A 64,888-nucleotide genomic window follows, 5' to 3' on the forward strand; every position below is an offset into this window, starting at 1 on the left:
GATTGAAAATTTAAACAAGATTGCACGTAAATATTTAATTCTGTTACCAAAAATTCTAAGAAATACATAAGCACAGTTTATTTTTATAGTAATTTTAAGTTCAAATTTGAACGAAATTACATATTAAAAAACCTAGAATAACTATTTTAATTATTTTGTTGTGATCGTATAATACTATTCGTGGGTACTTGAAACTTCTAAAGTATACTATTATATACCTATGATAGTATCACGGTTTGTTGTTGATGTATAACGCGTTATAAGTTCCTACCTAATGGATATTGTGATATTCCTGTGTATATTACAGGTCAATTTTTTTTTAATACCATAGATATAAGTATATAATATGTCTTATACCTAGACTGACATACCGTCTCCGCTCAGAATCGTTTTTCTTATACAGTGGTATTATATCATTGAATTCAAATTTAATACTATCCATTATACAGTGACCCACTTGTAACCTACTGTACAGCAGAGCGACATCCACTTACCCACTTTTATATTTCTGTTTTTACTCAAAACTTGTCGTTAATGACAAAAAAGCAACATTTTCACATTAGGCGTATCTCTAATATACTATAATATACAGTACAGAATGCACTATAAATAATATAATAGTACGTAAGCTGAGTGAACTTAAACTGAGAGAAGTAAAATAGCTTAACTACTTAATTTTAATAATTCAGCCAAATTAATACCTATCCTTCATTAGGAAATACATTTCCCAACATCTACAACAGTGAACAAATAAAACTCTACTGCAGGCAATATATTTTTTCGTAAACCTTGTTATTTATTTATTTTTTTTTTTTTATAGAGGTCAATAAGTATACATAAAATTACTGTCAATTATTTATGACATACAACTTGAAGTACGAGTAAATTCAATATTGTCACTACTTTTTTTTTTTTGGTTCTTTGAAACTATTTCGAATTTCATTAGGACCCTTCAATGGGTATATATATAAAACTATAAAAGTTTATGAAATCAATATTACCTTCAATGATGTGTACACTTTAAATTCCAAGCCATTTGTTCGGTGTGCATATAATTTAACTACCTAAATGTCTACATTTATATCATCATTATAATTCGTACATTTTAAATAATATTCACGTTAAATATGTAATTATATTATGTATCAAGTCAGTAAATGACATGTCTAAAAGTTTATAATAAAATTGGACATGAAAGGAAAATGCATTTCAAACATATTTTATAGTTATAGGTACTATAAAAGTTTACATCGTATGATTTTTGTAATAAAATTACTAATTATTACTATCTAATAGGACTGAATGATTAATGATTATATACAGTTAATTGTTTTAAAATATCAGAATAGTCAACTAATCTGCAGCCGTTTATTATAGGTAGGCGCTAATTACATAATTTTAAATAATAGATGATTAGACGAATGATTATCTTAAATCAAAAAATCATCAATAATATAATGATTCGTATATTAAGGTTTTTTTTTTTTTTTTTTAATGGTTAAAAGTTGGTTGTATACGGTTGTATAAAATGTAAAATATAGTTATAATTATTTACTATATGTTAATATTTTATACGAACAAAATTACTATAGCTTATATCAGTGGTCTTCAACCTTTTTGGACTCGCGACCCACTTTTTTAGGCCCACATTTTTCGCGACCCACGTAAGATTTGTAGAAAAACAAAGCTAAAATTGCTTAATGCCTATATTGTATACTAATACCTATTATAACTGAATAAACTGAATATAATCTGATTTGATATCCATTATATTATAGATTATATAAACTGCATTTTTATTTATTTCATCTATTAAACTTATTATTTATTTTAAAAATAAGACGTATCGCGACCCAATTTTAAAGCTTACGCGACCCAAAAATGGGTCGCGACCCACCGGTTGAAGACCACTGGTTTATATTATATAAGTTAAAGTTTAATTTTATTTTTATAATTTCAGCGATTTAATTATAATACCAATAAGATGCTACTTATATATTATTATTGGGTCGTTTATATTTCACAAACATATTACAAGTAGTACGAATTGTACATCATTGATACATTTTTAAATGTAAATTAAATAGTTAAAGTACCTAGGTACCTATTAATAAATGTTTTTTTCTAAGACCGTTTTTTTGTTTTTCTAGAATTATAAACTTTTATGGATTGAAAGTCATTCAGAAATAATACCAAAGACACCACCGAGGTTATCGAATGGTTTCGCAAAAATTACACACGCTTTTACTGAAAGGGCTTTAAAAAACTCGTGTCAAGTTACCTAAAATATATTTTGAAAACAACGGTAATTATTTGGAAAATTACTAAATATTTTTTCTACGTGTCAAAACATTTTTTTTTCAATAATTATGGTTATTTTCATTTCTTTTGATTTTTCTTGGTAGGTAAGTACAAGGAAACTTACTTTTAAGATACTTTCGTAATTTTAAAGATCAAGTTACTTAAATAATAATTAATATTTATTACTATTATTACGATTATTTTCAACTGTAAAATAATCAATATATTTAATTATTATCAAATTAGAAATAAATAGTAATTGCCAAGCCCACCAAACTCAATTTATAATACATTTCGTAATCTACAATAAACGTATTAAAGTTATGTTCAAAATATTATAATATAATATAATATAATATCTGTTATTATTATATTATATTCATTTAGCCGTAATGTTTCCAAATCTACGGGAAAATATAATATATGAATTAAAAGTTGTTCGTTTAAATGTGAATGTATATAATTATAAGTTCACTTAATATACCTTTATTGGTGTCATAAACGCGCAATCACCAAAAAAATAATAAATTCTCATAAACACAATTAAATTCAAAGTTGACAGGTTGTAAAAGTACATAGCATAGTAAAGTATTATACCGAATACAGATCGGCCTTGCTCGTAAATTACGCGTTAACTGTATCGTTAATTACAATTATGCGAAGTGACTTTTAGCAGTATGACAATTATTACGGGGCTTCCGTGAAGTTTTAGAACCAGACGTATTCTTTTTTTACAAATTGGACGAGTCGTAATCTTACAGCAAAGCAGTTAGCAAGCGTAGGTACTTATATATATTATGTAGGACGTAGGTACCTACTACCTACTTACATTAAAAAAAACAACACGTCAGGAGAAACACAAAACTGTTTGCACTTAATTAATTTGAAGATTCACATAGGTAGTTTCGATTAAATAGTCAGTAACAGGTCTGTACTATAAATTAAATAGAAAAAAGAAAAATCTAGACGGGTAACCGCTAAATTATGTACAATAGTAGTCCATATACAGTGTACCTCGTCATTGAGTATATAGGCACTAGCTGTAATGTATGTGTTAAATTTTAATTCAATGATAAATAATCGTACAAGACAAAACACCATGCTCAGCGGAGCAAATTCGGTCCATTTTTTTCAATTTTGACTTCTTAAAAGTACCAACGCTAGATCCAATTTTCTACAAAAAACCTCAATCGAAGTTTATGACGCCAAAGCACTTTTTCTACTAAAAATAAGTATCTACGGACACACGAAAATAAATAAATAAAAAGCAGCACACATCATTCTAAAATCAACACTTTATCATCGTTCAGAATTTAAAAAATGTATTTATTAATTAGCCTTTTATAATAAATGACCGAAAACTTTATTATGGTATGTCTATTTTAACGAATATTCTAATGTCATACAACATATTATACACGCCTTGCAAAGTAAATAAAAATCAAATGAACGAACAATTATTTGCCCGTGCCTGCATTACGTATAGACATGATGGGCTACCCACACACCTTTTAGCATACCTATAATAATATTATGATTGTCGAAAACAATAATGTCGTACGAACATGAACGGTGCGACGAATTTCGGACAAAACGACGACGTCGAGGGGAAGATAAACGATTCGCCGTGAAACAATTTCATCGGAAAATGTGACTCGGGTCCCTCTTAAAAAACGCTCCGATTCGGCGTGTGTTTTCCCAGAGGCGCCGTAGCGGTCTTAAACTGCGCACGTAAACACGTAATGTATATATTATTATGGCTGCAATAAACCGGAGACGACATTTGCCTAAACCGCGTGGCGCTTAATCCGACCGCCATCGAACCGCTTTACCGAGCATTATACGCACACGCCGCACGCCGATTATAGGTTCATATTTTATTTACAAGTTTATTACCATCCGACCGTGAAATTACCCTCTACGACACGGGCCGTACGCATATACATTATGCAATATTATAGGTAAAACGGCTACTTTTGGCACCTCTGCGTTTTCCCGTTCGACTGTTTTACACACACCCGCCAGCATGTAATACGCGACCGAGTTCACAGTATTCGCGCAGTGACAATAATAACAATTATTTCCTCTGTCGCGCGGTTATGCAATATAGTAGGTAGGTAACTATACGCCATAATAATATGTACAGCGGACCAATTTTCGTTTGTTTGAAAATCGATCAATTAATGCGTTTTCGTATACGCACACACACACACACACACACATGTTTAGGTAGGTGGTACTCGCGTGTTACAATAATATAGTGTGTTGATGTTATACCGCGACCTGATTTCGCACCTGCAGCAACTAACCGAAATAATAATAACAATTATAATCTATCGCTTTTTCGTAAAACGTAGGTGTACGTTGGTACCGCATAATATACGTTATTTTTCGTGGTATATTATTATTTATTGTACGAGGTAGGTGGTCAAGGGTACCCTTAACCCTTATTATATCTGCGGTCACATAATATACGCGATCCGAAATGAGAACGTTAAATTAACAATAATATTATAATTTATAATATACGACGCGATTGGAACCGCTTCTATTGAGCTTATAAAATAAATAATATGCACTATGTTTAATTTATGTGTAGAATTTTTTTTTTCTTGATAAAAGCCGTTCGTACCTATGCGAGCACTGCGACAGTGATACGTTATCAAAAAAAAAAAAATATGCAAATCGGTTCGTTTCTGCAATTGAACCGCGTCACGACGTATATTATACGCGTCCGGTTCCGCGACGCCGAGTGCTCCGAGCCGATAACGTGAACGCGATTTAAATGTATTATGTATACCATTTAGATATACCACATAAAAGATACGTGTGCGGTTTCGACCAAATTGCGAGAGAAAAAAAAATTACGACTCGCGACGACGGTTCTACCTGGGGGTAGTTATATGTATAATAATTAACAGGTAAGTACCTATTTGAAAAGCGCTTTCGATGTGATTTACTATACCGTAACCTGTTGTAGATTTTCTGGCATCTGGTACTGTGCAGTAGAATATAACATCGCGGTTGTTGCGCCACCACGGTATCATAATGTAGGTAATGTAAATATGGGATAAAACGTTCGGAGCTGCAGCTGAAAACGACTCGTCGCGAAACTAGCCACCGCGCGCAAAGACTACAACAGCTGACTGTACCAACAATGTTTATCCTCGTTTATTAATGTTATGGTTTTTGCTGACACAGAATAATATATTCGTAAAACAATACATTATTCTGAAAGAATAACACTTATGTATTAGAGTTACGATTGAATGGCTATAATATTTCATGTATAGGAAAAAAAAATATGTTTAAAAAGCGAGGTATACCTCGGTATACGTATCCACTTTTCCACGAAAACACATCAACGTTTTTGCATGATAAATAGCAGGTGCCTCGACACTTCGTACTCCAATATAAAAAGTATACATAAAGGCCATCGCAGAAAATTAATAATGACAACTACTACATTGTCGCTTAATATTAAATAAATACATTTCATATATGTTGCGAGTCCCGTGAACTTGTCGTGTAAAATTTCACGAAAAAAATAAATTTACTGAAAAAAAATTGAGTGGGATGTTTTATTTAGTAATATGAGATATCACTATAATACGCAATTAATACAATATTAACCGATGAAACGCTGCATGCAGATAACATGATATAACACTATGTCATAATAATATAAAAAAGTCCGTGCAAAAGCAAGACAAATCCCGCTTAAAGAATTACGAGTATATATCCTTGCAAGAGCGAGACAGATCCAATAACTCATATAGGAAAAATAATGCACTATTGGACCTATCTGGATTTTTATTTTCTGGTGAAAAACCAGCTGATAACTCAAAGATAATACTATATTGAACACCAAGTTCTGATCAAAACACAAGATAACTCCGAAAATTAAAATTGTTTTTTTTTTTTTATTTTCTGAAAAGTTTTTAAAAATGAATTTGTCTGATTTTTTAAACTGACCCTTTCTTATTTATTCAATATTCTTAATGCATTCCAACCACAGCTGATAATGCATAGATATTATATCCGTATATGTATGCGAATATGTGATTGACAATATATAGTTTCACATTCACAACGATGGCTATTATAATATCAATCAACCAACTTTAGATAGGTATAATAGTTAGTTACCATACATTTGGTTGAGTTAACCGGTAAAATGGACGTTATCGGTAGGGACCCGTTTGACTCGTCCAACAACCGCGGCGTATAAATAAGTGTATTGGCGATTTTCGTTTAAATAATAATAATAATATATGCACATAAGTAACAATTATATACAATATAGTTTCATTGTTCCGAAGAGCTTTGACTCCCACCCACGCACGACGACCGTCCATATGGGTACCTGCCTGTCAACGTTAAACTGACCCCGGTGCAGTGCGACGGTTCGCACGCGTCGAACATGCTTATATCTGCCAGTTATTGTTTGTATAGCACCGGGTCGGCGGCGGGCGTGCGTGTGTGTGTGCGTAAAAATAAATTAATAACAATATGATAATATGATAATAATATGTAACAAAAACCATCGCCGTCGGTGCATTTGAACAAACACGTCGGCTCGAGAGCGCGTGCGCGCGCACCCACACACGTCGAAGTGAACGCGCGTTAAACACAGTATACCATCGTCGTTAAACAGTGGTTATCTACGCACACTTCGTAATATTATTATTATTTAAACGTCGCACAACGGCCAAGACTGTTATTATAATATTATTAATATTTAAAATTATTACCTACCGATTGAACAATATTATTATCATGCTGGTACCCGGCGAATTTCCTACGGCTACCCGCGGCGGGTCACCGACTCCGTACCCGCTGCAGTCGTGCCAGTGACGACGATCCCCGCGGGCACCCACCGCAAGGCACAGACGCCGCCGACGACTTGTCGGACTCGGTGCAACGATGACCGCCACCCGATACTTTACCGTGGACTCGGTGGTCCAGCCGGTACAGCCGGCAGCCTCCACCGCAGCCACAACGACTGCAGACTCCTCCACCGCAGCTCCGAGCGCCGGACGCGGTGGTATCGTGCAGGTCGCGGCCGGTTATAACCGCGATCGTGATCAGACCGCTACCACAACCGCGTCTTCGTCTCCGCTCCAGCCCGCCACGGACCATCCACCGACGTCCGTCAATCACCTTCCAGTGAGTACATAAATTCACGCTGCATCATGTGTACAGCGCACTCGCGGTCACCCTAACTCTGGTATCCTACGATTCCTACGAGGGGCCAATAGTTAAACCCCCGGGAAACTTGTCCGGCTGCGCATTTTATACCCGATAGTGATTATTACTTAATCTGTCTTAATCTGTCTGGCGTGCCAACTGAAAGCATTTTTTTGCCCACTCATTATTGCCTGATATACATCTTCATATTATTTCGTATTAAAAACAGGCAAAGGAAAAACGGACTGTATTGTAACGCAATTTTTTTTACATTTCACAATTTGTTGGTTAATAGTCGTAATATTTTAAATAATTTATAATTACAATTTGTTACAATTAATGTAATATTTTTGTACTAAAACTATTACGCTGTTACGATATCTATATCGCAGGGTGGTCCGAGCATGTTAAGTGTGGTCGGTAATATTTTTTATACGATCTTGTAAGAGATTAGTAATATCGAACTTTTTTTTAAACTTCTGTAAGCATCTTAATAAAATCACTTTGACGAATTGATTTTCTGGTTTACGTACGTCCACGGATTTACAAGGCTAAAGGCACTAGTTGAGTCAATAAATGAAAATATATATTGTAGGGCTGACACGATATGATAAACACATATTACAGTAAGTATATCGTATATGATATCATGTTAAGCACGTATATAGCCGCTATAAAGTTTTCATAAACATATCAACTAGGACATAATAATACCGTGAATAATGGATGAATATTACTCGAAGTGTGCCGATGTATCACGTGACACAGGCACAGAATATAAATTAATGAAAATGCCATTTATAATTCTGCGATTCAGCTATTAATCCGATTGCACTGCACGATTTCAATACAAATGATAGTATATATCTTAACATTTTAAACTATTATCAAGCATAGAAATGTTAAGTTATTTTAACTGAAACCGCGAGTGTCAATGATAAATCTACGGTCTGCATAATATTTGAACGTCGTTTTTTCGTTAAGGCTCATTAACTCACTTTGTGGTTGTTTTGCCATGCATTTATAATTCAAACTCAAAGGTTGAAACAACACTAAATTATTTTAAATAAACTTAATTCTATTAAAAGTATTCTATTTTATTCTATTCTATTCTAAATTAAAAGTATGATATTGTGTTCAAAATAACTTTTGTGTGATATCCAATGTATACCTAGTCGATTTATTGGAGTGTTGAATTAACTACTCGTTAAATCTATCTTCATTCTTCACTTAATACTTTTTTTTATGTATTTTTATAGTGTTACCGTTACTTATATAATATAATATCGTTAATATTATTGTTACCCGAGCATAGTTTAATATGTTATCGTAGTACAAAAATAAATTTACAACCATCTAATAGCGTGGGTTGGTTTACGGACGCTTAAAATTTCGATTTGTGTTGGGTTATAGCTAGGTTTACCAAATTGGTGGGACCATGTTAAACAGAATTTGTGTTATTGCTTTTTCGGTCTTGGCGTTTCAATACAAGGTTTACTTACTCGTATAGACGTATATTACATATATATATATATATATTTTTATCGATGCATTTTTATTATCCAAAACCCGTCGGGCGACGCGTTCGCCGGAATTCGTCTCGGCGCGCGTGTTATTCGGATCGAACATAATATTATTATATTTATGCACATTTTTTCCGTCTACCTTTATGAGAAAAAAATCAATAATATTATTAATAATACGCACGGTGCTATACATATATCCATTCCACAATAAATTGTGTCTGCGTGTATACAATACATACCTAATATTAAGATTAGTAGATGGGCGCTCAAATATAGCAAACGTGAAACGGCGCACCGTTGCGAAAACAAAACGAAACGAGTTTTGGTTTTTGTATTACAGCTGCTTTTTTAAAGGCACCAATTTCCTACGCATATTATTATTTGGCGAAAATGTAAATAATATAGCCGGGGAAGCATAATCGCTCAACTTTTAGGAAACGCGCCACGTTTCTCCTTTGAAGGTTGGGATACAAATCTAATAACATTTAAACTTATATATTAATGTTATACACGTTTTCTATTGCACCCCCCCCCCCCCCTGCACCACACCGACACCGTTTAATTATTCAAGTGCAGCCGTTTCCACTGGCAACGTGGATTTACTCGACCGTTTCTTGTTTTTTTTTTTTTATTTTTTAATCAAATTACTTAAGTATAGTCATGATAATACCTACAATATGTACGAGATATGAAATAAAAAATTCTTCGCATTTTTTTTTTCACTTTATGCGAATCCTCGTAACACATGTCACATCAACACGACTGCGACCGAAGTACGTTTTTAAGATCGCGACAAAAACCATTGTTGTGGACATCAAAATGTTAATCTGTTTGACTGACAGTCATATTAAAAAAAATAATCTGAGTTTTCAATCCAAAAATGTTGACAAAATATTATTCTTCATCGCACACTCGCTACTTATTAATAATATAACTCTTACAAACGCTAACCAGAGGTGTTCAAACTGTGCGTTGTGGCCACCAGTGGCGTCGAGAGAGTTGGCGAAAGGAGCCGCGTCAAAGCACCGGAATTAATGTAGGTCGTGTTTAATTAATAAAAATATTATCTATAATCATCAAAGCGATTATGGAAACGATAGTGAAAAACATAACGCGCGACTGTCTTACAATTTATTTCTAAAGTCACTGTTATTATCACCCACGTTGGTGGTACCATATCGTATCCGTAGAGTTTCGATTTTTTCGTAATAATAATATTGTAAACACACATACCTGCATAGGAGCCGCCTCAGCGGGATGAAAAAGTTTGAATACCTCTGCTAATAAACAAAGTTTCGGTAAAACTCGATTAAGTTCCTTCGACGAAAATTACAAATTTAAAATACATAACAGCACACGACTTTAATAGTATGCAATAGTAAAAGGACCACATTATCGCTGTGAGCGGCCAAAAAATATAATATTATATTATTCAGTCTTATTCATGTTTCGGGTTCAACATTATTGTAAAATGTTACGCATTTACATGAACCGTCTAAAAGCATATAGTAATGCTGTAAAGTGCGAATATAAACAATAACGATGTAATAACTAATAAAAGAGAAATGTAAGCAATGTAAGCAATAAATTCTTAACGTTGTCGTAGCTGCACAAAGTCATTCATTTGATCTTCTTAGCAAGCGTTTCGGTATTTTTTTGTATTTATAAATACTTGAACTTGCTGAATAATATTATATATTATACACGCTCGCGTACCCGTTAAACAAACAAGTTGACTGGTATGTAAATTGTACATCATAAAAACAAAGGTTTTACATAATATCAAATATTTTATATATAGTGTACATTTTTTTTTTTGGTGGTTTAATAATTAATACAAGTGCACCAGCGTGAATGGTAAAAGTTTCTTGTTTATGACTTTGCGTAGCAACAAAACTAAAAATGTAGTAAACACCGAAATGTCATAATTTATGATTATATTAACAATTGTACATCTTCCATAAAACATAAACATCTGCTGTACAAACGATGCAATTAATTTTAATCAGAACAATCAAAGTTAAAAACAAAAGAGAACGTATCTGTATATGACTTCCACGATTCGTCGACATACGCGTATGTCGTATGATCCTATAAGTATCCCGAAAATAATAAAAATTGAATGGCAGATAATATAATATGTGTAATAAAAATGATCAGATTTTTTTTATAATGGTATAAAGTTACAATTAGGTATAAAATTCTCGAAATCTCGAGACAATGTTTATAATTAATAATAATATCAATTATACAGCGAACCCATAACAGTCCTATTATTATTGTAACTTGAAAATAATAATAATAATAAGCATTTAAACGGGTAAGTAAATAACCCTAAAAACAACTACTTTTTTCTCGTTAGTATTTTTAACGCTTTTTTTGTTTTAAACAAAGTCGCAAATATTTTCTCTTGATACCTAGTACCTGCCTATATTCATTATTCATAATTGAAACGGAAACTTTTATTTCAAACAGTATTATTATTTCACTATCCTATATAGCACTTTTTCCCTTGCATTTTTTTCTTTTGTCTTCAATATATATTATGTTTTATTTTTACCGTGTCAAAGAGAAGAGTTTTCGTCTTACTAAATTTATTACTTATTTTGACGTTACAAATAATTGTTGACGAAATATGAGCCAAGACCAGCCGACATGGCATTAATCAATTTTGGCCATTGAGCTGTATACGTTCAAAATTAAAACTCGGAGATTTCGGTCTCTGGCAAGGTTTCTCAGCTACTAACAGATTTTATTCTTGTGAAATTTAATAATTCCTTCAACATTTAAAGTATATATGAAAAGGTATGCTAAAATTAATATGAAATATTATGTCAACATAAACTTTGTAAGTTGTAACTATATACTTAATAATATATAGTTAATAATAAACTCATCGTCTTAGTTTAGATAAACGTTAGTTTAATATTAAACTGAATCCCGCTTAGTTATAAATCAATATTCAATGTATTTATGCCAAATACCTACGCTTTACCTATTGTTACGGCACCACTGTTTAAAAATACCACTGAGAATTTAATTGCATATTAAGGCATTTAATTCAACATATCCTTACTGATAGTTCGATTTTTGTTGAATTACCGTAGATATTTCTATGCGTGTAGGTGTTTCTCAAAGTATTTTTTTTTCTCGATACCCCAAAGTTAATTTTCCCGTAAAATATTGATCCTTGATAGGTAATTATACAAAAAAAAAAATATACACATCTAAAGCTTATGATCAGTGAAATAAATATTACCTACCGTTATGTCTGAATTCGATGTGTCAAATTTTCATTATTTTTAACGCATCTAAACTACGCACTAACTGGTTTTAAATTTTATAATATTAAGTGCGAAACGATAAAATATAGTAAACCGATTAATTAATCGAATGTATGCGTTTTAACAGTACTCGGCTATATAATAATATTTTTATAATATACAATAATTATTATTAAAGAAGTGTGTATATGTTGCAACCATCGTCGTGTTGCAACGAAATTCCCGATTGACAGACTCAATAACGAGCGTAATAATTTATAGTAATATTATGTTATAATATTGTAATTTAATGTTATAATATTACAGTTAAATGTTAATTATATTATGTAATGGGTCTATCAGTCTTGTAATATTATTACGATCGTACCTACCTACCGTTTCAATACTAACAACACTTGAACACAATATCATAATATTGCTGATCGAAAATTCGAAATGTCGATGGACATTATTACGAATCGATTTCGTGTTTCGTGGATAATCTTCAATGGCGTATAGCGACGTGCGACGTTTGAATCGCGTCAGTATAATATAAACTATAAACCGGACGTTAAATTTAACGATCACGATGGTAATTTTATCTCGAACATGTCGACTGTAATATTATTATTGCCCATAAATCCACCACTGTCCCGACCGTTTATCGTATAATTGTATAAATTACAGAAAGCACGACCAAAATCGGTGATAATATAATATATAATGTCCTGTTAGTTTTAGTCGGCAAATCTCGGCCAGCGTTTTATTATTTAGTACAAATTAGTAACTAATAACAATCATACAAAGACAAAGAGGAAAGTACCTTTTTTTTAAAAAAAAAAAAAAAACAAAACATGACGTGCCAACATCTATTATTGAATACTTTTATGGTGGTATTGTAATGTCTATTCCTGCAACCCTGCATACAAAAGCTTCACAATACATCTTATTCAGACCTTATAACAACGCGGCCGCACAGGTATTGTTTTTGTTTATCAACATTTGAACCTTTATAAACCTTACTCGTTCACAGTACACGCGTCGATTTCAAACAACAGTAAGTATCCCATATATCATATTTAATACCTCCCATACATGACCATAATATCCTACTCTGACTTACATATTATTATACCGCTTTTACCTTTTGTTTTTATGCATATACAAATCTGAAGGGTTGTACATCATTTCCAAACAAATCATCATAGGTACGATTTTTTTAAATTTAAAATGTTAAAAGAAATATTAATTGTATTGTGCTTTCAACGCACATAATACACTCTTCTGTATTCATCGAAAAAATAAATTCATATAATTTGGACAGAATATACAGATACTGGGTGGCTGGGTTATTGGCAATCGTTTCTATTCGTTCGTCTCAGCCAGGACAGTTCTGTACTTGTATATTATCATAATTATAAATTTGAACATTAAAGTAGGTAATGACTAATGATGAATCATAATATACAACATTACGACTACCTAATTATCAAGAAAATATCAATTAAAATGCTCTCACTGAGATTTCTATACACATTTGGCATAATGGTTTCTTTGAAGTACCAGCCAGGACGATCATGAGATGATTACTTCTATACATTATATTGGAGACATTTTACGACGCACCTGGGTCCATTATAAATATAAATAAACCAAATAATTATCTACCTTCTTTCAGTATCCTAATACAACTTAAATAAATAGAAAACTATTAATTAATTAATGCTTATATTGTGTATGGGTACATAATATATTAGAGTGTATAAAAAATGTATACGTTTAATCTGTATAATTCTCTAGGCAGAATGTTCATTCAAAATATGTTTGGATGAAAAAAAATATCATAAGCTACAACAAACGGTTTTAGCGTTCCTTTTATATTATCTTTTATTAAACTTTACATATAATTGATTTAAACAAGTAGGTACTAGAATTATTGATAAACATTAAAATAATATTTTTATAGAAAAAATAAAGGTGGGCAAGTGGGTACTATACAGGTTGTAAGCGTCGAGCGGGTCTTTGTGTTTGGAGTGTTAAATTTGAATTCAATGATATGAAATTGTATACGAAAAACGATTCTGAGAAAAAAAGTCAGACTATATTGCAAAGTATATTTTATGATATCATAGCTATTAATTTATTTATTGCCGAAAACAAATTGCATTAGAACATTAATTATAATAATTATTTATTTATTTGACGCCCCAAAGCAAATAGTACGGTGCGAATATAGTAGGTTAGTTATAAAATAATAGACAATGCTTAAATACTAGTACGAAACACAGCAATAAATAATAAAATTATAAAAAAATAATAAAATATAATTGATTTTAGACAATATTAATGTCACGGTAAAAGAAATCAAAATCTTAAATAGTATTACAATTGATTAGAAATATGTTAATAGGCCCAAAATGGCTATAATTTTATCATTGTATGTATGAAATGTAATGATATTTTTAAATTACGACAAAACAAACTAAAAGTGTTATTGTTCGTTTAAATATCCGATTCCGTCCAAATTTTAAATTAAAATATCTGTAAAAGAAAACTGTGTCATTAATAAACTTTTTAGATTTTTTGGTTGAAGTATGAAGTACCTACTTAAGAGAAACCTTATTTTAAAAAAGAGTCAAAATATTTCATGTCGTCTCATAAACATTTTGTGAAAATGGCATGTACCTACGGATATTGATTTTTAATTTGTACAAAAACCAAAATAAATGTTGTCTAAAACCTGTTATGTGTAGACATTTTGGTTTTCCTGACTCTTTAGATTATAGATAACTATAAATCCCAGCTGCTTCGTTTAAAAATCAAGCACTGGTTAAATTTAATTATATTTATAAGTTATAACCATTAGTTTAATGGCAATACCATTAAAAAGATGACCCAGTATAAAAGTAGGTACCTCAGTTTTTTTTCTCGACAAAAAACTTACCTGCAAAATCCATATATTATCAACCAAACGCATGCAAAGCCATACCACAATGAGACCTTTTTACCCCATAATAAGCTGAGAACTCACTCCAAATAAGATCATCATTCTTACTATACACCACAATAATCCAGCTGCGAATAGCCTAAACATATTATTATATCCAGTTTAATTATGGAATTCAGCCTCATCCACAAAAATTAAATAGATAAATCTAAACAAGAAGAAAATCCATTGATATGAGTGTCTCATCATAAATTATAGCATTTAATAAAATATAATATATGTATATGAAAAAAAAATTCATACCTAACTGTAATCAAAATATTTTTAATCCAGTTATTTTGCTTTTAAATTAAATTTCTAGAAATGTAATAATATATATTGTTAAGCTTTTGAATTAAATGTATGGCACAGTAACGCACCTATAGGTACATAGTTACTGTACAAGGACGCATTTTTTTTTTTATTTACAATAACCACGTTTGGTGAAATATGACTCATATTAATAAATATTAGACAATATACACTGAATAGGTTTGTACATAATATTATAATAATAATAAGTTAATAATCATGTAAGTACATAAAACATTTATAATTTAAAAGTGTTCGCTACCTTTGAAGTATGACATTAAATAGCACATCAATACGTAATTAGTTCAATACGTGCCGTTGTATTTAGTTATTATTAATTTTGTTAATCATCATTATAAAAGCTAATGTCAAAAACACGTTTGAAAATCACAATTTAACACGTGAATACATTTAGGAAATAATATGTGTCGTAACTAATATATATTATTATCATCTATTCATTATTATCATCATTAACTCCTGGGCCTCCACACGAGAATACTCAGTGAGGCCCAGTATTCTTATCTTGAGAAATAAATTAACAATAATAATAATCTATTTCAAGTATAATATTATACACCTATATATCAATATTCAATTACATCCACCTAAATTTGAGTAGTATAATTAATAACATGTATTTTACCTAAGCGTATTATCAAGTTAATTTATTTTCAATTATAGTGTACTAAATTATAATATCAACGTTTGTAATTTATTTTAAAATTTTTAATTAAGAAAATTTAGTGTATCACGAACCATTTATTATACTCTACAACAACCTGATGATATGCGATTATTACGTTAAAATGTATAAAATCAATAATCAGGTATTTTTTAAATAACTTAAATATTTCAGTAATACAAGACTGAAAATCATATTGCTTAAGCGTTTCGAAACTTTCGTTATATTTATATAACACACTAATTCACACCAAATCAATATTATATCAAATATTGTTTTATAATAGCAACAATATGTATGCTACTAAATATTAGATTCGATTATTTTTGGTTATTATAGATTTATAATTTTATAATTTATTAATCGACAGTAATATTGTTCACGAGTAATAAAATGCTACAAGAGAATAATAATATGTTAAGTTAATACTACGGTAAGGATATTCAACGTTGTAGGTAGTAATGTACAAAAGCTAATAAAAAAATACCAGTTCGAATTGTACAATTCGTGACGAACCGCAAACGATAATATTATTATTTGGGTAAAATTTGAAATTGTGAATATTCGATTAAGTTTCGAACGCCAATTATTGTAATAAGCATAATATAATATGATTTAATAATACTAAATCGATTTTAAAATGCGGTACCTTCGCTCAAACGAAATAATATATTAATGTAACGTAGTTGGTAGATAATATTATAGTATATTGTGTACTTAAGCTTGACGATCGTTTTGCAAAAACGTGTTAACATTATAAAAACGATAAAAATAATAAGTCCAATAATGCGCTGTATCACCTATACATATATGCGTTAAACTAGTTGCAATTTAGAATTTACGACGGATAATTAATATCGTTATACGTTTGCATTTTTTTAAAGGTCGATGTTTTTTCCTAGCTAACGACATTTTATATTATTATCTTCTTTGATCGTATTATTATAAACATTTTTTTTATGAATAATTATAACTTTATTTATCGTAATAATATATTCAATGACCTTTTTAAAAATGTTCACACTACACGTAGAATCTGATTTTAATAAAAATGAAACACCACTTACACGATTGGTTTTATGCAGGTTCCCACTCTAATCTATTGAAACATAATTCTTACGGTTCTTCGAGTCTTTTTTATTGATATCTTTCTAAAATTGTTGTAATAGGAACCTTAAATTTCAAGGGAATTTTCACTTTCCTTCTGACGTTGTTCTCAACGTACTCGATTATAATTAAAGACTTTATTATTGAAGCCTGAAAGGCTTTATTATTTTATAATTTATTAGACGTTTATGATGAAATAATAATTTCTTATCATAATATTTTTTACAGTTTTTATAATTTACTAAATTTGGCACATTTCGTTTATCTTGTTGAGTTTGTAGCCCCTTTGTTATTCTGTTTCAAGTAGTCAAGTCTGAACTCATGAAATTTGAAGTATCTATTACGATAGCGTCGTGTTTGAAAGTTACTTCATCGTTAGTCGTTTCTACTTTGCTCGACGGTCTAGTTTCAGTCGTTTCACAATCATATTGCCCAGTACCAAGCTTCATATATTAAAATAGACCCTCAGGTTTTTTGTCTCGATACTTGATTCTATTTTTTTTTTTTACTGTCATAAATTATTGTGGGTGGTTGATTTTTATTTAAAAAAAGCTTTTTTTCTTTTGTTCTATAAGTCTTTGTTTTTATGGTCATCAGAAGAATAATTTTATAGGATATAGCGTATAATATTTACTATCATTTTCATATAAATATTTATGAATTCTACAAAAAACATTTTTCATTATGTAAAACGTTTGTAAAAGATAATTTATTTGGGTTTTTAGACTATCCGCTCAATAGATGTATTATATAATAATAATAGTCCTTTTCACAGCTGTTGACGACAACGACTGCGCACTCGTCGTCCGGTGACGCTCAACGACAACAGTTACACCGGAAACGATATTCCGTGACTGACCTGATGGACAAACTTCTGGAAGACATATACAGAGTAGGTGGTAGCAGCGTGGCCTCCGAATCGTCGACAGATCAGACGAATTGGAGCGACGGCGGTGGTAGGCCAACGATCGTCACGAACGAAGGATGGTCCAAGAGACTGACAAGAAAAAGTAAAACTTAACTAAATAATTCAGTATATCACTTTTTAAGACTAGTTTTAAGTTCCGTCGTTCGTATTATATTAGGTATTCTTGTTTTATTGTTAACAATTAATTAACATTGTGGTTATCAATTTCCGGCCACTCCTCGTTCGATTTATTTGTTGTTCACAACTTACTAATCGAAAACGAATTTTGATGATTTTTTTTTTGATTTTCATATAAAACATTTTAATAACCATCAACAGAAAATCTTACTATGCTATATCATAAATAAGCTGTACTTACGCAATTTTTAAGTGAAAATTGGGAAAAAATTAAATATAAAATCCTATTACTTCTAAAAATATAAATTATGACGAATATTCAAACATGTTAATTATATGACTAACAAGTGTTATACACCTACCATATTAAAAATATTAATAATTATTATTTAATAATATTTATTATTGATATTTATTCTTTTATCGAATTTATAAAACGGAATGCGATGCACCATCGCACAGGATCGACTACAGATACTAGGTCAAATATACGTTTTAACTAAAACCAATATTATACTTGGAAGCCAAAATTGATGATGTATCTGCAACGTCGGTCGAAATAAAATTGATCGATGATTTAATGTAAAATAATGGATATACAAAAATAAGTGAATATATTATATTATGATGACAAAAACTCGTGATCATTAAGTTAATAACAGCAGCTGTACAAAGTCAAAGTGCATAATATACAGGTGGATAATACTTATTCACAAACATAATATTCATTCATGTAATCATGTGATGTTCAATATGTAAGAAATTGTGTGGGTACAATCAAATCTATTGAACATTTTACTAAAAGTTCAGCTATGTGGGCAAAGTACTGAAAAATAAAATTAAAAAAATAGACCCAAGTAGGTACTAAATTATTCAAATTGATTTTAATATATCGTGATACATGTCGGGTTTTCAAACTATGATAAAATCATAGAATTATTATTTGAAATTCAAATAATAACAAAATTGTTGAATCTTTTGAACTTGGAACTTGGAAGATCTTTTAATGAGCTGGCCGAATTACGCACAAACCCGGATCATATATTTAAAGATATTTAGGAGAAAACTGAAGTTCTTTTGAAATCTATCGATGGTCAAAACAAAATTGGAATTCTCAGAATAGTATTGTTCAATAAATTCGTATAAATATTAAAACTCATTGTCCTGAAATAAATAAAATAAAATCATTTAAGTAGAATTCAAGTTCTTAGTTCAGATGAGTAAATGATCAAACTCATCAATAGAAATAAATAGAATCAAAAGTGGTCTGATTTATTTCACAATGTTTTTATAATTTATTAAATTAAGTTTTTCTTACAAATTCCTAAATTAAGACCAAAATGTTTCAATTTAAAATAAAATTTTAAATCGTAAATTTAAATAGAATTTAAAATAGCTTCCTAATAAATGATGTCGATTTTTTTATAATTTTCAAACCCTTTCAAACTAATTCTAACAAACTAAAAAAAAATAAAAAAATTTTTTCTTATCACGGCGTAGTTTTGAACTGTTTTGCGAATATTAGTCGGTGGGTAGATCAAAAACACATTTAACATAACAATAAATGCGTATGATTAACGATTATCGGTGTCTTCGCGAACCGCGGACACACTTACTTTGTGATAAAGTCGTTTCATCCAGCAGATTTGTATTGACTGATACGTTTGGTGTAAACATTATGTACCGTGGCCACGTATTTCCACGGAGAACGATACATACTCGAGCGTATTATTATAATATTATTCCGTCGACGTGCGGACGAAGAATATCGCAATCATGAATCAAGCAAAAATAATATCGAAACTCATATCACCAGAGACCACCCCATTCGTATATAGTATACATTATACCCACTGTTCACCCGATCTATACTTGTATAGAATATTACAATAATACGCATGAAAGTTTAATGACACAACATATTATATATGAACACGCACGCCTAACTCGAAGTATAGTTTTGAGTGCAGGGCTGTACATATCGCTGTAATATTTTTTTAACATACGACTATACATAGGTACCTACGTGTTTTGCAATACTCGATACGTTTTCAACAGTATAACATAAACGCACGCGAATCTCGTGAGGTTTTTTCCTTTAATTCGACAAACGTTAAACGTTATGAGTAGACGTAGTTTCGTGAAATTAATTTTAAGCTTAATATTAGAGATAAATTCGATAGTCCAAAAAAATAAAACAAACATGTAAATGCAACAACTTATCCGAGCCCTAGTTATAATATAATATATCTATCCTCATGGTTTTTTAAATAGTAAAATATACACTATACCCATATTATATTATATACAACCGGTGGCGTATCAACGATGGATCCAGTGGCGGTGTGGGGCCGTGGGGGAAGGATTGGTTTCTCTGGCTCTCACTCCGGCCACCATCGAACTAAAAAAAAAAAAAAAATCACAACAATTCATAATTTCTTTTCTAATTTTTTTTTAGGCTTTTTATTTAGGAACCTATAATTGGTCGGAAAATAATTTAAATTTAAAATATGACAATATTATTCGAATAGTTTTTATACCTGACTATGGGTAGTAATTGGGAACATAAATTAGTTAACGATAATAAATAAAAGTGGTCTTATGAATTTTTAGTTTTAACTATACTACCTCCTATTACCAACTTGTTCATGAATTACCTATACCCAACATATTAATAAACCACGTGCAAAATTCAGTTTATTATTCAAATATTTGAACAGCTAACCCTTCCAGCACCTAGAAGAAACTTACACCGCCGTTTTAAATGCACCAAGCTCGCGATAAAAGTAATTTTATTAATAATAAGCGCGTATACCGTATAAAGTATATAATAATAACACAATATATTACGTTTCCCGAGCACCCCCCCCCCCCCCCGACGAGTTCACACTTTATACTATAATACACCTTTTATAATAATATAACCTTTTAAAATATAATATACTATATACCTAATTCTCTGCGCCGTGTCATTATTATTTTGCTCATTATTTTCCGCTCGTGCGCGTGTAAACATCCGCTCGAGAATAATGTTACACATTAAAACATCGTGTGACTTTGCATGGCCGTCCGCGTCAGTCATTTTGCTACACGCGTCACGTTTAAAATTTATCAAAAAAATAAGATTAAGATACGTATATATAAGTATATCGCATTAAGTTTGTCATAGGAGCGAAAATACAAACTGTTATGCAAGTACGCTATGACGAGATTAAATTAATTTTTTTCAAAATTCAAAAGCCATAAGTAAAACGCTAAAAATCGATTGGCATGTTTAATTAACGAACTAATCGTCGATTGATTAAAGTTTGAACCATCACGGTCGGTCGGACGACATATAGCGAATATTAATAATTTATCCATGAAAACGGTTAACCGACATTTCTGGTCTCAATATCACCTCTGTACACTGTGATGAAAATATGTTTTATAATTATAGCTAATACCTATCGTTTACGTTTTAAATGAAGCCAATATTGCACACCTAATTCACATAATGAGTACTTAAAAGTGTTAAAACATGACGTCTATGTTATTTATTAAAAGTGTTAAGTTATTAATTTCATTATGCCAGGCTTTTAGAATAGGTTTATTAACTGTCTATATTTTTTTCAAAAATGTATTAAAAAATTACCATGTTATGAAAATGATTCATTCCTACATAGTTTTGGTTCGACGGATTATCAATCGATTGTTTCAGACTCTGTTGAATGATTCGATCCATCGGCTCGTTAAGATAACATGCTCTATGCATAGGCGTAAATAACGGGAGAGCTGAGGTGCTTAGCCCCTACCTCCAAAAAAAAAACCCTGAATATCGATTTGAAATTAGAATGGAGTCGTTTATTATTTCGTTTTATGTGTAGGTATACTAAAACTGTAAAGATGAAAAAAATAATATGAAAATGTGTATACTATTATAATAATATTGTATGCTATGTGCAGTGTAGAGTATTGTAAATTTATTGCAAAACCGTAGGTAACGCACGATCGACTAAAACGAGATTATTGTACATAGGCATGCCGCGAACATCCTTTACGAAATTCTATAAGCTCTCCCACAAAACATAAGTCACAAAAACCGTTTCCTCTCACGTGTTTTAGTCTATAAATAGCATAAATATATATACATAGATAGAGAGAGAGATCGTGACAAATGCGTACAATCATTCGGATGTGTATACCAGCTACCTATATATGCCCATTACCCACTGTAATATATTCGTGTAAACGCGATTGATTTATACGGAAAACAGACCAAACATGTCCGTTCGAGTATAAATAAACCAAATTACGGGCCATTCGTCGGAGACAAAGCTTTTGCGATTGACAGAGATTTACATGTTTCTGTTTCCGTCCGACTGAGTCCGCGGTCCGCACGAATACAGCAATGCAGATTATCACTTTCATTCAGATTTCTGGAATAACTTCCGTACGACGAAATCACAATATAAACAAATGCTCTGGTATAAAATTGATACGATTCATGTAAAAAAAATAAATAAGTATAGAACGCAACGGTTCAACACTCGATGACATTTATATTGGTTTATTGTACGGAGTTGACGAGCTTAGAACGGTTTTTTTTATACAACCAGAGTTTTAATAAGTTTGATTTTATAGGTAGATACAATCATTCGATACAGTAAAAGAAAACCGTGCATGGAAAACAATCTATACTATTATTATTTTTCGATCGTCAACTATATAACGCCAATATAATAAGGTTGCATAACGACAACTTAGCCATCACTCACCCATATAGAAAGCATAAACTAAACATAAAACTTAATGATAAAAAAAAATGTATGATGACTGGTTATTACATGTATGAAACCGTCAACCCACAATGACTAGTGATCAAACATAGTATAATATGTGTAAGTACTAGACACACACACTGATTCGTTAAGCGTATTATTATATTTTATATATAGAAGTTTCCTCAAATTACTTTTCGTAGCATATAATAATGATATTAGATAGTATGACGTATACCCATTTACCATAGCGTCTGAGCAAACTTTATTTTATGAATGAACACGTCCATCTGATTAAGTTGTACCAAGTTGAATAATTGGTTTAGAGTTCGCACTGGTAAGTTTTTCAGCTACTGTAATGTTCATACCATTTACCATATTTATTATACTTAGATCATATTTAAAAGTTAAAGATATTTATAGATTAAAATAAATTACTAAAAGTTTCAAATCGTTATAGCCCCCATATATTCCAAAGACAATATCGTGGATCTATTATATCCTTACCTAGCACACACTACACATAGATTAAAAAACTATAATATTACTTGTCGAAAATTCAATTTTTAAAACAAAAAATATCCGCTAAATAATTTACAGTATGAAAAGAGAGGTTATTATTTTACAAACAGAAGTTTGTATCCCCACAGGCCAAAGAATCCTCATTAAGTATTACAAAAAATCTTAAGAATTTGAAATTTGATTTTTATAAGTATAAGTACCTATTTGAAAATTCCAAAAAATTGAATTTTTAACAACTGCGTTATTGAAGAAAAATCGGGGCTGCGATGAGTCGTCCTGTATGTAGATTACCGTACACGAAGAGTGACGTGCATTTTACATCTGTCCATTAATAATAATTATTATTTTGATTATGGTTAGGTGTGGAAGAGCTGTCCACCACTGTTGACTTGCTCAGAGACCAGTTGAACGTGTGCTGTGAAGCGCTTGTAAAGGCGCTGAAGAGGAGGGACATTCTGATTGCCCGCCGGGACGCCAAGTGCAACATGATCACGGCTCTGTTGCACGCGTACTCCATGAAACGAAGTAAGTACGACCCGACGGCGGATTAATAATACAATAATTTATCTATGTCACTGCACAATAACACTACTAATACCGTCTGGGCCGGATTAATGTTTTTGAGTCGCCCGTCATAATATTATGCAAATATTAGGCGGTGCTAATCTTGTGTCACACCGGTTAGGCGAAACAAACAAAAAATGACCTTTAATATTTTGTCACAACTTTTCAAAAAGGTTCTGTGTCCCCTGCCCCGAATATCGCCTAAATAAAATTACTGTACGTCAGGTAAAGTGATCATAGAGACGTTTCACGCTATATTATTATATACCTACAAAATATAATATTAGGTATATATAGTATAAAACGGCTGTATATATTATATAATTATGTAGTGCCTTTACCAAAGCATATAGACGTGCCTCTCTGATCGTTCACGTCGCCTACGATCCCGCGGGGAAACTGACGCGAGAGTTGCCAAAATATTTCCGACGGCCCTTTCGCAATATTATTATCTGCAGGTCTCGTCGGACAAAAGCCAAACGTTTGTCACTGTCGTACACAGTACACACACACACACAATACAATACAATACGATATAATGCGCGGAGCGTGTACATAAATATATAATATATTTCGTCGAACCTCGGCGTCCCCTTTTAACCGTTTCCCACGTGTTATCGTCGTACCGTGACGGAGACATCCGAATCGCCCTGAAAGAGACACTGTGGCCGCATGCAATACAAACAATACGATTTGTTGGGCATTTTCGGGCGACCGTCGGACTAGGTTTCCGATCGATTCGCTGGCAAACGTGGACGTGGAGACAATAATATTTTCATTTCACTTTGGGGCTTTGGCGCACCGCTGACTTTGGCCGTCGACTGCAAATAAAATTTCAATTTCCGAACCGATTGTACAACGTAAGTCAAACACACGTGAAATCTTTTGTGTGCGTTTATTGTATAGGTCTTATTCGGTATAGGTAATAATTATATTTGCCGAAAACGATAGTTACATGTCGAATCGTGAGAATAAGACGTTCGGTTTCATACTATTATTTCTCCATGTACGGTCACCGGGTCGATAAACTGTTTTTGGTTTTTCAAATTAAACACGACCGCAATCAAATAAATTAAAAGTAACAATACGAAAACGTCAAGACAAAAAAAAACACATAAAAAATAGTTTTTTAAACTATTCTCTCAACTGCATTGACTATAGTATTTTTTTTAATCCTACTGGGCTTCGGGATGCATGTTCATTACTCAACTCTGATGACAATATAATTTGTTAATATTATTAAAGCCTTCACCCATCCGAAATAGGTACTAATTATTGTTCAATAATATCCTCTGCAATAATATGCGAAAAATAATAAAAACGTTATTGCCTATTGGTATTTATTTTTTTCGGGTAAAAATAATGATAAATAATTATTAAAATAGTTTCTTTCAATCGTTTTAAAACGGAGGGTTTTATAAAATATAATATAAAGTTTGTTTCTTTTTTTTTTACAAAAAATTCTTTCCTCTCTCGGTATGCCATTTAATTTTCACTTGAGTCGTAAATATATACCATAAACACGTTATACCTATAGTACCCAGGTACCCTCAGGGTGTGTACATATTCTGCACAACGCGTACCTAACGAATTTTATCTCGATTCCATTTCACACCACCATGTTGTTTCTATTTCACAAAATCACATCATTTCCCTTCAAACAAAAACATTTCCGTCGAAAAGACTTTTATAATGATTTTTTTATTAACTCTTTGATGTTTTGCATTAAGTATTTATTAAGCCAAGTCGAAATAACATAAAAGTTTATTTGGAATAAAAGTGTTTTTCGGGTCTGAATTATATTTCACGCACATCGTAATATCATTATTCAAAACTTATATATTCTTAATATATACATCTTATTCCACGTTTATTTCATAAATATATCGATCAAATATAATATATTCGATTCAATGATTTTATAATTTATTCATTTAAATAATTCGAAAAATCGGAAAAATCTACCTTCAAATCAACACTGTGGTTTTTATGAATATTAAATTAATTTTCTTAACTCAACTTTAATATTCTTTGTTATGCACAAGATTGATATTTTTAACAAAATTAATTATTTGTGAATATTAATATTCATATTAACTGACAATGGTTTAAAACAGATTGGTAATATTTAGACCTTTTTTAAAGTTTATTTAATTTTTAAATTATTACAACAAAAATAATGATCAGACGTAGAAAGGTGACCAATGGGTTATCTAGGGGTTTAAGTATGTGGATTTATTATACTTTATGCAGCATTGCAGCTGCAGCTAAAATTACTCGGCAGTACGTATTGTAATACTGTGTACCTACGTGTTTTAATATATTTATCACCGGGCACCAGTGGTCACTGGTCGGTTACCCTATTGTAATATGGAACATACAATTTACTTATTACCGTTGATATTAATGTAATAATGTATATGACATATGTCTGATAGGTATTGGGACAAAATATCCAACGGATAAAGTAACCAATCTATAAGACAAAAAATAAAAATAAAATGCTCTGTTGTACATTATGTTTCTAAAGGAGTCATTGTAATTCGGATGTGTTAAATTTTAATTCAATGATATAAAATTATTGTATACGAAAAACGATTCTGAGCAAAGATATAGTCTGTCATTCAAACGAACATAAAAAATTAATTTTACTTGAAAATCATCACGTTTTAAAAACATTTAAAGTTTCATAAAATAATAATTATAACACTTTTATGCCATCGCCATAGTATATAGTTCAATAATTTTAATATATTCCGATATCTAACAGCGGATATACAAAATATTATTTAGATTTGTTTAATCTGTGAATCGCCATCCAATCTTCAACGAATCCGTCTTCAATGACTATCGTGGGCACACCCTGAAACGTTAACACTTTTATAGGCGAAGGACCGCTGGACGATTGGTCAAAATTTGACACAACTTACCAAAATGAATGGCACGTCCAAATGTCTTATCGATCGGCATTGAACTAAAACGCGGTAGCGTAGTTTTGCGGTTAACTATATAATAATATAGGTACGAAGATCGTTTTCTCGCCTAACTTTCTTTCGAAATCCACTTCTTTAAAATGATTACATATTTATTATTATTATAATCATCGAGCACAATATGTCAATATTGTAAACGTTTTGCCAGATAATGATTTACATCTACCTGATAAACAATCCTTATTTGTTTAATATATTAAATTGTAATTTAATAGATGTAATTTGTATTAATATTCAGGTAACGCGCTTTTATATAGGATTACCAATTAGTGTCAACAATTGTCAAAAAGTATATATTTTCTTATTACATAATATTGCTTACACGTTTGTGCTATTGTTATTTATGCTTTTGAAGATATTTATATTATTATTTTATTATATCAGTGGATAGAGTGTAGATTACATAATACTAATTGGACATCTGTAGGTGTCCATATAAAAATAACAAACTTGTACAGATAGGAAGCTAATTTTTTATACGCTTCAGATGCTTTGGTATATTTTTTGTATCGTTGTTTTTATTTATAATAACATATGAAAAAATAAAGTGCTTATGTATTATATAAAAACGCATAGGTAGGTAGGTACTGTGTGAAAACATATACTAGAATGAGGGGACTATTTTTAAATGTTTCCAAAACTTCTTGTATTATAACAGCTTTAGTTGACATTTATTCTGTGTAATAAAATATCTTACTTTAAATTTAGTATTTACTGGAAAAAATCAAAAAATGTTCTAACAATATAGAAACCATCTAATGAACTCAAATTATAATTACTGAATCTTTACATTTAAAACAATTTACATAATTATTAATTAGGTACACTATCGCCTATATTTGACAGAAAATCTGATGATAATAATATATTCTTGAAGATTATTATTTTAATAATAAGTATTTTTTTTACCATTTTTATTAGTTTTTCAAAATGTATAAATTCTAAACTATTTGTATCAAATCTGTCTATATGTCTGTGTTATGTTCTCGATCTTTAGCTATAGGGTTCACGCAGGAAACATATCAATCCTTTTGAAACTGAAAAAGTGAGATAAATAAATAAAAAAAGTTTTGATTCAATAAAAGAAAAAAAAACCAACTGTCAATTGCCGTTACATTCTATCAAGTTTTGAAAATAGATACTATATTAATTTACTAATGACATGTTTTGAACCTTCAGTTAACTATCTTGTAGAAAATGTTGCTATCGTTGTTGATATCGTTTGTAATGGAGAATAAATTTAATTAACACGATTTTCAAGTTGTAGACCCTCCGGACAGTTCTGTAGTTACTACAGGACAATATCAGCACTTTGGTTCATTAATAATTTGTTGAAAACTTGTGTCAGATAATAATTGCAATACATTTTCGGTGTTAGGCTTTGAATTTTGCCTTTTGGTAAAAGCTGTCAATTATATATAAATGAACAAAAAAAAAACACGAATTTTATCCAATTACAATTTACACATTTTAGTATCTGCTGCCATAAAATAAAAATTAAATAAAACATAATATATTATATACATTATTCAAAGGTAGTAAATTATGCATTAGAATGTATATATACGTGTTAAATTTTAAAGTAGATATTGCATTATTTAAAATAAGTATTTTTACTCACGAAATTATTTTTGGATGAAATTTGAATAAATATAAACACAATTTATCTATAATTTGTAGTTACTTAATATGTATAGTTGTAGGTAGATACATTAAGTACTTATAGGTACTACCTACATAGTGATAATGTTGTAATATTATTTTGTTTGGTCTACATTCACTAAATGTAATTATATTTTCCCATTTGATGTAGAAATTGCTTCGTCATTTCACTCAAAATTATAAATCAACAAACATTAAAAATATATATATAATACATTAAGGACGAAGCCGTTAATAATATAATGAAACAAATTAATTTTTAATTTTTCCATTTTTTAAACAAAATTAAACGTTTATTTTAAAATCATTTTTAGTTTTTTATTTCGTCTGAATGAATTGATTAAATAGATTTTCCAAACAAAATCGTTGTTTTAAACAATATTTAACAAAAATAAAAAAGAATTGCTTTTATTTGTACATAATGCTTCTGATAATTATAAGTAAGTTATCTTGAACGGTGCGCGTTTATAGGACGACGTAATATACCTATAAGGTCTACAATAGAAGGTTACGGAGTTTCGTTATTTTTTATTGCTTTAATTTGAACCCTACGGTAACGTAAAAAATTAAAGTCATTAATCCCAATCGACCGTGTAACAGATAGTAAGTGTTCGGTTGTAGATACCCGTCGACAAAAATCACCTAAATCGTATACGTGACGTAGATAAAATAAAAACGACATAATATTATTATAAATCGTCCGTTGTGGTAATAATATAACCATACATAAAATTTATTTTTTTATTTATTTGTTTTTATTGCCGAGACTGAAACGCGCATTTTCGCGGAATCAATAGACAAATATTTGTATTTTAGTAAAACGCTGAAATGTAACGTTTCGACTTCTTATCATAATATAATATCCTAACCTAGATAGCAAAAGAGCAAGTGGCACTGCAGGGTATGTGCGCTGGGGTGGGTGTAGCCGAGTTCTATCGACACGAGCTTTAATTAAATAGTAATATTACAAAACAAACTCTACGGTTTTGTGTATCACAATATTGAACAACATCGACGTTATATTATATAAGTGGCTTGAAATATTCAAACGACGAATAAACGTCGTATTATTTACGCTAATTAACCGTGTACCTATATTTTGAAACTATAACGCAGGCGGCTGGCGGACATTTTGATACATAATAATATCATTGATTATATCATTATTATTATGTTAATGTTGTATACGTATTTGTTTGATATAAAACTCATTATACATTTACTTGTTGTGGCATTATTGGCAGGACTGATCATTACACGTGGCCCGGGTTATGTGATAATATGTTAAATTTACATTCGAAAATTGGACTTACTTATCGACGAATAGAATACCTACGTATAATGTAAATCGTAATAATGACACGCTCGTTTATAATATTTAATATACAGAGCTTCTGTCTTCGTACACGTCATTTTCGCCGGGAAAAAAAATGACAATATACCTTTTGGTTTATTACATTAATTTTATAATATTATATGTAATGCACTGTAAAGATATTAATTTGCCGACAAAATAATTAACGCTTCAATCTTACAGATTTAGTTGTCGCATTACACTATACAGTCATACAGTCGGCCCGACTATGTAATAGCTTTCGCAGCATAATATATAGCACTCGTCTACCGAATTGCTTGTAACGAACGGCGCCGGGTTCGCTCTAAGTATAAAAAGAAAAGAGCGCCTTAAGATACACACATAGGCAAAACCCACGTTAAACTGCCGGATTATAATAATTAGGTACTCAAGAAACGACACGATTCACGAAAAAAATGTATTGAGAAAGCATAGCAAATTCGTAGTTAAATAATGAAATTTGAAAATACAATAATCTAATTGGAAAGTGCACGTATAAGTGTATGCTGTAGTTTTCAAATAATGTTGAACAAGTCAACAGAGTTATCGCTAATTTAACTAGAAATTATTGTCGTGTATTTTCAACATTTTATTAGATAATATTGCCTGCAGTTGGCATTATCCGACACCTATGGCAACCAATATAAAAAAAAAATTAAGATAATATAAATTTCTACTAGTACTATTTTAATCTGCAACCAATGGCAACCATTTATAAACAACATATAAACTTATTTTATAAAATAATTTAAAAATAACATCATTGTAAAAACAATAGGCTCCCGAAATAATAAGGTACCAATAAAAAATGAGTGATATCCCAAAAAAAAACACTCCACCAACTCCGTGTAAAAAAAATGCTCTAAAAGTTGCGATATCATGTTATAGGTAGGTAAGTCTTTGAACTATAGAAATCATTTATGTTAAATAATCTGCTAAAAAATTGAACTTAGCTTGGTGACTTTAAACTTTAATGATATCTTTGTATATCATTGATATCTAAGTTCAAAGATTTAGAAAATAATTTAAAATAATATCACAAATTTTAGAAACAGTTTTTTTTTTATACGGTGTATGGCGGACTGTTTTTGTTGGGATAAAATATATAATTTATAACACTGCTTCATTTTTTATTAAAAATCGATTTATTTTTTTGTGTTGCTGTCTTAAAACGTAAAGTAATGGTAATTTAATTAATTATTGGAACTTGTGAAATGTTTATTCGAAATTAAAAAGATCTTAACCGTTCTAACATAGTACGACAAATATTTTATTTTGTAATAGAAACAATTTTGCTCCTTTCAAAAAATAGTTTATATTTTTATATGAATCTACCCACCAAGTTCATCAAAGTTGATTTTAAGAATAAGTGTAACTTAACCATTATTAAACAATATTATATTTATAGGCGTATAGTTAACATTAAGTTTTTTTTTTTTGCTTTCCATGTTCTCTGGCCCGCTAAGTTTTCGCACATTCAAAATTGGCCCTCTAGTATCATTGAGTTGCCCATCCCTGTTGTATACCAACCTGTCGTTTAATATAACTACAACCTAACTTGCCTAACCTAAAAATTTGATATAAACTATTACTTTTTCTCGGTAAGTCCATTGATATGGCTTCATATATTATAGTAGTTAGTAATCTAACTGGTGTTTTCTTTTGAATATATTATTTTAAAATGTCGCTTCTCCAAATATTATACGAAGATTTTTGATCCCGAATAACTTACGATTGGCAAGATCGTATACCAACGACCAAAGTCAGATTTAGGATGTCACGATGTCACGTATCTATTGACTCGAGTGTTTTGGTACTATGGAAGAGGGACCACTTCTCAACCAAATCAAACACTTAACACTAAGTACGAAGAATTCCGATACTAGCTGCCAGACGTCAGTTGAAATACCAACTAGAAACCGCTCACTATAAATATTTGAATAATTTTATTTCGTATTCGAAAATAGTTTAAATCCTAATGGCTAATAATGAATCATAATTTATTATTATTAATAAAAACTTATCTGTAGGCTGTAGCACGAAAATAAAGATTACAATTTATGAATTACACTTACGTTGAGACACCGAATTGAATCTTACTCTATTTTTGAAAAATATCAATTCTTAATACACCTAATCGTATTTTATTTTTCCTTGAATATTATATTATGAAAATTACCACGTGTTACGCCTACGCGTGTATACTGTATATATATAACCACTTCGACATCATTATCGTTACGTCGAATTTTATGTCAGGTGAATATAAAATTATTGTAGGTATCAGATATTATATTAAGTGAATCAGTTTTCTTAGTTTTATAATAATTTAATAATTTAAAATCATTTTAATAATTAAATGGTTTACATTGTACCTACATATTTTATACCTAATATTACATATATATTTGAGGCGATTTTACCTAAAACAGTAAAACTCATCCTACGCCAAACGCAATCACAGTCTTATCGTAATTCGTCATACCGTTCACGTAAATATGTAGTACACTTTTTAGACAAAAAGTAGTTTACCCAAAGGTCTTAATATTAGATCATAATGAAATCGCCCATTCTCCGTCTGAACCCAAAAACGTGCATGAAGGTATATAGCGTTAACATAACATCTTATGACGTATAACAATAACACTTATATAATAATATGTAGTTGTAAGGCTCTGTACTCCACGAGCTGGGTGTCTTGTTTCCTTGTTGTCTTTATATCAACGAGGCGGAATGTCGTCGGCTTAGAGAGATTTTAAAACCTTTCATCCGGAAAGACAATAAATCGTCATCGTCGTGAGGGCGATTTCCCCTCCGGAACACAATAACGCTCCCTCCAAATTCCGCACTGATAACTCGTCCGCCACTGCGGGGCCATCGCGACCTAGGGTCGAGAATAATAATATACAGTAGACGCCGCTTATAAGACTCGCTTTGGGACCAGCACAAAGTGAGTCTTATAACCGAATGAATCTTATAGGCGAAGCGGGGAAAAAAAAATTAATTACGTATTTATAAATTTTATTTTACTACATATTTTGCTTCAATTTTAATACTTTAACACATAGGTATTACATATTACATACTATTTTTTCAATACATTTAATAATCCTGATAAGAAAAAAAAACTAAAATTATAATTACATATAAAAATATTATAAAAATTATACATTGATAAAAAATTATAATTGTTAATTTTATTTTTTATTTTGAAAAAAATTTGTAATTTCAGTTTGTTTTTTATTTTGTTCCAATATTCCGAAAATATACTGTTCGTATTCGTATTGTACATAGCAATTAGTACCACGGTGATGGTACTAATCAACACGATTATTTAATTTTTCAATTAAATTCATTTTTACATAAAAAAAGTTTATTTTTTACTATTTATTTTACGAAATTTGAGTCTTATAACCAATTTTTTTTTAATGTATTTAGATACGTCCGGACCGTTCCAGACGATTTTGAGTCTAATAATAGACTGAACCTTATATCCGTGAGTCTTAAGCGTAAGTTTATAAGCGGTGTCTACTCTACTACCTATCTACCTCGTACACACTTTCGACTATAACGCCGTGCGTCCCGTTGGCCATCCTTATTAATTACGAGTCGTTGTTAAAATCGTGACGCGGTCGCGAAACCGTCAACAATAGCTATACATCGACGTGGCCGATTACGCGCGCCTTCACACGTCATGATTTGTGTGCAGTACAACTCGCGTTGGACTCGACGACGGGTGAAAATGATATATTACAGGTACGTCACAATAATAAAATGTTATAATATAATATGTATAACGTCCGCGTGTGTGTATATTATACACTTAACCTAAACATGTATATAGATAATACGATTTACGGGACGCGGAGGACGAGTCGGAGGGGGGGGAGCATAAAGTCCTACCCCGTCGGCACCCCCGGGGAGGGAGCATACAGTCCTACCGGATCACCACCCCAGGGGGAGGGTTGACGGAGTGGTGCGCCGACCGCACGTGTGCACGCGGGGGTGGACCGCCGCCGCCGCGCCGGTGTGAGGAGCGGAGGGCCGGCCGATCGATAAAAACTTAACGCGCATGTGTTGACGCACAACAGGAGGAAACGCGTACCATATCAGTGCCGTATAATGTAACGTATAGTAAATTGCATTCTTCATTCAGACCGTCCGGCGTTTGAACCGTCGCCGCCGTCATCCCGTCCGGGCAACTCGAGACCTGCGAAATATTCCTTATCAAAACACATTTGGAACACGGGCGATGTGATGAATGGTTTGCTCAACACGTTGAAGAACATTGCCAGTCTCAGTGAGTACACCTCTCCATACCTATATATATATATATATATATGTGCGTGCACGTATCGTACAAACGATCCACAGTCATAGCATAGTTAGATATTATAATATAATAATATTATGATATGTTACTCGCGTTCGTACAATATTACAAAACAGTAATAATATAATGTATTTGTGTTTTGCGTCAAAATATTACGATATTATCAGCAAATACGAAAGAAAAATCCATTGCGAAACCCAACCGAAAAGCCAAACTCGCGGTTGCGTTAAATTATATGATTTATAGTATAATTTCGTACTTCCTCCGTTACCTCCTCTAATGATATTTTATCATTTGAACAATAATTAAATATACCTCCCTATAATCACCGCGTTGTTAATGTACAGACAAACACTAAACAGTAGGTAGTAGTCCGTATGAAGTTCTGCGTTATAGTGATAATATTTATGTATAGACGCACCGTTAAAATAATTTCATAAGGAGGTTCACCTAGGACAGCAAGTTGCCGCGCATTGTTGTGAACGATTAAAAATAAAATTTATAGTTATATTATGCGTAATGATAACGTATATAAATTTAATATAATCTACAACCATATAACAATCGTTTACGAAAATCTCTTTTTTTCCCGCGCACACGAAATTTCATATTATATTTACAAATTATATATAGTAATAGTGTATACCTTATACAATGATGGTGATAAGTATGGTTTTCAATTTTGTTGACACTTCCACCATCCCACCCCCCCCCCCCACCCCACGCGATCTAGCACCACCACCGCGATAAACAAACAATTTCAATGATAACACAATATATGACAACGCGTCGTATAATAATATTTTATATTTATTTATATTATGACAATAGTCATTGCAGATACCTGCAGAACAGTATTTTGCTATCGTAAATAATGTAATATTACGTTTCGACTCATGCACGTTCTTTATATAATCGAATTAGGTTTGGTCGATATTTCTCGTTTGCAATAAATGTTAAGTGTTCGGAGAGCGCGACGAGTACCTATAGGTAATATCTGTAGAGTTCGATTCGATCGGTGGGAAACCCCATTATCATCAGCGCGGTAGTGTTTTTTTTTTCGTTTGCCATAAAAAATTTGCGGAATTTCATTTTGATAATTTTTGTATTTCGTTCAAATAAAGAGGTGAGAACTATAATATTGCAAAGGGAAAAAATTCCACCTAAATCATTCACTAAGGTAAACCGACGTGACTGGAATCCGACGTGACCCATCCTGTTACGTGGAGCGTTTTCAAAGGGATACGACTATGATGAAATGATGAATAATATTATTTTATAATAAAAATAAAATACCCAATTCAAACTGGACGTTTTGAACAACGATCGATAAACAATATATAACAATGTTATTACGGTGTGTGGATACAAGGGATAATATACGTACAACGTACTTATAGAGTTATTATATGGTTGATAATATGCACAATTTTAATAAAATTTTCTGTGTACTTTTTTTTAGAAAAAGAACAATTTATAAAAATAAACAAAAACAATTTTTTGTTGTTAAAGGCAAACACAAAATTTATAATTCCCGCGTATATATTTTATGTACATACAGAGTGTTTCACCTCGTATATGACCGTCCGACCGCTATATAAATATATACTCTTCCGCTACTCCGCCTCTACGCCTTCTGGCCAAACTTTGAAACTGACGTCACTATTTATTCAACCGCTCAATGGAAACGGGGTTGGTAGTTAATATACTTTTAGAATATTTACATTAATTGACCGTACAGAAATCGACCATCGCTTAACTTCCGGAGAATCGGGGGGAAAAAAAAAACACAAAAATTCGGTTTAAATTATGATGGTCGCATACGCGAACACACGCGGCGGCCGCCAAGACGAAGACACTCTGTATAATTTATATTTTCAACTTATTTACCGAAGAAAGTTTTCTCATATAATATGTACGCACTTCTGTTGCAGCGATATTGTATATATATATATATATGTAGTATATACTGCACACGCTCGTAAAAGTGTGATGGATAACGACTACATTTTGTTGTTAAAAATTTGCGGCTTCTCTAACAACGTATACAATATTATAAAATATATACGTATACACACCCATATAATTCACTACTAGTGTATAATAATAATATAATACAACGCGAGCGGTACTCCAGTCGAAAGACAGAGTCGCTCGGGATAATGACGTGCCCGTTATAATATAATAATATAGTATAATACTGGCCCGACAATCATTATTCACGGGACGACGCGGTATATCATCGTAATGAATTAGGTACTCGGTTTAAGTCGAAATACGCGTCTCCCAAAGTCTTCTGCGACTGATTGTCGCACGACGGTTGCGTTAGTGGCGGTGTGGCCGTATTTAGGGGGGGGGGCGGGTTGGCACATGCCCGGGGGTGGCTCGTCTCAGGGGCGGCAAAATATTTTAGCGAAATTAATTTTAAAAATGTAACGAAAAAAAAATAATCGTATTTTATTTGATATTTTTGTAATTTGTATTTTAGAAAAATGTTATGAACCACTGTCAATATCTATTTAGCTGTATTATAAATTGCTTACAATTAAACTATCACAGAACAAACCATAGACTTATAATATTAAGTCTATGGGATAAACCCGACAAACTACAATCGACAAAATAATAGTGATAATGATAACAATGTTCGAAAAAATCTATTTTTAGAATTTGGTTAACTATTTTAAATATTGAGTCTCAATTAAATAATCAGCTTAATTATAGCATTATAATTGAAGATTTCACTAATAATCAAGCAAGGAAAAAATTACATTAAACGAAAGAAAATTTTATATTTTATTATGTTATAATTTGTTAATTAAAAAAAGATTTTAATTTTTTTTGACAATTAAACGGTTTTCATTTATTAATTGATAAGTTAGATTTTAATATTAAATAATCTTGATCATGGATGACGTAATTGGTGTAATATTAATATTATACTAATATAGTTAATTCTTTTGGGTGGTAGGGTGGTAGGAGGAGGGCGGCATAAATTATATGCCCGGGGGCGTCAAATTTTTAAATACGGCCCTGTGTGTACTATATATACACTTAGTATTACGTAGTTTTAAGTGATCGTTATATTGTGCGCACACGATAAAAAGATTCATCGGTAAAGGCGTTTTTTTCTGGGCTTGTTTTCCGTGATTCAAATTCGTCAGTTTATTTTATAATTTTTTACGGGACACCGTATATCGTCGTACCTAATGAATTAGGCACTCGGTTTAAGTCGAAATACGCGTCTCCCAAAGTCTTCTGTGACTGATTGTCGCACGACGGTTGCGTCAGCGTGTGTACTATATACACGTCGTCGTTACAAGTAATATTAAGTGATTATTATATACTATGCGCACACGATAAAATAGTTCGTCGGTAGGCGGAAAAACGTCGTTTTTTTCTGGGGGCTTTTTATCCACGATTCAAATTCGTCAGTTGATTTTATAATAATATGATATTCGAGGGATGGTTTTTCGCCTGCAGCTGTGGATAGTCTTACACTGCTGATATACTTTAATAGACTACAACGCTTTTAACATTTAAATAGGCACTTTAGTACCTATATTATTATAGTCACGGACTTCGATCGGTGGCACCGTCTCATATAGTCGCCAATCACCGAGTAGGCCCAAGTATTAAGGGTGTTGAAGAACAAAAAATACTAAGGAAAAACCAATTCCAATTCAACTTGAAATTACTATTATATAAATTGAATAATAGCAAACTTAAAATAAATAAAAACTAATTATTGTATTTGTTTGACCAACACCAGCTATAATATGATGAGTGTACTAATCGTGGCGATGGCGTTCGTTGTGCTAGCTCTATATGGAATGCATATAAGCAACCTTAGCTTCCCTTGCGATTTGCCTCTATGACGATCCACAGGAATCGATTTGGTAAAAAAAAAAAAAAACCGTATAGTATATGGTAATACTAAATTTCAAACGATATCATATATTATAATATAATAACGCTTGGCGTACTTTTCGCGGTCCACGAACTGACCCAACGCTTTTATTCCGAATTGTGTGCATTTCGCTTCACTCGGCAAGACATCTATCATCCGAAGTAGCTTTTAAACTAAATAATAATATGTTAAACGAATGTGTGTGTGTTTTTTTTTATTTTTAAACCTTTTTTTGCGAAACATTTAACATCCGTGGGACATGGTCGCTTTATTTCGTTCCAGAAAATCGCTCGGTTAAGTAGAAACCGACATCAAATGTACCTAAATATAAAAAGCATGAGGTGATATTTTATTTTACTTTCTTATTGATGCTGTGGATTTTAAAAAATTTAAGACTGACAGAAAAGCTAAATAAATCAAGGCTAAACGTCAAAATGCAACTCGTTTCAATGGGAGAAAAATAAACTGTTTACACAACGTCAAATGTTCTCGAGAATAATTTCCAAACCCGATCATCGAAAGTCAACGAGAAAAACTCGTTTGTTCGATATTAAACCGTAAACAAAAATGACACTTCCATGATCAAACAATTCACCGGAGACCACAAAGGGAGACGTGTCAATAGATTTAAAATAAATATAAATCCAAAATCTATAGTGTTGTGTCACTCTATACTATTGTAGGTATGTAACATATGTATACAACGTACATTATTATAGTCTAACACACATTATATATTTTAATAATTTATGCGTGAAATTCTGCAAATTAGTAAATTTATCCATCGACCATCGTGTAATAACTATCACAATATTCAAAATTAATATGTTCTCTGTGATTCTACGACTTTCTCGGGAACATCATAGTACATATTATACTCGCACCTATTATTTTTGGTTGTAATTAAATTACAGTTGGCAGTGTATGCAATTTTAATGAAGTTTTGCTTACTTCATTATGCATCCGCAAACTGTGCTTAAGTAATACGCGTAAGAGAGAATGCCTATTTTCAACATTTATTTGGGTCTTTTTTTAAACTTTAAACGATATTTTATAACATAGTTTTCACTAAAAACAACATAAATTTTAAAAAAAAATACAAATAATATACAGATACATAAAAATAGTACAATTCATCTGTTGTATATTATAATATTAGGTGTGCCGTGTGGTGTGCCTATTAATTTTGTGACATTTTAATTATCATTTTGAAATAAACACTAATAATTGTTTAAAATGTATATAAAAATTTGAAATATTTAAATATTTATATCAATCATAAACACACAATAATATGTTAAAAGATTAAAGAGACGCCTATTCTTAAAACAAATAAATTATACTGAAGGAATTATAAAAAAACCAATTTATTTTCTGCATCGGAAATGTGTCTTATAGAAGAAATTATGAATAGGTTTTCTTGAAAAAAGAAAACACGCATCGTTATTCATCCAATCATCAGTAGTTTCCTTGTTTATTTCTAATCGAATCGATATAATGAACTAGTAGTTTGTATGAAAAGTTTATAAGTAGTAATATCGTAAGAAATAATCTCTTTAATTTTCTTCTTGCAAAAAACCTGTAGTCGTATATATGATGTTTCTAGTTTCGTCGGAATTAGTTTATTGTTTTTTGTCCCTTAGAATTACTTTTCCTTCGACTTATAAATGGTTATTCTTATAATCAACTTTAAACACACCTACAGAATACCCTTGACAATTCGAAAACTCGAGAAGAAAATCAAATTAATTTAAGTTATCCAAAACTAACGAGATATCATGATTTAATATAGTTTTTTAATGTGAATCAGTTTTTAACTATTAACACTTATATTTAAATAGCTTGTTTTCATTTTGGAATATTTTAGATAGGTATGTAAAACTTAACAAAACTCACAATGATTTTCAACCCTTATATTTTATAAATGCAGAATAAAAGACAGAGTGATATTGAATGATTTATTACGTCAAAATAACTGCCATGTGTATTAAGTTCATTTAATAATAAGCGTTCATCCAGATTTTCTATCAATATCAATTTGAACCGAGAGTTATAGAAGTCTGAAATTGTAGTGGTAAAAATAAATATACTTCTTAGAAATAACAATAGAGAAGCCAATCTTCATTCATAACATTTTTTTTATTACCAAATAAAATATACTTAGCATTTTATACACAAAAAATATATTTAGTTAAAATATAATAGTAGCTTCGCACCCTCCGCGCTCCACTCACCAACTCCAATAGATTTCAACACCCTCGGAGCATTTTATTTAAAAAGTTTTTATACTTCAATAAGTACTTATTACTGAAACTGTTTATTTAATTATTATATATTTATTTTTATTTTATATTTTATGTCCATGTTAATTATAGAACACTGAATGATATTTAAAAACCTTTTTATGTACAAATAATTTTACAAATCCTAAAAATAATTAAAAACACAATATTTTTGATTAAAATTGACAAACCAAAATAATTAAATTCGAATACGACACAAAGCTAAAAAATATTTACTTGAATGACTATTGTTATTTGAACTAACGATGTTTTTTCTCGGCTTTAAATTATAATGTTAACATATAAACTCAAACGTTGTATTTATCAGGTCTTACGGAGCATTGCATATTTCCTGCATAAGCATTTTAATGAATGGGGTTGACATCGATTTTCATACAATATATGTACCTGCTTTTATTACTATTATCTATCAGCTATCACTTATGTCTATCTATGATGATATAATATAAACATCGACATAAGTATATAACTTAACAAAATACTAATCACAATAGCTATAATAGGGCTCGGGACTTCTTGAGTTTTTACATTTTTATTCAATGGTCCAAATTATATGATAAACACAGTGATAACATAATTCTTGATATCGAATATTGTGTCGAAGATTAAACTCTCTATATGATTTATCAATACTTTTGGGTAATTTTGTTGCGTTATAGTTTTCAACCAATAACGAGTAACGACCAAAATAGGCCAACAATAGTAAGTTAACATAGTTAAACAATTTTTATAGGATATTTATTTTTCTTTCAATGCAGTAAATCCCGAGCCCAAACTATAACAATTATCTAACTCAGTGGCATGGAAGTATAACAATATATTTAGGTCAAAAATAAAATACCAAATGTATAAATATAATCAAAGAATATTATGCTCTTCGTTTGTTTTTGAAAAACCAGATAAGTTTCTTTTCAAACGACTTAAGTACGTATCAACCACGCGCTTAAAATGTATGTCAATTGCACCTAGAGAATAAAATATTATTACTTCGACGCCATTGAGTCCTATATACCTACTGTATTACTGTATATGTATATATTTTAACGACGTACTCAATGCGTTGATTAATGTGGTCGGAAAACTGCGTATATAGGCGAAGACACCAAAATGAGATTCAACATGAAACCTGGGCCCGGTGACACAGACTTTGAACAGTGGCAGAGCGCTATGAAAATGGTCGCGAGACTTCCGGACGGCGTGCCACATGAGTTCCGGAACACGGTACGTATCTATATTTATAAATTATTATTATCTACACCTATCGTGATCGCCCGATCGCGTTCACCACCTGCAACCACCACCCGCCACCACGTGACTCCCACACGCCCACACTAGTCCCCATAAAAAGATTTATTATCGCGTGTCGCCTATGATTTAATACGAAATAAATATAAAATAATATTGGTTCGTGCCGATCTATAATATTATCGCACGCGGACCCGCGGTCCGTTTTGCGTTGCACAGTTATGGTTGACTCTGGCGGAAAAATACTTGTCGTCCAGGAACGTGGAGTGGCCCAAGGTGGAACGATTTTGCTTCAACGACACGACCAACCCAGACGACGAGGAGTTGGGCGTGCAGATCGTCAAGGACCTGCACCGGACCGGTTGCAGCCTGTTCTGCGGCTCGTCCGGGCTGGAAAACCAAGCGCTGCTGAAACGGGTGCTGTTGGGGTTCGCTCGGTGGAACAAGGCAGTCGGCTACTGTCAGGGGTTCAATATGTTGGCGGCGCTCATACTGCAAGTGATGGAAAAAAACGAATCCGACGCCCTAAAGGTTAGTTTGCCGCACTGTGTCAACGAAATCTTGGTAACTCGAATCCTTTCGTCCCGACGAAATAATATTTACTTGTCGCGTGTTTCGACTGACTGTTTCGAGTGCCGGATATTTTGCCGATGCGTTAATGCATCATCGCAAGTCGTCTAACCACTGTTGTTTTATTTGTTTTGCGTTTAGGTAATGATATACTTGATCGAAGGCGTGCTTCCCGAAGGTTACTTTGCCAACAATCTCCGTGGACTGTCTGTGGACATGGCCGTGTTCAGAGACTTGCTTAGAGTCAGGCTGCAAAACCTATCGAGACATTTAGACCGGTTACAGACTGAATCGAAGGACTCCGGTAAGCTGAATCGTTTTTGCCATCCTATATTATAATCATCTTCACACGAATATACCATTATATAATATTATATTATATTATATATACATAATAATATACATAATATACCTACTATTGAATAGGAACCAGCTACGAACCACCCCTCACGAACGTATTCACAATGCAGTGGTTTCTCACGCTGTTTTGCAATTGTCTTCCTCAGCGCACAGTGCTTCGGGTCTGGGATTTAATATTTCTTGAAGGAAGCACGGTTCTTTTGAAAACCGCCTTAGCTATATGGGACGCTTTGTCCGAGTAAGTATATACATTACTATATTCAGGCCAACACTCTGGCGGCACTGTAGCTATACATAGTTGTCAAGTTTTTGGTAGATAATTACAATTTAACGCGTTTACAGACTTTTGATATAAAATACATGAACATATTATATTATTATACAACGAACATCCTTGGCTCGAGTACAACAACCTTCTACAATAGGTTACTAAAGTTTATACAGTGCCGACAGTGTGAAGTCAATTATCAATTTATTTATTTATTTTTGCATATCAAACATCTCCAATAATAACAAAGCACAAGTCAATGCATTTAAAAAGAAACTCGTTATTTTATTACAACCGTAGAATTGATGATATATATTCAAAGATTTTCTTATTTATATTATGAAACAAAATATTTGAATCCTCTCACATTGTAATTATTCACAAGGAAATATTTTTAATTATGTTTCATGGTTAAATGCTTATCAAAACAAACAAAAAATATAATTTTAAACGTTGTCACCGCATTAGCATAAGTTATTATAATAACTTTATTTTCGTGGTATTTTTCATGACGGTCAAAATTAAAAATTATTATTCTCATTTACATAATAAATAATAATAAATGCACACCATAATATATACATCGGAAAGATCTTTAGCGTAAAGTACATTTAACCTACATAAATGCAGAAAATTTAAAACAGACTATTTAGTTTTGGGTTAATTTTTTTTGCGAGGATTAAAAGTTGAAAACACTTAAGAGAATTGAACAAAAACTAATTAAACTAATTTTAACTCATGTCATGAGTTTACCAAACGTGCGTTTTCTCAAACTATATGGTTATTTTACGATTTCAACGTTAATACTTACAGTACGTTACGTCTTAATACAGATCCATTTAAACTCGGTTAGACATTTTGTTTTATGTGTGCATAATATTTTATAATTGCGCAGGTCTCTTCTATGTATTGCATAATAATACGATCACAATGTAGACGGAAAAACGAGAGTTTGAAATGTTTGAATATATTTTTATAAAAAGTTTTTTTTTTTACTGACGTTAAATAAAACTGTTCCATTTAGCCGGATAATGACAGTGACAAGTGCAGATGAATTTTATAGTATTATGGCTGTCCTCACCAGAGAAATGCTTGAGTTCGGTTTAATGGACGCCAACAATTTAATCAACGTGAGTATTTTCGTCGACGAATTTGCGTGTCCCAGACCGTCGTGGTTATTGTAATAATAATGTCTACTACTGTAAATACTTTTCACACTCGGGGGACTTATCATCGTATGGTATTATGTATAAACGTGTTCGTATCTTTCGTAGACAATCAGTACAATGAACGAACTAGTCGAAGTCAAAGAACTCCGAGAAAGATACATGTACAATATAAATCCGTGGGTGAGTCACGTGGCGAAACGAGGACTCCGATTGTTCTACACAGAGTCTGACATCGAGGAGACGGACAGCGATGACGACATCGATGGTAAATCTTCTTCGGTGGTCACTGCAAACAATGACCGGAAGGACGGCTTCAGGACGAAACGTAAGATAACGATACACCTACCATGGTGGCACCCTCTCGACAAGAACGCAAATTCGTGCGTACAATATTTCAATTAACACGTGTTTTGGATTCTTATAGACAACAAATCTGGTAGAAGCAATAGACAGCCGACTCCCAGTTTGGAATCCGAAAGAGAAAAGGTGGCGTTAGACATATCTTCGTTGAAGAAACAATACAGCAAACTCAAAGAAAGACAGAAACAGGTCCAAGTCATTTTGACAGGTAAAATACAAAATACGTATAACGTATTTCATAGGTACGCTTAAGATCTTTTTGGACACGAAGTCCTTGACTGAAAATATCAGAATAAATACTACGTGACTGCAACGGCAAAAAAACCTATATAAATTTACATGCACACTCCAATAAAAATTAATGACGAAACTCTATTCTTACAGCTGCATGTAACGGACAAAACTTTATCGGGACCTCTAACTCTTCGGCGATGAATCATTTACTGTTCGGAAAAACGGCTCTGAGATGCACATCGATCGGTCCCATACCCGGATCCATACCGTTAAAATACATACAAGATGTCAAGAAACCGGAACCCAAAACAGGTACCTAAATTATAATATTTCATTATTACATATTATTATACAGTATTATAGGCTGAAGAATATTATACAGTATAATGCGTACATATACAACTTCCGGTTACCGCACATAACACGACAACGACCGGTAATCGTCTAAACGTGCCTTTACTCTCTCTCTCTCACTCTCTCTCTCTCTATCGTAGGGCTATTAACTTAACACGTCGTATTAATATCTCAGTGTCTTAATTGACTGAAAGCTGTGGTTAATTTTTTAAATCTATACAACGTCATCAGGTATTACCGTAAAGTTAAAAAATATTAAACTTATCGTCGTGCGGTTAGTGCAGTGGTCAAATGGTTATCAATCATACTGCGTATACAATTTTAAAATATAAAAGGTTACACTGGCTAACCATTAACTTGCTAGGTTTTAAATATGTCTACCAAGATAAATCAAATAAAACAACACAACAAATGTTGGACGACACGATGATTGAGTGTAAAGGCACCTTAAACAAATATGCAGATTGGACTGACCGTGGTACAGTTTGTTGTTAAAGTCCATGTGAATAATAATATTATTATGCATGTTATAATTATTATAATGTTGTTAAGGGGATTGGTAGTGGACAGTTTTTAAGCAGGCAATTTTCAATTCGCATGCATGCGGGTATTGTAAATGCGTGTGTAGTAAGTGACCATTAGAGTGTGTAAAAGAAATAGCTGAGCGCTTCTGCACGCGCTTGTACAAGTCTCCGCCTCGACGTCGGGCGAGTGAACGGTAAACAATTTATACTCAATTGTATATACTTATTTTCCATCCTAACGAGCGACTTAATAATGCGATAATATTTCAGAAAACTGATCTGAATTCGTTACAATGTCTACTTGAGATCGGTCAGTCCATATTTTAGCCAGACAATACTGAAGGAATTTGGTTTGACGCATTAACATTTTTAAAACAAATTTTAATTGATTAACAAATTTACTATAGCCTATAGGTTATTATAAAGGTGATTATGAATATCTATTTTTCAGCTGTGATATCTATGAATAAAAATATGATATTTTTTAATGATATTATTCGTCATGACGCTAACAATATTTGGAATATCAAAAATCGCCTCTATTCAAACCTAGAAAAACTTGTTAATCAATCATAATCTGTTTTCAAAATTAAAATCCACCTAACCAAATTCCTTCAGTTTTGTCTGCCACTTTTTTCATCGACTGCAGAGCCCCCTTAAGTTACTTAATTTTGTAACCCACATAACTGTGTATTTTTTGGCGTTTCAGAACCACGAGTCCGAGAGAAACGAACCGTGTCGTCGTCATCGTCTTCGTCTACGTCTACCGAACTCTGCGACGATCCCGCGTCCGATTGCTGCAGCGAACGGTCGGTGGACGACGATGTGTGCAACGGCGATGAAGACGGAGACGGAAACGCTGATCTGGTCGTCGATGTCGTTGTAGAATGTCGTCTACCAGACGTCAAATCCGGCAACGACGACGACAGTGACGTGAGCCTAGCCGAAATGTTGAGAGCCAATTCGGAACTGTTAAAGCGGATGTGCAGAGGGAAAGCTCCGGCGGACGATCCAGAAATAGACTTGGAAGAACGGTTGCCGGACTTGATCAACGACATCAGCATGCTTGGCGAATCGTTGACCACCGTAGAGACTTCGACCGCAGACAGTGACTACCGAGGCTTGTTTGCGAACGACTCTATAACCGATGTCGAGGGTTCCGCCGACAACTTCCGAGATTTGTTAACGGGTGAATCGCAATCTGCAACCGAGACTTCCGCCGCCAGTGACTTCCAAGACTTTTTGGCGGACGAGTCATTATCTGCAGCTGAACGCGATGATCGAGTACTTCCGCCCCAGCAATCGAAAGGAAACCAAGACAATGTTGAGGATTCCGCTACGCCGGCACCGAAACCATTTGCTCCGTTCCCTTCGAAAGTCAGGCAGCCCAAACGGCTCGGCATCGAGTTGGGTCTATACCCGGACGGCTCGAATTAATTTCTTCCTTTTTCCGATGGTTAATTACAGAATTTTCAATTTTAAAATAAAAACAATCATCGTTAAGTATTTTTTTACACAAAATAATTTTTTTTCGACGATATTTTACTTATTATTATAATTTATTATTATCGTCGGGTCGTACGAGTAGGTCACATCATTTTTGTAAACGACTGATGCTTGATCTTTTTAAACGTTTTTGGAAATTTTACCACACATGTGATATTTTGTAAAAAAAAAACCCAAATCCGAACGTTTCTTTTCGTATATATATTATTGGTATTGATATTATATACCTAATAAACATTACGATTAATAATAAGAATATCATAATATATAAATGGATGAGTATAATTAGTATGACATATTATTATAATTTATGTATGATTATTAATTACTAATTAGCTTTAAAAAATGTCGCCTATCACAGTCATACTTGACACTTTCCAGTGATTGAGCTTCATTATTTTTGTGTTCTGGAGTATTTTTATCATAAACTTATAATAATACTATCATATAGGTATTATACATATAATAATATAATATACAAGTTATATTTATTTTTTGTGATCGAATAATGAATAGGTAATGAATGACTTAACAATATGATACGTACGTATTGCTCATTCTATATGAAATGCATATTTAATATATATCTATATAAATTATAAATATTATGTTAATAGTAAATACTTCGTTATACAAATAAAAATTTTAATAAATAATTGATAACTATAATAATAATATAATAATGATAAATATTGTTCAACAATGTATTCTGTATGATAAACCTATTGTGAGCATTTTTGTTAGATTTATTTTACATAAAATTATGCCTATTGCTATCGTTAAAAATGCAATAGGTAGATACATGTAAATCATAATAATTCCTATCTCCAAATAAACGATGCAATTATGCAAAATAATATATAAAAACATTATAAAAATTGTACAGCAATGATTTATTTTTAACGCAACTTCTTTTCAGTATTTATTGGTATATTTAATATACTCGTAACATCATGATAATCTAATTGATATTGTTCTAATTTTAAAAAAATCGATATAAAAACTACCTATCGCATTGGTCAAGGACAATAAGATTTAGGCATACTATTTCTATTCTAATCTCATTGATGCATACAATTAACGCATATAATTTTCTGTGAATTGATATAACGAAGAAAAATATTGTGTAAATGATCGGTGTTTACATATAAGAAGAATGGAAAGTAAAAAACATGATTGTTGAGACACGAGTTAGACTTTGAGTACATGACTCCAATGTATAACTGTATATGTCTTAGACTATAGAGTGAACTCCTGAACTTAGAATCCATAACAACATACAATATATGTAATATCGATGATATATTGGTTTATTATAATAATTACTTAGTGTTAAAAAATACATAGTATTATAGTAATAATTCTACAGCAGGTACCTACCTAATACGGTATACCTTATATATATATATATATATATAAAATCCTTAAATATCAAAATATCTTCTCAAAATTATCATGTATACATGCAATTTTCACCGGATACTACCATTTTATAAATATCATTCAATTTTCAAAGTATTTTGACACGTTTTAAGCTATTTATAGACATTTTCAATTTTCTATTTGTTTTAGTTTCTTTTCCTATAAATTTCAATAAAATATTTTTCGTTATGTCAAAAAAATTAAGAAGTGGTAAAAATAATTATTTTACTTTATATTGCTATCTTTATAGTTTAAATTCATTTTGAAATTTGAGATACCCGAACAGCGGTATTTTAAACTTAAAATAAACTTTTAATTTTTTCCTTTTACTTCTTAGGTATTGGGTATTTTAAATGTTTTTACTGCTAACAGCTTCAAGAAAAGTCGAGTATTTATGACTAATACAATCATATATAAATATAGTACATTTCTGAAGAATTCAAGAATATAATGTATTGTTACATGAAATATTCGTTTTGTATTTCTTATATCTAGCCCGATATTGGTGGACACTGCTCCTCGATCTAGTGAGGCGAGCCGGCACGTCTCTTTTAGATAAATGATTAAATACTCAATCAGGTCTTCCGGTTTACTAAAGATTTATATTTTGAAGATGGGATAATTCAAAGAAAAAATAGGAGATTGAAGAGAGACTGTGAGAGGTAACAAAATATTGGACTGCCTACTAGTTAATTCCTGGGTGCCTGTTTACTGGTACCGATACCGTTGAATTGATTCCCGAGTAACAGTACCGGCTATCCTCAAATAAATATGTATTGCTGATGAAAATTATGAGCACCCACCCAACTAAAAAAATTAATGGAAAATACAAATTACCAATATTCAATCAACGGGTCACATATTTTAGTTAGCATATGAGCAATGTCAAAATACATTAACTTATCTATTAATTTTTTTGAAAAAACAAATCTTTATTTTTATAAATTAGTTTCAAAATATATAATTTTTCTTATTGAAACAACCTCTTTTTTAAGATATAAAAAATATATAGGAAAAAATTTGGAAAATGTTACTTTAGGTGTTGGTGACATACCTATTGATGGCTCTTTTAGTACACATTTTACTTTTAGGAAATTATTTGTGGAACCATATCCAAGTGAACTTCAGAACTAAGCTAGATAGTTTACGCTACCGTCGAGTAACAATTTGTCAAAAAAAAAAATTCAAAAATGTTTGTTCTAACTAGGAAACTGGAAAGGAATTGAATACAGTCTCAAGCGATGTTTAGGTTACTTAGATTTGTAAAAAAGGTTTTGCTCAACTTCAACGGAGGACGTGAAGTCAGGCGGCTGTTTGGTACAACTTAAACAGTTGACATGGAATCAAACGGCAGCAATGTATGCGTAGTGCACAAATTAAAATTTATTTTATCATGATTTTACGTAACTAAATTAATAGGTTATTATACAATACGGACATTTGCATATTACTATACTATAGATATCAAAAGATTTGTGAATACGTGTAATTCAAGACGATGAATAAGTTAAAGGAAATCCAAAGTTTTATTTTGATTCGTTGTATTGTTTTTGAATTTCACATCACTTTTTAATGTGGTTAAAACGCGCATCATGGTTCAAGTATTTTATTCGAATATAGTAAATTTAAGTAATAATGGAGTAAAATGTACGGGAAAATCTCTGCGAATCAATTTTGTTCCGTTCGACTTTTATTATTTTACGATCTGCATCCATAAAAATATATCTGTGTGCGGATTGCGTAAGTAGATAACGGTTCGCAAGAGACAATTTCATGACACGGTTGTAAACGATGTCTGATAAGACAACGCACAGTCTTAAACGATTTTGATTCTGATACTTTTGTAACGAGTTTTTGGCTCATTTTGCGATACATAGGTACCACGTTGTAAGACGGCCGCGGCGTGTTGTATAGGCAATGAAGATACATGATTGCGCGCAATGCCAGATGAACACGGGAACAGCGCCAATTACGTTACAATAACTACACTTTACCGTATAATAACATATTATTTTAATGTAATAGCTAGGGCAGCTTGCAAGGGTCGTCCAAAAAACTGATGTCTCTGTTCGTCTCGATGTCGACAGTCAGGTCATCGAAAGTGTTCAGAAATGTAAATTTGTAGGGCAAATCTATGAAATATGTAGACACGAGCGAATACACTAAGATGATGTGTTACTTAGAGATATTTGCATAATATTGTTTGTATTGTCACCTTATTTTTTTCATCAACCGAAAATGGAAGAAAAAGACTCACCATTACATGAATCAATAGGTTCACGAACGAGTAATTCTTATTATATAATATTTTTCAAGACTCTTATTATTAGATTTATTCGTTAGATAATATCCACTGTAAAATATCCGCTCAGAATCTAAAACTAATACAAAAATGTATGTTCTGGTTGAAATCGTTGAAAATAATATAATGGATTAAAGCAATTAACAAAACTTACTCATTGTTCCATTTTTAAAATATTATAATAAATTAAAATAAATTATTTTATTTTCGTTGGTAATTTTTTTTTTTTTTTTTATTATTTCACCATGGTTATGGAAAATATTTGGTCTAAGACACTAGACACGTCCTATATATTTCACAGAACACCAACATATTCTCTAAGAATTGTCGAATTCTACTTTACCGCGTAATTAAACGCATCTGCTGGCTAAAATACCTAGGTATAAACGATAGATCACCAGATGATAGGTATTGAGAAAGACCTTTACTTAATTTCAAGATTTTTAGAGTACGTTGAATGTGGTTTCTTCAAAAACCTCTGTAGGATGAGGAGTATTACTTAAGTATTGTTTATATAACGGACAAACTATTGACCTCTTAAACGTACCGTTCAAGTTACACTTTTGATGTAACAACGGCGGAGGAGACTGCAGGAGAATACAAATCAAGTTATTAAATCATCATCAATTTCTCGGGAAAATTTATTTGGACATGACATAATGCGGCAGCCCAAATAAATGGCAGCAACCTGCGATGATCAAATCACCACGTGAAACAAAAGACGCACCCCTCGGAGCACGTGCACGGCAGCGTGTAACGTTCAGCTGCGTTCTATCGACCGACAAGAAATCATGAGCTAGTGAAAAGTTCACTTTTTTTTTTAGTGTTTTTATTTGTTCGCCCGTTTTTCAATCAAAACAACAACATATTTCCCTGTTTATTTATTTACCTAGGTAATTAAATAAATAACTAAAACTGTATTTAAAAAAAAAACTATTATGTAAAAGGTAAAATTTCCATTCAACATTACCAATGTGTTATCATAATATTAATGCAAACCAAGGGAGAAAGTACTTGACTGTCTAAGATAGGGTCATATTCATACAGTAATTATAGTCCGTATAGGTCCTTTAACCAGAGGTTAAAATAGGAGGACGCAAGAGGATTCTGTCTTCCTAAATATAACCGAGCTTAAAAAACGTCCTATTTAGGGTTTAACATACTATTCTTCAAGTGATACGCTATGCCTCGAAGTAGAATCAAAATAATTATTTAGTTGAATACAATTAATGTTTATATTTTATTAATATAGTATTATTTACATTTTTAAAAACATATTTTATTACTGATGAATCATGATTAATGATAAAATATTTAATCATATAATCTGTACACAATTTAAATTCTTTAAAAGTAGGTACTGTTAATTTGAATTAAAAAATGTGTAACAAAAATGAAAAATTTGAAGGCATGTAAATTAAGTTAATAATAATATGGGGTAAATACCTACTATAATTATTAAGGGATTAGAAGTACTGATCAACACAAGATCCATTCTTCCATAGTAAAATTTTAAAAAAAAGTAAAATATGTATTGAAAAAGCCTTCAACAGGTACGCTGTCAGCACCTAAGTTCGAAAGAAAGTAACATTTTCCAATTTTTTTTTTTTTTGTATCAACCATTTTTAGATCGGTATAATACAATAAGTTGTATAGCCAAGTTTAAGGCGTCAGAATAAGCTAGTCGTTACATTTACTAACACCATTTTACCCACGCACCGTCCATTTAATTTGATATATTATGAAATTATTTAACCATTTAAACTTATCACCATAATATCCAACCATGGTAATTTTTGAAATTAATCGTCAACCGTATAGTATCCCTATATCATCATCTTTATATTATAATATTAATTGATCTACGGATTCCGAATGGTAGACGGGAACGTTAAAAAAAATGAATTCGCAATTTGGGACGTAATTATTTCGGACGGCGATAATACCAGCAGCAGTGATAAATATATAAAAAAAAATCACGTTCTCGTTTTACTAAACGTCTGCACACGTGTAAACTGAGATATTATATTACATACGGATACGGTTATTTATTTTCGTTTCTCTTATGAAGCGTGTGTGTGTCTGTATGTGATGTCCGTCACGTTGTACAGAGCGTGATTATATCATATAATAATAATAATAATAATAATAATAATAATAATAATAAATGTCTGTCGATTCGCGTAAGTGTAAGACATAAGTACGCGTTGTTTGTGCCCACCAGCCACATCCACGAACTCCTGCATGATAGAAGCTCATTTCATCCCATATCCGGCATTTGTACGCAGAGACGTTTGTAATAATACTTGCACACTTACTTAATAATAATAACAATAATTACAACTATTATTATAATTATTATTATTATTATATCATACTACTTAATTACTGTGCCAAGGCCCCGTTGAGGAATACGATTGTATAAATTTACTCTGTCATCATATGAACTCTTTCAGTCGGGAGAAATCGAAATTCCCGGAACAAAAATAAACATAATATGAGTAGGTACTCCGAATAATAAAGCAACCATATATCAAAGAATTTTTTTCTCACACACCTATTTTATATACTTCATAGTCTTGCTATGAAACAGCAGTAATTTATCAAAATAAAAATCCTAAAATGTTATACGTTGGGTATAAAGTTCTACATAATTGAGTAGTGTCATTATTCATCGTTTAAGACTGTTGCTATGTTAAGTGTGAAAGTAAAACTGTCGATTTTAATGTAAACACATGGAAGATTATTATAAAACAATATACAAATTAATGACCCGATGATCCCGTTGTATATCTATAGCGCACGTAACGTATGTGTTAGACAATTCTAAACTGTGTACACGAATGAACAATATAATATGAAAGAAAAAAATTTCAGATTTAGATTATTCTTTCTAATAATCATAATAGAGGCTATTAGTTACCGAACTTCAGGCCATTAAATCGTCCATCTTTTTTACTTATTGTTCTAAATTGTATTACCTATACAAAATAAAAACATAAAAAGTTACCGACTAATATTTTATTATATGGTTATAATTTTATAAACGTATTATAATTCACTGTTCTTTCAGATACAAACAATTTAAATACTGTTTCGACACCCAGGTCGTAATTCATACTTATAATACTTATAGGTACATAATATTACCTAAAATGTCCATCTAAACGTGGTTCTTAAATTCCGTATAAACGAAATAAAGATATACAATCTACTTTTTGGTTTTTAATTTTTAATCAACTTCAGTTGTCGAGTGCATAAGTTGAAATCTTTATTATTATTATGTACTTGAGCTTTTAAAATATTAGTAGAGATTTATTGGTCTAAAAATCCATATTAAGATAGGTAACGATATCATCATAGCCAGACAGCTATACATAAAAACATTGCTTAGGTGTTCGTAATGCGTATTAATAATATGTACACTATTATAATAATCTCCCCTTAAAGCTTGAGTAAACTCAAACAATAAACTAGTTTTAAACTACATTCAACCACTGTCAATTAAAAAAGATTAGACCGCTATAAAAATCCTGACACTTAGTGTATAATTTATTTCCTGGTATTGCATGAATGGTACGTTTTCATAAAATAAATCGAAAAACATGTGATCAGACTCAAGATGAGGTTCAATTTGTACCACAAATACGCAACGGGGGACGAGATTGTTGTATTATAGCACTATATCATTATTATTATTCTATTATCCTAAACATTAAAACTTAAAAACATTAAAACTTCATTATACATGAAATTCCAGCTTTTGAGAACGATCAACGTGCCGACAACTTGACAGACAACGCACGTTGAGGTACGCGGCGACAGACCGGCCGCAGATGATGAAATTTTTTTTTATAATAAAATTTGACTCATTATTATCGTGATTACGCACGAAATTCAATTTATTAAAAAAATCAAAAATGCAATGCCAGCTCATCCTCGAAGAAAAATTTCACAATTTTTGATATTTTTATCCGACCAATAATATTAATATCATCAACGTACTTTGAACTAGGTAATCGAATTCGATGTATTCATCATTGTGGTTCAGCTGTCGAACAAAGGTCGTGGTTCTATTACACAGATAAACCTATAACTGTTTATTATACACATATGTATTATAATTTAATATAATACGTACATTTAAAAATCCCACTTGTTGCGTGATACAATATTAATACTTTCTATATTATGTATATAATAATATTAAATAGTTTTAATTTTCATGATATATTGTACATTTATACACACGATTACCGATGAGGAACCGAACATTACTATGTATAATAATACACATATACATATTACCCATGTAGTTGTTTGTTCATCGCCCACAATTAATATTTAATACCTATAATAAATCCAAAAAAAAAATATTAAGTAATAAAAACGACAAATTTGTTGGCTGTACTTAGTACTTACTGAATATAGATTACAGAAAATAAATATGTGACTTATCTTCTGTTATTATATATTTTTCTAAATATAGTCAAACTTTTTCTTAATTTTGATTGGTTGTTTTGGCACTTTATTTTAGTCTAGATTTGAAGATTGTATGTTTAGCGAATAAAAATCTCACAATTTTTCAGTTTTATTTGTTTTTTTAAACGCTTATCAGTTATTGAGATTACGTAATCATGTTTACGTGTTTTAAATTTTAACTGTAATAATAGATAGAATTGTTGGAAATATATTAATATTGTACTAATAAAATGGACTCTAATATAGGATGATACAAATTTTTACTATAAACGTAAACCTATAGTATTATTTTAACATACCTAATTATATAATAAGTACCGTAGTTTCATAATATGTATTTTTAGATAATATTAGATTTTGGGATTAATAATAACTCAGAGCTTTGTCTTAAACTTGTATAAGGAAGAGTAAAACACTACCTTACACCAGTCAGTCTATCTTATGCAATGCAGTAAATTTACATTCCGCTTAAACAAAACCACAGCATTTTTTTAAAAAGAATTAATTGACCTATTAACGAATGATTAAAGTTATTTATGACCCGTAGTAATTTTTACTCGAATGTAATTAAAAGTATATAGTTAAATCGTTATAATGAAACATTTTATAAGAAAATTGAATTAAAAATGTTAGTTCCATTAGTAAAATAATTATAAATTGTATGCATTATTATAATTTATATACCTAATACTAGCTGAACCCGTGCACTTCGTTGCCCATTAAGTGCACCAACTATATGTGACTCAAATTTTGTTCAATTCGTCATTTAATATTCGGTGTATGGTTTCAAAATTAATCTTAACTTTTCCGTTGCCCGGAATAAAAATTCTGATTCGCAGCAGTAAATTATCAGGTAGGCAATCTACTTGCGGTAGATCGCGGACCCCTTGCTGTATGTACGTTAGTGCATGATTTAACTCTAAAGTATCAATGTTATACCAAGTTTGTCGTAGTCTACCTATGGTGGATCGATATAATCAATTACTACAAAATCCTAACCTAACCTAACCGTACTAAAATAAGATGAATAAACGCAAACGCATACAAAAAAATTCATTCAAATCGGTCTGACCATTTAGGTGGAGTTCAGTCACAACACACGTACAGTAGAATTATTGCGCTTAGCAACACATTCTGCGATTCATTTTTATATTATATGAAATCAACAAACATGCCCGATTAACCAATAGCAACCAATATAATATAATGCACTGTTGCGCCACTGTTGTATTTTTGACATACAGATTTGAGATTTCCTACCTTTCCGGTAGATTTTCCGGAATGTCTCGATTGATGAATTGTTATACATTTTTGTCTCCATTTTTATATACATATAGATATATTTAAAAACAATTATAATAGAAATCACCAAAAACAATAGCAACCAGTATATAAAACACTGTTGCGCCACTGTTGTATTCTTTACATCCAGATTTCCTACTTTTCCGGTGGATTTTCCTAAATTTTTATTTCGTAAAAACCTTCTCCTGGCAATTACGAACATCAAAAAAATTTGAGCCAAATCGGACCAGCTGTTTGGATCCTCAATTGATGAATTGTTATACATTTTGTCTCCATTTTTATATATATAGATTATAACATAACGCTTTGAAGCTTAAACAATGACTAATAGTAACAATTATTAGATACTTGAAACAGTTCCTAGAAATTAGAATACAATTAATTTGAAATTATCTACAACACTGTACATACGAATGTACGAACTACGAAGCACCAAAACCAAATTGGACACACTATATTGTCAAAACTTCCATTTCAAATAAGTATTTGATTATAAATAATAATACTTATTAATGTATAAACTATTTTAGGTCTTAAATCTTATATATATAAAACATTGTAGCTGTCACTGGTTTTAGTTATTTACCATAGAAACAGTTAACAACTGTCAGTACCAAACAATTACCGACAATCATTTTGAAACTACGATGTAATTAAATTCGTAAGACATAACAATACAATTAGACAATATTTGTATAAAAATTAATTATTGTAAACAGTATAACAATGATTTTTTTATTTCTTTTTCTTTGTGTCTGTCATTACTTTTCGAGACAGTAAAAATGCTTTGATTTTGTACTTCGGCATATTTTTTTTAGATGATATCGATTTTAGTTATTTTATTGTAATTAAAAAATATTATCCGTGGGTACTTTACACTTTTTAACGCATATTATTATATTATACATACACACAATTACATTTTCAAATAGGTATACAATGCTTTCGGCAAAAACTAATTCTGCCTTCCGTATTACAAAATTAAAATAAATCACTTTTATAGAAATGATAGGTATCATAAAACATATTTAGTAATATATTAGACCCGTCTTCGCTCAATATTGTTTTTGCGTACAACGATTTAATATAATCATTTGATAACACATCCATTACGGTGAACCACACGACACATAATAATGTATAGTAGAATCGTAGGTTTCCTCTAGTCCACCATTTTTATTATTACCGTTACAAAATTATAAAAATAATACCTACCTAGACCATTTTACAACCTACGAAGCTATAAATTAAATGTAATCTTAATTTGCAATCATGAATGTCAAATTTGTTGCCTAGACATTTTTCCCTTAAAAAAAAATTCATCGTTCTAGATAATGAATTTCATATTCTATTGCTTTTAGATTCGGAACGGAGCGATTGTATTCTACCAACTAATTCGAGTACCTATCTAATAATTACTATTATTCTTTGTCAGTACTTCAATTCTTAATATTATATTATATATATTATAATACCTATTGCATATAATTTACAATGATAAGTTTTTTATTCTGAACTCTGAAGATACTTTTTATAACAGATATAATGGTTGAATCTTAAATATCGAGGTAGGCACCTATATGGCTATATGGTAACAAATTGTATGTAACTTATACTTAGGGAGTCAAGAGTAATAAATGCGTCCATTACTCTTCAAAATATCGTAAAAAAATAAAAACGAATAATTTACACAACACTTGCAGTTTTCGATTAAATCGATTTCTTTAATTTTTATTAAAAAATAATTAAAGTCAACAATTTTCTTCTAACATTGAGTCTAACATTTTTACCATCATTGTGAACAATTCCCAATCGTCAAATCGTTAAAAATTCATAAAATTGTGACCTACTCATTGACGAAGTTTTGTCATTGTTTTTACTGGGCGTCGAGTGTGCAAAAAAAACGGGTTTACTACGCAGCAGCGTGTTTGTTAACAGATCTTCCAGTCATATCTAAATTCGATATTTTTTTTTTTTTTGTCTTATATTTTACGTGTTTTGATAATATTATGACAGGTATACAGCCATATGTAATATGTATGTTGTATTGTTCTATGTATAATGTTTTGAATATATATTATACGAAAGCAATACGTCACGTAGTCGTCGCGACAGATTTTCAATGATAGATACATATACATAATATGTAATATTGTTTATTAAAACAGTCAGTTGTTTTCCGCATGAGACTACAAATCGCACGGGAATTTTATTATAAATTATAATAACTATTATGGTGGGGCGTATATACAGGGTGATTCGCCGAGCATGTCCTACCCAGTTTTTTCCTTTAATATTATAATGAATTTAATCCGGTTTTTATTTTTTTTAAATATTTAAAGACACTATACATTTTGAAATATATTAATTTTTTAAAAATGTTGATATAAATAATTCAAAAACTACAGGTTCGAATTTCGATTTGAATACCTTCATTGAATTTTCAAACATTTCATCTGATTATAGTAATTTACACAAAAAAAAGTGAAAAAAAATAAGCTGAAATCAACACAGAACACTCCTTAAGTAGTATAAAAAATTCGTTATTCCTCCTCGCCCCATACGAAATGAGACTCTCACTTATACTTTTAAATACCTACAAAAAAAAAAAAAAAAGCACAATACATTTATTGTAATACATTTATAGTAATTATTCATAAGATTCACCATTTAAAATATAATAATAAGAAAACAATAAATTCCCTATGCTGTACAATATGTAAAAACGACATCAATACGGTCCGACGCGCATTCTGGCGGATGCGATAATTCCGGTCCACTTTTATATGCACAGTTCGGCGCCCTTTCTCCAATGTTCATGAAATATAGATAAACGATAAAAATTTAAAGACTAAAAAAATTCCTAAAACACGATAACGCCTCGTATCTTTTCGAAGATAAACTATATAACAGTCGTCGGTGACACGTGATTTCAGCAAAAACTGCGATAAGCAAGGAAACGATGACATTATTGTCTTTGCGACAGTGCCTTTACTATTTTACTCGTTAAATCATTGCACTGTTCCGTCGTACCTTTACATAGTTTAGTGGGAGATCGGACGTAACACCTGTAACGGATATACCTACTACAACTGCAGTTTTCAACCTATTTGTATTCACGAAAAATTCCCAAGTGACAAGGTCGTATACTCGTATATGAAAAATATATAGTTACCAAACTCGTATTCGCTCAAAGGAATCAATTCATAACGATTTCGGGTTTATTTAACTATCGATTCCCTATGCAGGTATTAGGTATATAATAGTCGATCATCAGTAAGTTGTACGTCAAATATAGGGTCAAAACTAATCACAATGATGACGCATGTATTTACAATATATACTATTGAAAAATGCACTTTAGTGAATAATGCTTCGGTCACACATCGTTATCAAATAAAAATATTATAATATAGTATAGGAACACGGTTATACATAGCTTATGGATCAAAATAAAAATTGCTCAATTATTAACCGTTATCAATTTTTATTTAAATTAAAACCTATTTTAAATTATAATACAAATCTATACATAGCTTGTTACTGACAATACATATATTATTATAAATATATAAATATAATACGAAAAAAAAATATGAAATAAAATATGTATTGTTCAATGAATTAAATGTTATTTGCTTGCATTAACTAGAATAGGTACCAAACTGCAGTCTTATTAAGTATTCGAATACTTGTATTTAAATACTTTTTTTGTATTTCAAATATTTTTTAAATACTTTTTATTTGTATTTATATTCTAGAATACTAAATACTTTTTTACATTCTTATGTTCTACTCCAATTCCAATTTCATAATTTATCGTCATAATACTCCATTGCCTAGCAGTGCTCCTATTGAACGGGTATTTAGTATTAGTAATGCCATACGAATAAAACGTCGAGGAAAGATGGACGATAACACATTAGATAAAACAATTTTTTTATAATACAATTCAAATATAATGCGATTTATATCTATTAAAATTTAAAATATACAATCTGTCTACTATTATATTATAATATTTGTGTGCTTTATTAATAAAATTATTTATTATATATATTAATAGGTATATAAATTGCTGAATTTTAACATTCCATAATTAGGTAAGTAACAACTAAACAAAACTAAATATTTCAATATAAAATTTATAAATAACTAAAAAAAAGTATTTGTTGAAGTATTTTGAATACTTTTAAAAAGTATTTGTATTTATATTTAAATACTTTTAAAAGGAAGTATTTGAATACGTATTTCAAATACAATTGACACCAAGTATTTAAATACGTATTTTGAATACATTTGAAAAGTATTCTTAACAAGACTGCCAAACTGTTGAATGGAAAACTAATACATTTTGAATTTGTATATGAGTGTAACTTTTTCGACCGAATATTTTCATACTAAACAAGCTGAACCTGTGCACTTCGTTGCTCGTTAAATGTACCAACTCTATATGAATCAAACCTTGTTCAATTCGTTATTTAATATTCGGTGTATGGTGTTTAAAATTAATCTTAACTTTTCTGTTGCTCGGAATAAAAATTCTGATTCGCAGCAGTACCTATATTATCAGGTAGGTAATCTACCTGTGGTAGATCGTGGCCCCCTAGTTTGTACGTAAGTGTATGATTCAACTCTAAAGTATCAAAGTTATATCAAGTTTGTCATATTCTACCTATGGTGGATTAATATAATCAATTAATACAAAATCCTAACCTAACCTGTTGCGTCACTGTTGTATTTTAGACATCCAGATTTCCTACTTTTCCGGTGTATTTTCCTAAAATGTTGTTTCATAATAACCTTCTCCGTGATATACTCTTTCGTTTAAAAAAAATCAAGATCTGATAAGTAGAACCAGAGTTGACCCTGTACAAAGATTTTCATTTCACATTTATATAGTCAGAAGGTATAAGTATGTAATATATTGACAATAAATAATAATACAAATCAACGAAGGTGCCCGTAACCAATAGCAAGCAATATACAATACACTATTATTATTTTAATCCGCAACTTAACTTGTTGTTTTTGGCCATGTCGCCAGGTGTGCACTTAAGAGGCCATAACTCCGGAACCACTTATCGCACAGCGTACAAACTACACAGAAACTATCTACATATCAATTTTAATATGCCCTGAAATTTTTTATCGAAATCGGTTTGATGGATCTTGAGTTATAAAATGTATTCAAAATATACACTTAAAATAAAGTATCGATTTTAATGCGTCTAAAAAACTTTAAACCTTAAGAGGACGTCGCACCCGCATGTGTTGTCTCCATTTTACACACGTACGTTATAGCAAATTTTCGTTCACTAGTTTTAATAGGATGCTGTCATTTTTGATTTTAGAGTGAATTAATCTATTATCAAACTTTTAGGTAACAATATTATCTGTGCCTTCTCGTTGGTTTTTTACGATATTTTAATTTTTAAGTGAGTTATGAGCATTTTCAAACATTAATATTTTACATATTGATAACTCACTTAAAAATTACGTTAAATCCTCTTAAACATCACAAGAAGTAGCAAGACCACAACTAATAGGTACACAAACAACAACAATAGGTACACAAAGTACATTAATATCTTATAGGTATCTACTAATATGCCATACCTTCTCAGATCAAAAAATAATTTTGTTTTACTTGGACGCTAGAACCTTAATTCTATGACAGTAAATATACGTTATAAACCATGGTTAAATTATTTATAAGCTATCCTTTTTAATTCAATTTTTAAAATATTGTATACTAATTAAATATAATTTTTCCGTGATAAAAAAAAACATAAACATTAAGGAATTCGTTTACTTGCACGTATATTGGTAACGTGTCTATAAAACGTGTCTGCGAATAGTTGCATGCAGACTGTATTTTAAAGTGTTACTGCAGTTTAAATTTTTTAAACTCAAGTTCAAAATAATATACACTATTATACAAACATGACAATATTTTATATCTATAAATATCCATTATCCTGTGCTAGGTACTCAATCAATCATTTTAACTTTTAATATCATGTTATATATTGCTATATTTTTAAATATTAATGTTAATTGTTGAGCTTATATAATTTCCGGGACTAATAGTTTTGACAAAACCTGCTATAGTGAAAAAAACATTAAATAAAAATAAACTATGTAATTTTAATTTATATGATCTAAATATCAGAAAAAAATCATGCAAGTATAAAAATGATTGATTCTGAAAAAGTATTGATTACTGGTGATTAGGCGCGGTTGTGGTATATGCAAGTAAAATATTCAATACGACGTTGCACACAATAGTCAACTGATAACAGATCTATGTTTTTATTGTTCAACTGAAAATTATTGTCAGGTTTGTCTGAAGTGTGACGGTGACTGCTATCGTTATATTGTATACATTAATAGAATACCCAGTCACACGTGCAAATTAAATAACTCGTAAATCACAATACAAAACTGCAATCATTTTTGTATACATTATTGTTATTTGTTTACAGTATAAATTTGCAGTTCGTCGCGAAACGTGAATTATGTACACATATGTAGGTATATAAATTGTGTTAGTTGTCGCAATGCTAAGACATAACATTATTTTTGCTATTATTGTAGAAGCATCAACCTCAACGCAAGTAGAATGAGCCAAAGCGATAACTAGGAATGTAACCCGTTAAATAAACCATTTCGAGTACGTACATGCTAATATTATTGCTTACCTGTAAGTTATTACTTATTACCCATGACAAAATAGATAGGTATTTTTTTTTTTTTAATCGGAAGCCCGGCATCTATGGCCTTTAGCTGTATTGTTTTTGTACGTTTTAATGTCGGTAGGGGGAAGACACGTGCGTGTCGGGTTTGGCAGAATTTTTGATTGGGCACCCGTAGGTATGTGCCTTGCCCGGGTGGAGGATGGCGGTACTTGTTCTCCGGACACCGTGATCTGCCCGAAGAAAAATGCTGCCCGTGACCAAGGAATCGAGCCGGCGTCGGCTGCGTCGCAACCGACGCCTTAGACCGCTCGGCCACTCCGTCCTTCAGATATAGGTATTATCACGGTTGTAATAGTTTTTTTTCAGTATGCGCATCTCCTTCACCTCAAAACAACGCCGTAGTTCTCAAATTCTGATTGCATGATTTTTTCTATATTATATATGTATGTATATGATTGACATCCAGTAAGAAGTGGGTAACTACAATATAGACGAAGTAAAGAGCCGAGGATGCGTATCAAAAAACTGTGATGATATCTATCTAATTTGTCTTGCTAATACCTACCTAGTTATTAGTTATTATAATAATGTGTCGAGCAGGTAGTCGACGGTAAGAATGTTTTGAGTTGTACTAAAGGCTAAATATTTTTCATTAAAAAAATAAAATGTATGAAAAATCAGATAACGACTGTATATTATATTAATATTATATAGTAGGGGGTCTCCAAACTAGAAAGAGATGGTTTGGTACAGTGGAAGAAGATCTCAATAAAATAGGATTACGAGAACAATAGTTCATAACAGGGAAGAATGGAGGCAGATCGTGATGGCGGCAAAAACTCTTCAAGACTAATAAATGCCAGCAGAAGAAGAAGAAGAAGAAGAAGGAGTCTCCAAACTACGGCCGGCAATATTAAGTTTTATAAGGCCTTCCGAAATAGACGATGAATAATGATAATCTAAAAATATGTATAATATCCTAAATTTAATCCGCATCATGTGTCATCATGTGTTGTATGAATAATAATTTAATATAAATTTTACAATTGAAAATGATACGAGCTCATACAATTTTGACCCACTTAGAGCTTTTCATTGTTTTATACAGCCATCAAATGAAAAGATATGGAGACCCCTCTATATAGGTATATACCAGGTATACTGCACTACTGCAGTCTATATAAGATAATTCTGTGACCTAGGTACGTATATTAATGTCATACGATATTATTTGGTATACGATCACGCAGCAGTGTGTCGCACGGGATATATA

General features: G+C 31.2%; 1 protein-coding gene across 3 annotated transcripts; it reads left to right on the plus strand.

Moving 5' to 3' along the window:
• The first annotated feature begins 6,917 nt into the window (after positions 1-6,917).
• Positions 6,918-47,568, plus strand: LOC100570559 (TBC1 domain family member 30). Of its 3 annotated transcripts, none has more exons than XM_008186127.3 (13): positions 6,918-7,470; positions 18,146-18,380; positions 24,058-24,222; positions 34,427-34,570; positions 41,910-42,037; positions 42,281-42,592; positions 42,773-42,935; positions 43,058-43,229; positions 44,284-44,389; positions 44,534-44,753; positions 44,853-44,996; positions 45,173-45,334; positions 46,610-47,568. In XM_008186127.3, the coding sequence occupies exons 1-13, from the start codon at positions 7,228-7,230 to the stop codon at positions 47,335-47,337; spliced, it is 2,922 nt and encodes a 973-aa protein (XP_008184349.1). In that variant the 5' UTR covers positions 6,918-7,227; the 3' UTR covers positions 47,338-47,568. The 3 variants fall into 3 exon arrangements, with proteins under 3 accessions (XP_008184349.1, XP_003245400.2, XP_029345181.1); XM_029489321.1 differs by lacking the exon at positions 6,918-7,470 and adding an exon at positions 16,305-16,408; XM_003245352.4 differs by lacking the exon at positions 34,427-34,570 and having other exon boundaries at positions 6,919-7,470.
• Positions 47,569-64,888: the final 17,320 nt, after the last annotated feature.

Source organism: Acyrthosiphon pisum, chromosome A2 (assembly GCF_005508785.2).
Source record: "Acyrthosiphon pisum isolate AL4f chromosome A2, pea_aphid_22Mar2018_4r6ur, whole genome shotgun sequence".
Taxonomy (NCBI): domain Eukaryota; kingdom Metazoa; phylum Arthropoda; class Insecta; order Hemiptera; family Aphididae; genus Acyrthosiphon; species Acyrthosiphon pisum.

What these genes read in the sequence shown, in the direction of transcription:
- LOC100570559 (XM_008186127.3), top strand. Translation starts at nt 7,228, where the DNA reads ATGACCGCCACCCGATACTTTACCGTGGACTCGGTGGTCCAGCCGGTA. An exon ending in GGACGGCTTCAGGACGAAAC is followed by an intron (nt 44,754 to 44,852) that starts GTAAGATAACGA and finishes GGATTCTTATAG; the next exon opens with ACAACAAATCTGGTAGAAGC. An exon ending in GAAACCGGAACCCAAAACAG is followed by an intron (nt 45,335 to 46,609) that starts GTACCTAAATTA and finishes TTGGCGTTTCAG; the next exon opens with AACCACGAGTCCGAGAGAAA.